The sequence below is a fragment of the Magallana gigas genome, chromosome 1 (genome assembly GCF_963853765.1).
Source record: "Magallana gigas chromosome 1, xbMagGiga1.1, whole genome shotgun sequence".
NCBI classification, from domain to species: Eukaryota; Metazoa; Mollusca; class Bivalvia; order Ostreida; family Ostreidae; genus Magallana; species Magallana gigas.
In genome coordinates this window covers 68,822,404-68,894,492 of record NC_088853.1, presented here as the reverse complement: position 1 = coordinate 68,894,492, position 72,089 = coordinate 68,822,404, and the positions used below count along the sequence as shown (strand labels likewise).

At 33.2% G+C, this 72,089-nt stretch overlaps 1 protein-coding gene and 4 long non-coding RNA genes across 5 annotated transcripts; 1 reads left to right on the top strand and 4 right to left on the bottom strand.

Annotated features, from left to right (window-relative positions):
- Positions 1-14,300: 14,300 nt before the first annotated feature.
- LOC136273086 (uncharacterized) lies at positions 14,301-18,740 on the bottom strand. The gene is made up of 3 exons (XR_010711262.1): positions 15,645-18,740; positions 15,435-15,523; positions 14,301-14,872 (listed from the first exon to the last, which is right to left on the bottom strand). It is a non-coding gene; the product is annotated as an uncharacterized lncRNA (long non-coding RNA).
- A 2,505-nt stretch (positions 18,741-21,245) lies between these two features.
- On the bottom strand, positions 21,246-25,064 carry LOC136276224 (uncharacterized). The gene is made up of 4 exons (XM_066087644.1): positions 25,013-25,064; positions 23,747-23,977; positions 21,853-22,107; positions 21,246-21,406 (listed from the first exon to the last, which is right to left on the bottom strand). Exons 1-4 carry the CDS (start codon positions 25,062-25,064, stop codon positions 21,246-21,248), a joined length of 699 nt encoding a protein of 232 aa, XP_065943716.1.
- A 7,815-nt stretch (positions 25,065-32,879) lies between these two features.
- Positions 32,880-33,440, bottom strand: LOC136273083 (uncharacterized). The gene is made up of 3 exons (XR_010711260.1): positions 33,268-33,440; positions 33,020-33,123; positions 32,880-32,922 (listed from the first exon to the last, which is right to left on the bottom strand). It is a non-coding gene; the product is annotated as an uncharacterized lncRNA (long non-coding RNA).
- A 3,408-nt stretch (positions 33,441-36,848) lies between these two features.
- On the bottom strand, positions 36,849-39,848 carry LOC136273079 (uncharacterized). The gene is made up of 3 exons (XR_010711251.1): positions 37,960-39,848; positions 37,754-37,842; positions 36,849-37,312 (listed from the first exon to the last, which is right to left on the bottom strand). It is a non-coding gene; the product is annotated as an uncharacterized lncRNA (long non-coding RNA).
- Positions 39,849-67,489: 27,641 nt separating this feature from the next.
- LOC136273051 (uncharacterized) lies at positions 67,490-71,000 on the top strand. Its single transcript, XR_010711222.1, has 3 exons — positions 67,490-68,299; positions 68,692-68,799; positions 69,204-71,000. It is a non-coding gene; the product is annotated as an uncharacterized lncRNA (long non-coding RNA).
- The last annotated feature ends 1,089 nt before the right edge of the window (positions 71,001-72,089 follow it).

Here is a 72,089-nt window from a genome sequence, read left to right as displayed (position 1 = left end):
GACCATATGTCATCAGTCTGTTAATTTTTATTGATATAGCACGTCATGTACCTTAACTAATTCTGAGCATAATTTGAAAGCGGTATAACATTACACCCACCGTACACCTCCACCTCACAGAGGTCACTTAAGACAGTAGCAGAGTAGTCATCAGGATAGGTAACTCCTGGTAGTCTCTCGTTGTAGTAGATGACGTACTGTCCATGTACAGGACAGGTGGTGGTGAAGACAGCAGGTATGGTGACCCGTGTGAAGTTGTCGTCCTTGTAACACAGTGTTCCCTGTATTCTGTCTGTTGTATTGGAGACGTACACAGAGAATCCAAGGAATAAGCTAGTGATCCAATTAGAAAGACCTGCATAAAATGTTAATCGATTATTGATGGACGTACATAATAATGTAGCCAGACAAACATAGTTTAGCAAACATATGGTATTAAAGACAACTTATCATGTTTTCTTCTGTAAAAGAGGGTACACAGTATTGTGTTTGTTGTACTTTTTAAACATTGAAAAAAAAAAAAACGAAGAGTTTACAGTAAAATTAAATTACTATAGTACATATTTGTGTTTGATTTGCTTGTTAAGCTGAAAAAAAAACCCCAACATAATAGGAACAGTATTTCATACATTCCGTTTTTCTGTAGTCTGTCTATTGTATTGAGTACGTACAAAGTAATCGCACACAGCACTGTTGACATTAAATGAATTTGCAGTAAACATCAAAAATAATATTTATTTCTTCTTTTAGATTTTTTGATTAATAAAGCTAGATAATTATTGAAGTTCATAAATCGCAGTCGTTGTACTAGAGACGTGCAAAATATGTCTATATAATTTACCTTACATGTAGGAGGCAGAAATAAAATTAAAACAAGAAAATTACCTATCGGAAATTAGTGGCTGCTTACAAAGAGCAGATAAACGTATTATCACGCATTTTAATCTCAGTTCTTAACATACATCAACTCATAATAAGTATTTAATGGTTGGTCAAAAAGAAGTCTTTCGTCCTAAAGAAGCTTTTAATTCAAGAAAAAATGGTTTGTATTCATTATCATACAGTTAGTGATTCCAGGGTTCACAAGAGAAGTACATGACCTTTATCGTGCTAACACCTACTGCGACACTAGACTTATTAATCGTTGCATAGTCATCGTATGGATTTATTTGTTAGGGTTCTAACACACTAATATCTCTAGGTAAAACTGCACTTTCAAAGATATCCATGCAGAAATGTTCTGTTGAAATAGATTAATTCATGAAAAATCGTAGACTTAAATAATACTCATTAACATGTAATAGTAGGAAATTCCTGATACAAGTCACAGACAATAACAACTTACATATAGCAGATGTTTAAACACAGTTTAGATTTCAGTTGTTCAACATCCATCAAATGATACTGAGTATTGACACCTTTCTATAAAAGAAGCTGAGTACCAAAGAAGAACGTTCTGTTTACATTGTAAACCATTTCTTCACACCACGGCTTACAAGAGAAGTGAGGGTCCTTTATCGTGCTAGCACGTACTGTGACACTGGGCATATCCAACGTTAAATGGTTACGGTATTGATCTATTTCTATTTCAGTAGTTATAACAAGTGGATTTCAGGTTTAAGCATGTTGCATTACTGATCATTTTACAACTGATGTGATATAGTGTCGTAAATATCAGACGTATATATAGTAATTAATATAGATATTTAAATTTACATCGTTCAACATTTCATAAAATACCCAATGTGCTTGAATTTTTATTTTATTTTAAAGTTGATATTACATATAATAATCAAAATAATAATCAAAACTAGACTCTTGTTGCAAAAGCAACAAAAAGGTCTTCCGTTTTGATATACATGTATCAATTTAACTGTAAGACATTGCTTCTCTCAGTATTTCATAACCATTAGACAACAGGACTTAATTGACTATCAATTTGTCTTACTTTGTCAAACAGAAGCAGTAAATCTCTGAAACAACATGAATTGTTTGAACTCTTCCGGTGTGGACCGGAAGTGACGGTCGACAAAATAAAAACGGTTAAACACATCTTCTATCAAATGTCTATCATCCGTGTAAGTTTTGTGTCTTGGTCACTTACAGTTTATGAGACTTCGCTGTCATAATATTTGTTTTAAAAAGACTACCTGAGATATTTGAGATATCTCACCGGAAGTGATTTTTTTTGTTTATTAATCATCGGATAGATGACATATGAAAGCGTTTATACCTTTATATCATTTCAGTGTTAAACAAATAAAATGCGTAAAAACATAATTTTTGAAGTGCTTCCGGTGACGACCGGAAGTTACGACGAACAAAACAAAATAGTTTAAACACATCTACAGCTATAGGTCTATCATCCCTCAAAGTTTGGATGTTCAAGTCTTTATCGTTTCTGAGATCTCATTGTCCATAGCTTTTTATCGCAGGACAGGAAACGGACGACAGGAAGGGAATTTTGAAAAAATGAAAAAGATGCCTAGAGATATTTTCGTTCTCTATCAGTCCTATAAATTTCAAGAAAATCTATCCATGCATCTCTGAAAAATCGAGTTAAACTTTTAAAAAACTTGATTTGTTTGAACTCTTCCTGTGTGGACCGGAAGTGACGGTCGACCAAGTAAAAACGGTTAAACACATCTTCTATCAAATGTATATCATCCCTGTAAGTTTCGTGTTTTGATCACTTACAGTTTCTGAGATCTCGGGGTTCAAACATTTACTTTAAAAAAGGCTTCATGAGATATTTGAGATATCTCACCGGAAGTAGAATTTTTATGTTTATTAATCATCGGATAGATGACATATGTAAGCATTTATACTTATATTTCAATTCTCCGAGAAATATATTAAATGCGTAAAAACATAATTTTTGAAGAGCTTCCGGTGACGACCGGAAGTTACGACGAACAAAACAAAATAGTTTAAACACATCTACAACTATAGGTCTATCATCCCTCAAAGTTTGGATGTTCAAGTCTTTATAGTTTCTGAGATCTCATTGTCCATAGCTTTTTGTCTCGGGACAGGAAACGGACGACAGGAAGGGAATTTTGAAAAAATGAAAAAAATGCCTAGAGATATTATCGTTCTCTATCAGTCCTATAAATTTCAAGAAAATCCATCCATGCATCTCTGAAAAATCGAGTTAACTTTTTAAAAAACTTGATTTGTTTGAACTCTTCCTGTGTGGACCGGAAGTGACGGTCGACAAAATAAAAACGGTTAAACACATCTTCTATCAAATGTCTATCATCCCTGTAAGTTTCGTGTTTTGATCACTTACAGTTTCTGAGATCTCGGGGTTCAAACATTTACTTTAAAAAAGGCGTCATGAGATATTTGAGATATCTCACCGGAAGTAGAATTTTTATGTTTATTTATCATCGGATAGATGACATATGTAAGCATTTATACTTATATTTCAATTCTCCGAGAAATATATTAAATGCGTAAAAGCATAATTTTTGAAGAGCTTCCGGTGACGACCGGAAGTTACGACGAACAAAACAAAATAGTTTAAACACATCTACAACTATAGGTCTATCATCCCTCAAAGTTTGGAGGTTCAAGTCTTTATCGTTTCTGAGATCTCATTGTCCATAGCTTTTTGTCGCGGGACAGGAAACGGACGACAGGAAGTGAATTTTGAAAAAATGAAAAAAACTCCTGGAGATATTATAATTTTCTGTCAGTCCTGAAAATTTCAAGAAAATCCATCCAGCCATCTCTGAGAAATCTTGTGGACAAAAAACGGACAAAAAAAAAAAATAATAATAATAATAATAAGAAACATTACAATCACTATAAGGTCTTCCGTTGGAAACGGAAGACCTTAATAACAAATTCATCATCTTGTTGAAATTTTTTGTTAAAATTCTAGAGGTTAAATTTCATGAAAACAATTTAATGAAGAATATCACACACTTTGGGGTTTTATATTATATTGTTTCATACATGTAACGTATTGATGTATTGTCGTATTTTATTTCAGAACACAATTTTCTGATAGACTGTTAAACCATTAGAAAAATTTTGGTGATATGTAGGGATAAACACTAAACGTATCGATACAGCTATTGTTGAAGCATATGCATGCCTTGATGGACTCTTAGTAAATGTGACTATACCCCAAGGTTTATTCTCCGTACTGAAATAGATAGTGATGTGGTGGATGCTGTGGATGGTGGTCAGGTTCACCCTCCAGGTGGCGGTTTTTCCGTACTGTGATACAGCACATTGACCTCCACCTACACTCAGGTCTGATTTACGTCCGTCTACAGCGTTACTGGTGTCATATATGTCACCATACCGTAGGTCAGGGTACTGTTGGTATGCTGGTTTGTTGAGGGCGACATTAACTGTTTCGAAGTGAAAACAAAAAATCTTGTTAAACAATGTTAAGCTACAATTCGTTAAAAAAGACATGTAAATTAATATGAAAATGGAAAAATTATTTTCATAAGTTATTGCATTTCTAAATCAAATTTCTAATTATTACAGTCATATGTATAACAACATCATTTAAAGATACAATAAAAACCGGACAACTTTGATAAAAAGATATATAAATCTATATTTGTTTTTCGTTTTGTCGCTTTTTTGGGGACATTATTTTTTCTTTAATTTACATTGTACACAATGATGCATCGTGTATTGTTTTATATCATCAGTATATAAATTAATATAAGTTTTTGGAGTTGATGGCTGTAAATGAAATATTTAGAAAATATACAATGTCTGAGTTATCGGCACGATAATAGGCGTTATATTATTTTTATCTCCCACTATGACAAGCTGTTGATGCTCCTCAAATTCATACCATGTAGTTTTACCTTGAACTAGAATTTTTTTAAGTGAAATACAACCCATTGTAAAGTCATGCACGTCATTAATTTACACGTAACATTGAAAACAGATAAATGAACAATATCTTTGAAAGAAATCCGACATTCGTTTTAATTTTCAAATCCAGTGCAAGAACCAGTTCACGCCGTAAACTAAATATAAGGACGTGAAGCGTCATAGTTCAAACTAATTGGTTGTAGAACAATGAGATTTCCTTCTTATTGAAATGCCATGCGTTTTGTTAAGACATATTGACATAGTACAGTATTATAATAAAACTACTATATACTATAACCAAACACACATTACATTATTCTAATGTCACGATCATTGTACGTGTTTTTTGACACAGTAATCCGAGCAAATATCCGTTACTTAAAAAAAAAAAGTTGTTGAGTCAAAATAACAATTTTTTTTTAATATCAAAATTTCACCAACATATTATTTAATCTGTTGAGTCAAACGAACAAAAATTTTGCTTTTGAATATCAAAATTTCACCAACTGTATAAGATTAGGGGCGATATCATTTATAAACAAATGTAAATTAAACTTATAAAAGATCTGGCTCACCATAACCATTAACAAAGGCAAAAACTCCAACACTCACAAATACTGCATACATCTTTGTGACGAGCCGGGACGACTCTTAAATTCTGTTAATAGTTTCACGTAGACATTATCAAAGTTTACTTATTTGAAGATATCGTGTAAGTAAAAAAATGTCGACTTTGTAATGTTATAATATTATAACGCATTTCCTCTTTTAAAAACAAATTTTAATGGTTTGTACTTAATTATTGTCGTTTTAATTAAATGAAATAAAACGAGGAAAGGGATTGCTCTTGAAAATTTACAAAAATAGCACGGGGAGATATCGCCTTTAGCATGTTCCTGGTTATCGACACGCCGGTATTATCAAAATAGTCATCACATATATATCACTTGGAATATAATGTTAAATATAACTTTGCCCTATTAGACGTTTTTCTGTTAGTGTGAATAGTATATAACAGAGAAAATAGGGACAATGTAGACAGTGTTAAGGTCTGGTGTTTAGCATTATAGAAGACAATGAATGAGATATAACATTGACCAGCCTGGTAAAAACCTTCGAAAAATTAAATTTTTCATGAAAAGGTAAACATGCCTAACTTTTAAACAATTTGTTTTATTAGATATTAAATACTTTCATGGTCACATATGCTAATTCCATCGATATAAAATAAAAGAGGACACACACCCGACTCTTTATTATGTTTATAGTTTCACGTAGACATTCGTTAAACAGAGTGTCGTAGATGAGGGTCACTGCCCCCCAAATTATCAAAGTTTACTTATTTCAAGTTTGCTTTTAAAATGTAGACTTTGTGATGTTATACTATTATTACTCATTTCCTCGTTTAAATATGAATGTACATTGTAATTAATGAATTCTTGTCGCTGTTTTAATTGAAATGGAAAGAAATTTTCTTGTTTATCGACATTCCGGTAATGAAAGGCTAGTCATTGCAGATAATACACTTAGAATACAATGTTAAATATAAACATGTCCTATCAAACGTTTTTGTTAGTGTAATTAGTATATAACAGAGAAAATAAGGACAATGTAGACAGTTTTAAGGTCTGGTGTTAAGCAATATAAAAAACAATGTATGAGATATAACATTGACCAGTCTGGTAAAAAAAAAACCTTCAAAATTTAAATTTATCATGAAAAAGTAAACACGCCTAACTTATAAACAACTTTTTTTTTATTAGATATCAAATACTTTCGGAAGTCTTGTATGATAATTCATTCGATTTCAATGTTTGAAATAATCTTAAATCATTATTGCGCATGCCCATTGTAGGAAACCAGGAACTTTGTTTAGTTTTAAACATTAAATAAATTTTATTTTATATTAGAAAAACATGTACGTCAGATATTACATATAGAAAAAAATAAATTTCATATTTCAAAAAAAAACACAACAAAACGTTAACGCTATGTGCGAGAAAAAGTTCTAAAACCAAAAACAATTACAAAACACGAGGCCCAGGGGCCACATCGCTCACCTGACCAACACTTGCCTTAATTCTGATCAAATTAGCATTACAGTCTCAAAATATCTTGACAACTAAGTACAGAAGATCTTGCTAAAAAAAAAAAAAAATGGCCAATTTTTATCCACCTCTTTTTTGGGGGGAGGGGGGGGGGGGTAATACCAAGCCCCTTTTGTTTTTGTACCTGTAAAAAGATTTTTCTCTAATCCTATATACCCCCCCCCCCTCCATTTCGTCACCCCACTTTTCTCTAGGGAATCATGGTTTCATCAAACTTAAATCTGCATAACATGTGCTTTGATACTAAGTACTGAGTTTTGGACTAGAAACTTTCCCAAAATACTTTTTAAGATTTTCTCTATTCCTATGTAAAAATTCAAACCGCCATCACGGCCCCGCCCTATCACTAGGGACTGTGATTTTGGAAACTTGAATTTACACTACCCGAGGATGCCTCTTCACAAGTTTAAGCTTTTCTGGCCAAAGAGTCTTTAAAAAGAAGATTTTTAAAGATTTTTCTCCATATATTCATCCCCCATTGTGGCCTCACCATACCCCTGGACTATTATTAAAACAAACTTAAATCTATACGATCTGGGGATGCTTCTACTCAAATTTGGGCTTTCCTGGCCGAATAGTTTTGATAAGAAGATTTTTAAAGATGTTCTTTATATATTAAAATTTATCCCCCATTGTGGCCCCGCCCTACCCCCAGGGACAATGATTTGAAGAAACTTGAATCTACATTATCTGAGGGTGTTTACACGCCAATTTGAGCTTTCTTGGCCAAACAGTTTTTAAAATATATTTTTTAAAAGATTTTCTTTGTATATGCCTGTATTAAAATTTATCCCCTAATTTTAGCCCCACCCTACCCCTGTGGACCATGATTTGAACAAACTTGAATCTACACTCTCTGAGGATGCTTCCACTCAAATTTGAGCTCTTCTGGCCTAATAGTTTTTGAGAAGATGATTTTTAAAGATTTTCTCTAAATATTACTTTGTAAAAACTTGATCCCCCCATTGTGGCCCCACCCTACCCCCGGAAACCATGATTTGAACAAACTTACACTATCTGAGGATGCTACCACTCAAATTTGAGCTTTCCTGGCCTAAAAGATTTTGAGAAGAAGATTTTTAAAGATTTTCTCTATATATTCCTATGTAAAACTTTATCCTCCCATTGTGGGCCCACCCTACCCCCAGGGACAATGATTTGAACAAACTCAAATCTACACTACCTGAGGATGCTTCCATTTTAATTTGAGCTTTTCTAACCTAATAGTTTTCAAGAAGAAGATTTTTAAAGATTTTCTCTATATATTCCCATAAAATTTGACCCCCCAATTGTGGCCCCCACCCTACCCCCAGGGACCATGATTTGAACAAACTTGAATCTACACTACCTGAGGATGCTTCCAGTTTTTGAGAAGAAGATTTTTAAAGATTGTGTCTATATATTTCTAAGTAAAACTTGATCCCCCTCTTGTGGTCCATCCCTACCCACGGTGACCATGATTTAAACAAACTTGAATCTACACTACCTGAGGATGCCTCCACCCAAGTAATAGCTTTTCAGGTCGAATAGTTTTTGAGAAGAAGATTTTTGAAAAATACCAACAAATTTTCAATAATTCTCAATTATCTCTCCTTTAAAGAGGGCGTGGCCCTTCGTTTGAACGAACTTGAATCCCCTTCACCTAGTGCTTTGTGCGAAATTTGTTTGACATCTGCCAAGTGGTTCTTGAGTAGATGAAAATGTGAAAAGTTTACAACGACGACGAGAACGACGACAGCAGCGACAGACAACAGATAAATTTTGATCAGAAAAGCTCACTTGACCCTTTGGCTCAGGTGAGCTAAAAAGGCTAAGGGAAATAAATGTTATGACGATAACAAAAACATTAATTCTTAACTAAGTAAATCGACCATTGGCAAGGTCCAAACTAAATATGCAGTTTTCAACAATATCATTATAATAATTTTAATTGAATTTACAAAAGATTGATAAGGCTATTGTGTAGCCTTTTAATAAGATATTGCTTTGATTTTACGACTTAACAACCTGTCGTTAACAAAAAATAGAGCAGTTTAAAATTTTGCTCGTGGTGTTAAATGCACTGTTTTGATGTACACTGCCAATTTTTACCACTTTAAATTCCCTACACGTATATTTTAAATGATACGTTCATAGATTTAAGCTCAGTAACTCTTGGCTAAAGAGTTCGACTTAGAGAAATTGAGTAATGTTTGGAAATGAATTTTGGAACAATTTTTAAAATTAATTTTGTATCTTTTTTTGTCGAGTTTATTAAAATGATCTTGAACAAATTTTCATGTTTGATAATATTTGTTCCACTATTCAAAAACGTGATTAAAAAAGTGATATTTAATATCATCCCCTGTCGACCAATTTAAAAAATATTCTAATCTGGTTCACCTCAACCAAGACGAGGAAATAATGAAAAATTTATGAACATTTTTTTTGGTATTTTGTACATGACTTCAAGTGGTACCTTTACATATATAATGACAAGACTCTTTACCCATCGAATGTGATAGGTTGATATCTTCTGGTTTGCTAGTATTCATAAACATTTCCTTATTATGTACATAATTTCAAGTGGGCACTCTCCTTAGCAGAAATCGTAAACAAGACTAGTCACCCTTCGAATGTAAAAGGTTGAAATTTTCTTGCATTTTAGTAGTATTCATAAACATTTCCTTATTATGTACATCATTTCAAGTGGGCACTCTCCTTAGCAGAAATCGTAAACAAGACTAGTCACCCTTCGTATGTAAAAGGTTGAAATTTTCTTGTTTAGTAGTATTCATAAACATTTCCTTATTATGTACATAATTTCAATTGGGCACTCATCTTAGCAGAAATCGTGAACAAAACTCGTCACCAACCGACTGTTAATATTTTCTGGTCTGCTAGTATTCATAAGCATTTCCTTAATATGTATATAATTTCAATTGGGTACTCTCCTAAGCAGAAATTATGAACAAGAATCGTCACTCTCCGAATGTGATAGGTTGATATCTTCTGATATGCTAGTATTCATAAATATATTCTGTATTGTCTACAAAACTTCAAGTGAGTCTCCAACTAACAGAAATCGTTGACAAGACACATCACCAAAAATAACCATTGGTTTTTATCTCTCTGTGCGCTAGTATCAAACACAATTCGTGAAAACTGATATTTTACCTATTATTATATTTACCTGTTTAATGATTAAACATTTTAAGATGACATGTGATGATAACAAACAGTGTTTAAAATCAAACATCCAAGTGAAAAAAAAACTCATAAAACAGGAGGAGAGCAAACACGGACCTCTAAAACTAAAACAGATGTAGGATCAGGTGACATAGGGAGGAATGAGCATCCTCTGCTGACCCGTCTCAACCGCTGTGTGCTCTTTGTCGTAATCGGGAAAAAGTGAATAATCCTTACATAATACGGCCTAACAATAAGTATAAAAACGTCAGTCAGCATGCGACCCAGTGTAAGATTTTATTTGCTGACAAGGTCGTTGTATCGACTATAGAACTTACGAAAACATGACTTCAATCGAGACTGTATAGTTCTAGTTTATCAACATGTTTGTCAGTAGCTTGCCTCGCCTTAGAAACTGTTTATACAAAGAGCATGCCTTTGTGTATCGAATTAACACTACATGCAGATAATAAAGGTATATTGCCACAGGGCTTCAATCATAAAAGTTGACATGGATAAAAATAGGATATGATGCAGGATGCACAATACATGATAAAAATATAAAAAAACTAATTTTATCCTGTTCTATCACTATTGCAATGGAAAAAAAACTGAGACTATCAAAAAATCTAATAAAGCACTGAGAGACCCTGACGTCGGCACTAAGTTTTTAAATGTCGTGAATTTTGCAAGTAAAATTTTGTTTTAGGTGTTTTAATCAATTAAACCATTATCAAATTCTAGTTTTTTGCAGTTTCCGCTCATTTTCTTCGCAGAGGATGAACATATTGAAATAAAATTTGGTATGCAGGTTTATCATGATAATATTTAGGTCAAGTTTGATATTTGGGTATGATCGAGCAATTTTCGACAGAGTTATGGCCCTTGGACGTAGAAAGATTCCAGTTATTTGCATTTCAGCTCATTGTCTTAGCAGAGGATAAACACATTAAAATTAAATTTGGTATGCAGAATTATCATGATACTATTTAGGTCAAGTTCGATATTGGGTATGATCGAGCAATTTTCAACAGAGTTATGCCTCTTGGACATAGAAAATTCCAGTTATTTGCAGTTTCTGCTCATTTTCTTCGCAGAGGGTGCACATATGGATATGAAATTTGATATACAGATTTATCTAAATAATATCTGGAATAAGGTCAAGTTTGATTGTGGGTATGGTAGAGCAATTTTCGACAGAGTTATGGCCCTTGAACTCAGAAAAATACCAGTTATTTGCAGTTTACGTTCAATTTCTTTGTGGATGTTTCCAAGGGAGGGGGGCATAAATGTTTCACAAACATCTCTTGTTTTCTTTATGCGTTTGAGGAATCATATGAAATTTGCTAAACAGCTTCAAAATGTCAAACTACAGATCAAGTTTACACTTTTGTAGGGTCTGGTTAACATATTTTCGAGAACATTAATGTTTTATATTCCATTTTTTAATGTTCGGGTTCGTTATCGGGTTCGGTGTGTATTCAGTAATAATATCGTGCATTACCTGTACTATTCCTTTTATTGTTTCTAACAAACAAATAAGTTCTGTAAAATAGTGTCAAGCATTGTGTTAATTTAATCGACATCGTTTTTTTTTATTATTACAAACGGGTTCGTTATCGGGTCGGTCTGAGTAACAGTGCATTGTTTTCAAAAACTTCTACAAATCGGTAGCAGACGTGTACTGCTTACGCAATACTCTCAGAATGCTTTTTTTCGATTAAGTACTAAATAAATCAAGTTGTTGTATCATAATTCAATGAACAAAAAATTGAATATTTAGGAGATAAAACAGCATCAAAATTAATTGCGATTATCCAATTTCAAATTTAATCAAAGTACTGAAGTACTGACGGCAGTTGATTTTATTGATTATTATTTATTCAAAATTAACGATATGTGATTTTGCATGGCAAGTAGTATCAGTATCTGAAAAATTGTATGGATCCAGGCAAGATTGAACTATTGTCTTGTTCAACCAAACGCTCGGGGCTGTCTCCGTTTATCTCCGTTTATCTGTTTTGTCGAATATTAACGGAGACAGCCAAGCGTCTGGTTGAACGAGAGTACATTAAACTCTAGCGTAGGTATACATACGACTTTAAAAAATATCTAAACTGTATGTACAATTTTAAATCTTGCTATTTTCATGATATTAATGAATTAGTTTTCTTGAAAAACAATGCTTCAGAATATATAGCATCTAATTTATCGATTATTTTCAAGAACTAAGATTATACAAGTGGCACTGAAAACACCCTTAAAGACCCTGAGGTCGGCACTTAGATTTCAAAATGTCGTGAGGTCTGCAAGTAGGTGTTTTGTTTAAGATGTTTGAATCAATTAAATCAATATCAGGTGTTTCGTCAATTCAACAAATATTTTGCAAAAATCTCGACAGGCTACGTTTTACACTGCCACACATTTTAAAGTAATGATTTTGATTATTTTACACCCGCTATTAAGGAGAGAGGGGGTATACTGTTTTATCCTTGTGTGTATGTCCGTCCGTCCTTATGTCTGTCTCTCCGTTAAAAAAAACTTTGTCACATTATTTCAGCAATTATTCATTGCAGATGCTCGAAATTTTAACACACTATTTGTTTATGCATGCCATATTGTAGAAAATATTTTTGTATAAATTGGACGTCAACTTATTTTTAGACTAAATTTTCAAACAAATGTTTGCAGATGCTTGAAATTCTAACAAACTATTTGTTTAGGCATACCATTTTGTGGGATATATTTTCGCATTAATTGGTTGTCAACTTCCTGTTTAGTGACGACTTTGCTAACCTTGATTAATCACGCCAGAGCGAGGGTATTACTAGTGAGCATTGGCTCACAGATATATCGTTTACGCATGTTTCTCCATTTGAAGCATTGGCTCACATATATCTTGTTTACACATGTTTCTGCATATGAAGCATTGGCTTTTGATATGTACTGATGCGTGTTACAGTGAATAGTTTCTTTTGATGGCACAGTTAACACAGGGTTACACTGCGTTAGTTATCGTCCTTGGTGTTTCTGTTTTCGTCATTTTGTTTATAATTTTCTCGATCTTGGAAGTAGCAAAATAAAGAGGCACTCAGAGAAGGTTTATATATTAAAAAAAGTCAGTAAAGCCCGAAACTTCATACGAAGAGTATTTACATGTTTGTGTAGATTACAATTGTGTCCAATATTACATCAGCAGAAGGATAGATTATTTTTCATTATATACTACTTGAACTTATACGTAATGTGTATATATATTGTGTGTGGTAATCTACTTTGCAAAATACTCAATATAGATAAAAAAATAATAAAATTATCTTTTAAGTAGGTAGAGCTTAATTAAGATGGAAAAAATAGCTTTACTATTTATATCTTTAGATTTTAGGTAGATCTGATTCATAATCTGTTGACCACCCATACTCCTTAACGGTTTGACTGAATACAACTTCTAATGATGTTAAACCGTTTATATGGTTTACGTTTTTATTTATTACAGAATGGCGTGGCTGTAATTCTAAGAGCATTTACATAGTTTTATCCAATTCCTCTCCATTATAAATGTACGCCATTCACATACTTTTATAGGCAAGATAAGCTTGAATCGATATAATGATTCAATATGTATTAATAATATTCATTTGTCTGAGCAATAAAGGAAAAAAATCTTCAACTAATCAGCCTAATGATCGCAGTTTTAAGATAGTGAGATATTATCCTTATTACAGGAACTGCACAGCACAGATGGTAAATCAATCTCTGAATTTTACATGCAAAACAGAGCGCAATCACTGTAATGTTATACAAAACGTGTGATTGATTTATTTACGCGTTGTAAACGTAAAATTATGTTTAAATATCGTACGAAAAATAATTGTTTTACTTTCATTTCTTAACTTCGCTTAATTTATATTGTACAATAATCGAAATTTAATTCTCTGAATATATGTGTGTATAAACGTGTGGAGAGTTTTTGAGGCATAGTCATGTATATGTCATTCCTCTAGTTCTGGCTAGTGGGTTAAACCTTTAGCGCGGTTGATAGAGTGCTTGCATTCCAAAGAACCCAGATTCCAACCACAGCAGAGGCAAAGTTTGTCCCTGTTACATAATCCTTGATGTTTAGTGCATATATTTAGAAAAGAACGATTCATGCATTTTTATTCAAAGAAAAGAAGTGTTTATAACATTTTTCACAACATGATGACATGGTGAAAACGCAATTTTATATGCAATTAAATACAATGTGAAACGATGCTGTTGACAACGCGTAGACAACTACAAGTTAAGATTTATTGTGACATTGACTTAATCCATTCTTCTCTTCCACTGCCTGCAGCAATCAAAGGGTAGTCACAATTTATTGTATGTTTATAATGATAATTTATCGATGTGCCACTTTAAATAAATAACGAATATAAAAATCAAAACATAACCAATGCTGAATGCTACATATGTCTCATTTCTAAATTTCTCCATATTTGTATTTAAAGGGACACTTCTTGTTTAGTATCAGTACATCTATTACCGTAATGCTTCTAAAAATAATAGCAGAATATGTTTTTGTCCCTTTCCAACTGCTGATTTGTATCACATGGTCATACAATGAATTCAATGGTCTCAAAGTTAATTTAATAGTCACAACAATCACTCCCGTCATTGGTGAGGCTCGCCTATCCATACTGCTGAGGGTATATGTGATGAAGGATGTCTCACAAAAATGTGTTCTTTTGTTGCATTAATGTTGGCTGAAAAGAGAAATATAACACTTTGTTTACATACTGGCTTCATTCAAACAATACTTTACAGAAAAAATACAGTAACAAAACTCATATTTCCGACTCTCTGCAGGCTATCTCATTGCCACTTCAAAAAAAAAAAAACAAGTGAAAAGCTGTCAATGTGACAGCTAACCGGGTTTTCTTTTATGTGAACTGTATCTATAATCTATGTCAACCCGTATCCAATGGAATGGTATACCCTATGTGCAATATTTTGACAATAAATGACTAAGTTCAAAAGCTGGGTCTTTTTTTCTTTTTCTTTTTTATAAATTATCAGAAATCAAAATCCTAGCAATATGCATACCTGTGATATATGTACAATTGATCTGCAAAAGTACATCTTCCTATCTTGAAAACTGTACGAGGAGCTATCCGTACATTGAGGGTACCCTTTTGGCAGCCGCCCGCCATTTTCACCATTTTAATAACCGGATTTTTTCGTTGGAAAACCCGGTTAAAAAGGAAGAAAAAAGGAAACATACATATTTAAATAACATTAGCTTTAAAAGAAGAAACATCTTCATACCGGATTAAAATTAAGCATGGACAGTGGTGAAGCAGATGTCCGTCTCCATACAACAGTACTGATCGTTAACGTCTGGACAGAGAGCAGAACTAGGTAATAATAAAATGTAGGTTAGTTGTTTTTAAGTGGTTACTATTTATTATAAATAAAGAAAAAAAAATAATGCAGATACAGTTAATTTGTACTACAATTAATTTGTATTGTTCTTACATATGGTAAAGCATCTGTCGAGGGGCGTGGAAATGGTACCAGTATATACTACAATGATATTTTGGGTGCTTACTTTTTATATGTTTTTGATTTATAAATTAACAAAATCAAAACTTTTTCAAGTAAAGAGTTTTTGAGGCAATTTGTATAACAAAAACTTAAACAAAGTGATTTTTTTTTCAATTTTAATTACATGTAATCAATATATTTATTTATTATTATTTCTTTCGAAGACGAGGTCGGGATATAATTTTTGCGTTTTTGCGACAATTTTCATGTACTCGAATCGAATCTATCAGACAAAACATGCTATTTAAACTCAATTTTAATGTTTTCTTCGGAAATGCCATCTGAAAACACATGATTTATAAAAAAAAAAATTCCTTAGCTTCATGCTTTATTTACTCAAGATATATAAAAATATATTAACGCTTTAAAATAATAAAAAAGAAAAATGATGTGTGTTTTGCGTTTTATATTGATGTATGCATCGTAATAAATAATAAACGTATGATAAATAACAAAAGTTAATATCACCTACATCTATAAGAAAATTGATGATTGAGAGTAAAAATTACGCTCGTCGACAGCTAATTATATAGCAATTTATACAAGTAATGCAACAGTCGCTGATTTAATAAGTCATAGTTTACTTACATCGTCGGTTGTCGCAAAGCAAGTTGATTAAAGTTACATTTAAACATTATAATTACTTTTTCATTTTGATGATCACAAAATGCTGGAATAACAAAAACACCCTCCACCCTAAAAAAAAATGATAAATGATTAACAGAATAATCAACAGAAAATCACAAAATAAATGTATGGAAAAGGACCCCCGACGATAAAAAACACAGCAATAAACACATCAAAACAACCCCGCAAAACATTGTTATGTTGAATTTTTAAAGTTTTAATAATTGTTTCAAACCGTTTAACATACTTTTTTATTTTTTCAATCTGCAGATAGCTGCATTTTTTTTCTTCTAACTTTAAAGGGACTTGGACACGATTTGACTTAAGATTTTCAAATTTTATTTTTCCATTTTCAATGTTTATACTGATAAGTATAGAAGTTTATAATACTATGTCAAAATTTGAAACTCAAATATCAAGTTATAAGCATGATAAAGAGTTCATAATTCTTTGTTTTGTAAACAAAGCTCGAATATTGTCATCTTTACATATGTGTTGTATTGGTGTAAGTTTCAATCAAATGTAACTTTCTTTTGTTGATAATAGTATTTATGAAGATATTGAATTAGTTTAAATTGTTTTTTACAAGTCATTTTGTCTAAGAAATGGTAAAATTCTACATAACATTTTTTGTAAACAACTATAAGACTCGAGCGTTGTTTACATTACTATCAATTATTACCTCCGTTTCTCGCTTGTAACTTGACTTTAACATTTAATATTTTGGTCAATTATTTAAAATGCACCAGTTAACCATTTTATACATAAAAAATAAAAATAAAATTTTTGATCTTAAATCGTGTCCAAGTCCCTTTAAGGTAATTATAAATCAATCTTCTTACCTAAACTCCAAACAACCTTTTTAAATCAAACATAAAGGAATTAAACCGTCAATATAAATCAAAACAATCTAATGACTTGATTTCAATCCACCACAGCGTCTTCCAGGAAACTTTGAAGCAATAGTCTTTATGGTCCTAAATATATTCAGTTAAATAACATCTACTATTTTTTCATTTTTAGTTTAGAATTATGTTCATATCATTTATTTAGTGACCAATCGGGTCGTCATCCGTGTAGCAAAAGTGTTCACCATCACTAAGTTGCTTACAAAAACAGAAATAAATTATAAATCTAGGACATGAATAACATTAAAATAGTTATTTAAGTAATATAAAGGAATAAGTTTTTATGTTATGCATTCCATGTAAGTCATAATACTATGCATTTTTCAGAAAAAAAAAACAAACAAAAAGAAAACAAACAAAAAAAACAAAAAACAAAACAAAAAAACAAAACAAAACAAAACAAAAAAAATCCAACAAGAAACATAATTCAAAATATTTCATGAACACTTACCCACAATGCACTGGGTGTATTATCCCCGGTTGGTTAATGTTTACTTGGAAACACTATACATAACTCGATAACGTGCAGTTTTGCGTAAATGTTTTAAATTGAAAACAAATCGAGGTCATTCAGATTCTTGTAGACAAAAAAATTGTGAACATTCTGGTATATACTGAATATTAACGCATTATATTTTATAATTATATGCATTAATTACAAAATTATTTACTCATGATACACTGGGCGTAATGTCCCCGGCTGGTTTATGCATACTTGGTAAATCCTACACAAACTCGATATACTCGATAACATCCAGTTTTGCGCAAATGTATTAAATTGAAATAAATTGATGTCATTCAGACCTTTACAAAATTAAAACGTTCGGTATACATACTGAATATTAACGAATAAGGCTGCAGTAGACAACCTAGATCAACCCACACAGAGGAATGATGTATACACGAACTTGTAAACAAACCATTGACACATGATGTAATAAACACAAAACAGCATAAGTACCTTTTAATACCAACGAATCAATGTAAAAGAAAATGTGGGTATTATTTATGTTATTGATAAATGTGTTAAGTATTGAAAACATTTACACTAGATGTATTATCCCCGGCTTTCTTAGCATTCTGGTATACACAGACTATTAACGTATTATATTTTATGATAATATGCATTATTTACAAAATTACTTACCCATAATACACTGAGGGTATTGTCCCCGACTATATTATGCATACTTAGCGACTCCGTACACAAAGTCAATATACTCAATATCGTCCAGTTTTGGGCAAACGTATTAAATTGAATCGAGGTCACTGAGACCTTTAAAAAATTAAAAAGTTCGGTATATTGAATATTAACGTGTAAGGCTGCAGTAGACAACCTAGATCAAATCACACAGATGAACGATGTTAACACGAACTTGTAAACAAACAAGCCTAAGTACCGTTTAATACCAACGAATAAATGTAAAAGAAAATTTGGGTATTCTTTATGTTATTGATAAATGTGCTTATTATAGAAAGCATATATTATTTCATTATTACTTGTTATATATGATTTTTTTACTGTTTTTTTTTTTAATAATAGTTTGCACTGAGTTGAAACTTATATATATTTTCAATAACTTCATTTCTTTTTTTATTAAAAAAATAATTGCTAAATTAAAAAAAACATATATATGAAAAAACTAACTTTTTTGACAGAAGTATCCTATCCAGCCAGGACGGCAGCCATAATCACAGGACGGCAGCCATAATCACATGTACCACTGTCTTCGTTACAACCATCACATGTGTAACGGGTGATACATGTCTCAGATCTATCTATCTATCTATCTATCTATCTATCTATCTATCTATCTATCTATCTATCTATCTATCTATCTATCTATCTATCTATCTATCTTAGAACAACACTACACCGTTTATATTAAACTTTTAAGTCAACATGTATTACAAATGTAATAGTGTGATTAAAGTTTAACTTTAATAGTGCTGCTAAACTCCAGTGTTTTGTGTTGCTTTGATGAAACATACCGTTTTCCGTGCAAACAGTACGAAGGTTTATTGAGAACGAGATGAATATCTGTTTAATTTAGAGGAATATATGATTCTAGAAGCGAATTTGATAAAACTGAGATCTTTTTCCTTCCCTTGATATGTTTATTAGTTTGTGGAAACCACGGGGTAGTGTTATTCTACCTCATTTTATATTAAGGAATATACGTACGCTATTTATTGTTATCACGCGATAACGCACGGATGTGGCAGTGATATAATTCTCGAGTTTGTTGCATTGACATCTATTTCAGAGGATAATACCAAGCGTTTTGACTGGTTCAAAACAGTTCTTCAATCTAAAGATTAAGACCTTAATTGCCTATATGCTTCCTTCACCTACCCGCGTTTTAATCTAACTCTCTATCTATCACTTTATCTTATCTATCAATGTGTATGACTATGTATATGTATAGTAAGATAATCGTCCACTTACGAGTTTTACACAAGTCTCCTTGATAATCGGGATCACATCCGGTCAAACATGTTCCATTGATATTGGAACACTGTTTTTCACGGCAATGTCCACATGTTTCATTGCATTCAGAACCATACAACCCTCTGTCACATGCTACAAATCAAATGTTCACTCTTTAAAAGTGTAGATATTATATCTACTATATATCTAGTTTCAAAAAAAAATATTTTACATGCGTAACTACTCACGAGTTTTACACATGCCCCCTACATAACCAGCATCACATCCAGTCAAACATGTCCCATTTATCTTGGAACAATGGTTAACATCGCGGCAGTGTCTACATGTCTCTTTGCATTCGGTTCCAAAATATCCTTCGTCGCAAGCTATAAAAATAAAAGTATAAATATTTACACGTATTCGGAAATCAACAGTCAAACTATGAGTTAATACTCTGATATTTGGAGCATAATACATGGCAACATATGTATCACATCCTATATCGACCCTGGACTCCAATATCAGCCCGATGGCATCTAATATACATGCAGCAATTATTACAAAACATGTGTACGGAACCCGCTTGTTAGCAGATTACTTTTTTCTGCACGATCGCTTACTTCATATTCCGGAAAAGACCAAATATTTAAGCGGACTATTGGGAAAATATTTTTAGCATTTGTACCTTTAAAGTACTGTAGAACTTAGTCTGATATTTTAAAACAATGCCATTAATACTTGGGATTTTAACTAATGTAAACTAATAAAAGGAAACTTGGATTTCAGAGTGTTTTAAAAAAAATTTTTGAAAAAAAATAAACGTTATATGAGCTTTTTAAACGTTCATTCATTAAAGAGATCTGTGTGAAAAATCACGTAACCGGATATTCATTCTTTCTAAGTAGCCAATTTGTTAACTTTCATATAAATCTATAGCAAGTGCATGTCCCCAGCGCGATGCGCTGGCAAGAAAAGCAAGCTCGTAAAACTAGTGCGAGAATAGAAACAAAACCAAACTATCTACTACCAAAATGCCTAATGGTCAAAACATTAACCATCAGCTTTACCTAACATTTTAAGATATGATTTGTTAAGCTGTAAACTGTTATCATTTTATGGAAAAAATCCATTTATTTTACCCTTTAAATGTTTCTATATTTCTTATATACAGCTTTTCTTCTTAAGGAGATTAAAGTAGTCTAAAAATAACCACGACCACCGCCCCCTCTTAATTTTTTTCATAATTTATCTAGTATTCAAAACGCGTTCTGACGTGAATTTTGCTTATATCACATGGTAAGGTTTATCCTGTGTTTTTGTGCAGTGAATGTCGTATTTTTCCAATGCAAGCACAGCGAAAAATATAAACTGAATGTTAACATTTAATTAATTTCTACACATAACTTTTTGCAGAATTAAACACAAAATATCCTAGATAATTTTACAGTGTAAAATTGGGGATAAATATTACTGAATGATTTTTATTTGCATGCATCGGACTGTTTATTGCAAAGATTTTAAATGTAAAGACTATAGCCGTACAATGTTAATCATATTTTGTTTTCCTTAGAGTTGCACATAGGCAGTTTTACCTAGTTCACAGCGGTAACCTTGATATCCAGGTTTACAGCCCTGACAGGTGCCCGTCTCTATGTGACAGTACTGACAGTTAACGTCTGGACAGGGGAGGGTATTGTTTGACCCGTAACATCCGGTAGCAGGACATCCTGTATCATGAATATCATTAGTGATCAGTAGAACTAAATAGTATAATTCTGATTAAATGTTTCTCTTGTGTTAAATAATTTTTTAAAATAGTCTTTTGATAAATTATATGTTAAACATAAAGGCCACTAAAGGGTTTAAAAATGTGCACCATACGATAAAACTTATTTTCAAATGGTTTATATCAAATGTTATTGTAGGGTCATGTGAACTCAGAATTGACATTATTTTAAAAAGGACTTCTGTTACTTTAATGGACATTTTTTTTTAATTCTATTTTTTTGCAACTTGATCATTGATGCGTTAAAATACAAACACTGAGATTATCACCAACAAATAAAGGAGTACTAATATATGCAATCAATACGTTAATTTTCATTTATATCTCACGTCATGTACCTTAACTAATTCTGATCATTATTTTAAAGCGGTATAACATTACACCCACCGTACACCTCCACTTCACAAAGGTAACTCCAGACATAATTAGAGTAATAGTTAGGATAGGTAACTCCTAGTAGTCTCTCGTTGTAGTAGATGACGTACTGTCCATGTACAGGACAGGTGGTGGTGAAGACAGCAGGTATGGTGTCTAGTGTAAAGTTGACGTCCTTGTAACACAGTGTTCCCTGTAGTTTGTCTGTTGTATTGGAGATGTACACAGAGAATCCAAGGAAGTACTTAGTGAGCAAATTAGAAGGACCTGCATGAAATGTTAATCAATTGATGGACGTACATAACAATGTAGCTAGACAAAGTTTAACAAACATATGGTATTAAAGACAACTTATGATGTCGTATCTGTAAAAGAGGGTACCCAGTATGTGTTTTTTTCAAACATTGTGAAAAAAATGAAGGGTTTACAGTAAAATTAGATTACTATAGTACCTATTTGTGTTTGATTTGCTTTTTTAGTTTAAAAAAAAAAAAAAACATAAGATGAACGGTATTTCATACATTTTGTTTTTCTGTAGTCTGTCTATTGTATTGCGTACGTACAAAGAAATCGCACACAGCACTGTTGACATTAAATGAATTTGCAGTAAACATAAAAAATAATATTTATTTTTTCTTTTAGATTTTTTGATTAATAAAGCTAGATAATTATTGAAGTTCCTAAATCGCTTTCTTTGTATTAGAGACGTGCACAATATGTCTATATAATTTACCTTACATGTAGGAGGCAGAAATAAAATCGAAATACGGAAATTAGCGTTTGCTTACAAAGAGCAGATTTAAACGTATTATCACACATTTTAATCTCAGTTGTTAACATCCTTCAACTCATATTGAGTATTCACGGGTTGGTCATAAAGCAGTCTTTTGTCCTTAAGAAGCTTTTAATTCAAGAACAAACGGTTTGTATTCATTATCATACCTTTACTGATTCACACCAAGGTTCTCAGAAGAGCAGTGCATGTCCTTTATCGTGCCAAAACCTACTGCGACACTGGGCCTATTATTCGTTGCATAGTCACAGTATAGATTTATTTGTTAGGATTCTAACACACTATTATCTCTAGGTAAAACTGCACTTTCAAAGATATCCGTGCAGAAATGTTTTGTAGAAATAGCTTACTTTATAATAAATGGTGGACTTTAATAATACTTATTTACCTGTAATAGTAAAAAATTCCTTATACATTTTATAGACATCAACAACTTACATATAGCAGATGTTTAAACACAGTTTAGATTTCAGTTGTTTAACATCCATCAAATGACACTGAGTATTAACCCCTTTCTAAAAAAGAAGCAGAGTACCCAAGAAGAACGTTCTGTTTACATTGTAAGCCAGTTCTTCACACCGCGGGTTACAAGAGAAGTGAAGGTCCTTTATCGTGCTAACACCTACCGTGACACTAGGCATATCCAACATTACATGGTAATGGTATTGATCTATTTCTATTCAGTAGTTATAACATGTGAATTTCAGGTTTAAGCATGTTGCAATACTGATCATTTTAATAGTGATGTGATATAGTGTCGTAATAATCGGATGTTTATCAGACGTATAAGTTATATATTATTTTATTTTAATGTTGATATTACTTATAATAATTTTGTTGAGGTTGAGGATATGTTATTGTAGAGGTTAAATTCCATGAAAACAATTTAATGAAGATAAGTTTCAAACACTTTCTGGTTTTAAATGATATTGTTTCAAACGTGTAACCTATTGATGTACCGTCCTATTTTATTTCAGAACACAATATTCTGATAGACTCTTATACTCTTATAAGAATTTGGGTGATATGTGAGGCTAAACACTAAATGTATCGATACATCTATAGTCGAAACATATTTATGTCTTACTGGACTCTTAGTAAATGTGACTTTACCCCATGGTTTATTGTTCGTCCTGAAATAGATGGTGATGTGATGAATGCTGTGGATGGTGGTCAGGTTCACCCACCAGGTGGCGGTTTGTCTGCCCCATGATACAGTACATTGACCTCCATACCAAGTCATGTCTGATTTACGTCCGTCTACAGCGTTACTGGCGCCCCATGTGTCGTCACCTGGTCTGAATGGGTACTGTAGGTATGCTGGTTTGTTGAGGGCGACATTAACTGTTTCGAAGTAAAAACAAAACACCTTGTTAAACAATGTTAAGCTACAGTTCGTAAAAAAAAAGAAATGTATATTAATATGGAAATTGAAAATTATTTTATAAGTGATAGTCATTACATTTCTAAATCAATCCTCTACTTAATATAATCATATGTTTAACAACATCATTTAAAGGTACAACAAAAACTGAAAGACTGTGATAAAAAAGATGTATGCATCAAGATTTTTTTTTCGTTTCGTCGCTTTTTTTGCGGACATTAAGTTTTCTTTCATTTACGTTGTACACAATGGCTGCATCGTCGATTGTTTTATATCATCAGTATATAAATTAATTAAAGTTTTCGAGTTGATCATGTGCTGTTAATGAAATATTTTTAAAAATATACAATGTCTGAGTTTTCGTCACGATAATTAGGCGTCATTTGTTTTCTCTATTTTAAAATATCACCCACTGTGACAATCTTTTGATCCTCTGTAGATCCATATCATGTTGTTTTACCTTGAACTATAATGTTTAAGGATAAATTTAACCCATTGTAACGTCATGCACATTCCTAATTTACACGTAACAAATATAAATGAATAATGCGGTTAAAAAAAAACTAATTACCGCCGTTAACAAAATATAAGGACGTGAAGCCGTGCAACTGTAGGGAAATGCAAAATGTTGCATTGAGATTATCCATTAAGTAATTGTGTTGCTTAATTAATTACAATTTATCATTTTTTAAATTAAAAAACTGTCGTATGCTCTCATTTTGATTTGCACTATTTGAAGCATGCGGAGGAATAAACTGAAAGTAATCTTTTGAACGTCATAACAGAAAGTTGTCAAACATCATTTTTTAAGGTAATATAATTCGAGAAAAATAATCATTCATTATATACTCGTGTGGGATAGTGAAATTCCACCTCGGGGCCATGATTCACAGTCTAGGACTCGGCAAAGCCTCGTCCTAGACCGTGAATCTTGTCCCCTCGGTGGAATTTCACCATCCCACACTCGTAATAATGAATGATTCTATTAGTCTTACCGTAACCGTTAGCAAAGACAAAAACTCCGACACACACAAACACTCCATACATCTTTGTGACCAGCTCGGACATCAGAAAATTAAACAGGAAACACACCCGACTCTTGAATTCTGTTTATAGTTTCACGTAGACATTCGTTAAACAGAGTGCCGTAGAAAATGGTCTTTATCTCCGAAATTATCAAAGTTTACTTATTTCAAGTTTGCTTTGGGATGTTATAATATTATAACTCATTTCTTCGTTTAAAAATGAATGTTCATTGTTTGCACTTCATTCTTGTCGCTTTTTGAATTGAAATTGAAACAAAGGAAGCGAGTGCTCTTTAAAATTGTCGATGACATCACGGAGATATCTCCTCTAGCATTTTCCTGTTTATCGACACGCCGGTAATAAAAGGCTAGTCATCACAGATATTACACTTGGAATACAATGTTAAATATAACCATGTCCTATTAAACGTTTTTCTGTTAGTGTAATTAGTAGATAACAGAGGAAATAGGGACAATGTAGACAATTTTAAGGTCTGGTGTTAAGCATTATAAAAAAAAAACAATGGATGAGAAACATATGCTCCGGATACAGCGTAAACAATGTTAACACGCTGTTGACTAGACTGGGTAAATGAATCTAATTACACGAATTAACCGGTCTGATGTACGATTTAAAGGCATACGATTTCCAACGTCCCAGGAGTCTAATTTAACCGTCGCCCATTCCGCAGTCTGCGCAGTGAGAAGCCATGTCAATTCGAAATGAATGACTAGTAATTTTCCCCATCTGGATATTAGCAAAAGATAATCAATTCTTCAGTATCAAAGAAAATTTGATCCTCGTCACAGGTGTGCATAGTACGTAGTAAAATAAAGGACCCTATTGCACCCCACTTTGATTAATATAATTCTTAAGGCACTGCACTCGGCAAAATTCTGAATTCTTAGCACCATTTATTGTAAGAAAGAAAGGCTTGCCCAGGCTTATATGAAACAAACTTAAGATATTTCTGAACATGAACAGCTTGTAGAAACACGGTAGATACATGTATATAAATGTGTCTATAATTCTTATCTTCGTAACTTAAAGGGGTCTATATACTTTTCAACAACAACTTTGAGTCCAAAGAGATTAAAACGAATATAAAGGGGGGGGGGCGGCCACATTAATATAGATGAAACAAATATTAGCAGCCCTGAAATATATCTTAAAGCTGAGTACCTAAATCAATCACTTAATTGCATGGACATACACTTAACTGATCCTGACAAACTTTTAAATGTGAATTTGAAATATGCTATGTAACTTATAAACTTCTACAATCCTTGTAAAATCTTACAAATTAATTATTTTTTAATAAAATTAATCTTGAGACCTTCAAAATTATTTAACATATGCATTATAAATTACGGTTTCTACTAACAAAAATATTATCTTACTAAGTTCGCAGCGTTTTTCAAAATCTACGATATAATATTGTTATTTCATGATTCAGTTGGGAATGTTGACATGATTATGCCCTTACAATATTTAATTTTTTAAATGACCTCAAAACCACATATACATCTGCTTGTACCATGCGACTATACAACTATAAACATAAAATATTGTACTGTTACATACATATTTTAGAAATATATTGCATTTGAGTGCCTTTTATTGAGTTTAAAAAGGACATGCCAGTTGAACTTTAGTATACGTCGTGTTTTCATAACAAAAATGTGCCGATATTTTTATAGGCAGCCTTAACTGTACTGCGCAGTTGTCCGTTTGAGCTTACGAGCTCCAGTTAATACTTTTTGTACAACAAATGATGAGCATGGATCTTGGAGGCCGTTGAGTTTATGGACGTGACTGATGGCCGAAAGATAATATGTTATCGTCGACGGTGCGTAGTCTTGTGAGAATAGGAAAGCAACATAGAGAACCAATATGTGTTGTTGAACGGGGATATCCGTTCGTAAACTATTTTTTCGCAAAGTTCCTAAACGTAGACCATGCGTGAGTGTATACTGTAAACAACTCCAAAAATATAATGTAAAATGTAAACAACTCCAAAAATATAATGTATAATGTAAACAACTCCAACAATATAATGTATAATGTAAAAAAATCCAACAATATGATTTGTTATATAAACAACTCAAACAATATGATGCATAATGTAAACAACTCCAACAATATAATGCATAATGTAAACAACTCCAACAATATCATGCATAATGTAAACAACTCCAACAGTATAATGTATAATGTAAACAACTCCAACAATATAATGTATAATGTAAAAAAATCCAACAATATGATTTGTTATATAAACAACTCAAACAATATGATGCATAATGTAAACAACTCCAACAATATAATGCATAATGTAAACAACTCCAACAATATCATGCATAATGTAAACAACTCCAACAATATCATGCATAATGTAAACAACTCCAACAATATCATGCATAATGTAAACAACTCCAACAATATGATGCTTAATGTAAACAACTCCAACAATATAAGGTATAATGTAAACAACTCCAACAATATAAGGTATAATGTAAACAACTCCAACAATATAATGTATAATGTAAACAACTCCAACAATATAATGCATACTGTAAACAACTCCAACAATATAATGCATACTGTAAACAACTCCAACAATATGATGCTTAATGTAAACAACTCCAACAATATAAGGTATAATGTAAACAACTCCAACAATATAATGCATAATGTTAACAACTCCAACAATATAATGCATAATGTAAACAACTCCAACAATATCATGCATAATGTCAACAACTCCAACAATATGATGCTTAATGTAAACAACTCCAACAATATAAGGTATAATGTAAACAACTCCAACAATATAAGGTATAATGTAAACAACTCCAACAATATAATGTATAATGTAAACAACTCCAACAATATAATGCATACTGTAAACAACTCCAACAATATAATGCATACTGTAAACAACTCCAACAATATGATGCTTAATGTAAACAACTCCAACAATATAAGGTATAATGTAAACAACTCCAAAAATAAAATGCATAATGTAAACAACTCCAACAATATAAGGTATAATGTAAACAACTCCAACAATATAATGTATAATGTCAACAACTCCAACAATATAATGCATAATGTAAACAACTTCAACAATATGTGATAAGCCACCAGAAAACCAGGTTTATTGAGTTTTTCCAACAAATTGAGATTTTTGCATTTTTATGTTGCTTTGGTATAAATAAATAAAAATACCAAATATTAGAATTAACCTCCTTTTATTTCAGGAGCTATGACGCTGCAAAAATGAGAAATGTTTTAAGCAATTTTCACAATGCATTGAAAATTGGAAGAAAAGTCAATTATGAAAAAGTAATCTAGAAGATAAATACAAAGTTATTAAATAGTAAAGAAAAAAAGATATATTCATTTAAAATGTTTTGTGATCAAAATTGAATATATGGCATCATTTTCGATCAAAGTTTAGTGCAAAAAGGTCATGATTTGAGAAGTTGTACATTAGCTTTTTACATGTAATAAAGTTGTCTAAAAACAGAACTTTACAATTTATCATTTTGAAACATCACACAATTATTCCTATTTAATAAAGGTAATACTAGTAATTAACAAATAATTTTACCTAAAAACTACTTGCATGTACAAATAATTTCAAATACTGCAATTTATACAATATATGTATTATATTATACATAAATATGCATATTATGACACTGCACATTACAGTACACAATACACCTAAAATTTCACATCTCAGGAGAGGCAAACTGCTTTGGACATTTTCTTTTCTCTGGGTCTATTTTGACACGAGGTTTTGGACACACATGCTTAGGGCAAGACTGTAGACTATCTGAAGTATCCCTGCAGAATGGTCTGATTTCATCATAAAGATACCACTGTCTGGCAGCATCAAGACCCTTGGGTGTAATCACGGATGGCAGGGTGTCAACATTAGGTAGTTGCTGTCCTCTCTTCAAAATGTTGATGGGTTTCTCTGCAGAGCTACAATAAGCCTTGACAAAGACAACTCCGGGACTTTCTTCAGACATTCTGAAATGGTTGAATTTAGAGATGGATGGTAGTTTCTTGAAGAAAGCTTCAAAGAAAATCGCCCAGTCGTAGAAGGAGACCGGCCTCTCAGTATCATTGATGAGCTGGGGTATGTTGTGGCCATTTTTTGAGGAGCGCCTCACTGATTCTGCTACCTCATCAAGAGTTTCTGCTGTAGAATGTCTCCACTTCATCTTCCAGAGGCCAAAATGCCAGTCTGGACTAAATTTTGTATGTCCAGCTTCCATCAAGGAAAACTCTATGCTGCGATGACGACCTGTCATTATCCTTCACATGCCATATCTGAGAATTTCAAGACATAAACATTAACATGTGATATATCCAAATATTATAAGCAAGTACAATCTATAAGTTTGTTCACAGATATACTTAACATATGACACTCTTTATGTAAGGAACATTTGAACTTTTTACCTAATTATTGTGTTGTTTTTGTTTTGTCCGGCACAATTGTCCATCTGCAGCACAGCATCCTTTTCTCCATATCCCCAATGCTCAAAGAAGTGATGCAATAGGCTCACCACAGTATTGGCTCCCTTGCCTACCTCCTCAGCCTCATCCACCAGATAGAATACTTGCTCACCTATAGTGAAAGTGAAATCATTGATTTACTCGCATCTTCTTTTCAATATGTTTTTACAACCCAAATAAAAGAAATTTACAAATAAGACTTGATTAAGCTTGATTGTTAATGATAAAACATGTACCTGCTCCCTCTGCACACACACCAAAGGCTTGGCACTTTCTGGGGGTTTTGAAGAACAGAGGCCCCACCTCTTGTGCATGATGAGGGTAGTGCAGTCTGACTAAAGCCAGCCCCTACTAATTCACTTCGTTGTGAATTTGCTGAGCAAAGTCAAAGCTGTACATCTGAGTCATGTCCATTGTACATACTTGTCCTAAAATAAATAAAATTTTGAATGACTATGTTACCTCTAAAATAGTTATTACAATGTACATGTACATGTACTATTTAAAACTATATAAATCACTCACCATACTTATGAAATGCATTTACAAATTTCAAGCATGAATTTATGCAACATATTGCTCACAGAGATTGTTGTTGCTGAGTAGTTTTCTTGCAACTATCCATGACCATTTACGATATCTTGAATTTTGTATATTAATTACTTGGTGTAGACTATCATCTTCAATCATAAGTGAGTAATAAATAATATTAATTTGACTGTATGCATGGAACCAATTTATGAAAACATTTATTTACCTATACCAAACACGATTAAATGGTGTATGTGATGAAAGAAATCAAGAAGAAACTTACCTGTTTTAGTTTGATTTAAGTCATGTGTTTGAAACAGTTCTTTGGACAGTAGACACCTTTCTCTGTAGTATTCTCTCTGTTGCTTGGCTTTGTCCAGGTGACACATGTACTTATCCAGCATGGTTTTCTTTTCCTCTTCTGACAGGTTCCCTGCATTACTGATGTTATGAACATATCTCTGGCATTTGGGACACAGATCAGTAGCTGGCTTCATAATCAGGATGTGTGGTGTTTGTTCCAACCAAACTTTCTTGAACTCAGATAAGCTCACTTGTCTGTCATTTAAAAGAAACCTAACTATGCATAGTTTTGAAGACTATCAAGAAATTTTCAATTTCATGTTTTCAAAAAATACAAAACTTTCTGGACATGTACACTTAATCAAATATGTATATCATTAGTACCGGTAATTATTAGGAATGTTAATTCTTTTAAAGTACATCATGTGCATCATATACTATAACACACTTTAAAATGCTCAACAGACCCACAAAATACTAGTATGCACTAGATTATTTGGTTATTACTCAGCACGAGTACATCAAATAACTTTGACTATTTTATTAAAACAGAATCACACATACCTATAATTAAGCATTGTCGCTGCTTGGTTATAAAGTTCCCAAATATCAGACTTTGTCTTGTCAGAGGGAAGCAACAACAGGACTTTGTCACCACGGGTTGAGTAGTTTGGCTGTCTGTCTGGCAGTGGGAGTCCGTTCTTCAATGTATATTCTTTCAAGAACTGAGATATACGCTGAACATCTGTGAGGCTGAGTGCATGTTTAGGGGTTTTCCCAGTGTTTCCATGAATCCTAGGTTTTAGGCCATCTTTATCCAGAGATGCAGCTATGCTGTTAAGCTTGAATTTCCCTATGCCATGGCAAAAAAGAAAAGTATCTCGACATACTTGCTGACCAGCAAAATAGTACTTTTGTGCTACTCTTTCTCTCTCTTTTGTTTTTTGCTTTTTACTTGTAGACTGGGGCCAGTATGTACTAGATTTCCGGTGTGCGGCAAGTTGAACTTCCACTGTTAGATCTAATTCCTCACTTGACATTTCCTGACACTGTTGTCTGTATTCTAGCATGTGGTCGAATTCGATTTTTGTACTACATGGGGAACCATACAATTTACTGCAACCGCATGTTTTTGTTTTGAATACACCGACAAAATTAACTTCGTCTTGGTCGACAGTTCTGTATTCGAATTCGTGTTGATAATCTGATTTACATGTAGAATCTGAATAATTACCGACACTGATGTCTGTAGTCTCACTGTCCTCTTCCTCGTCTTCGGACGATGACAATGGCACAAACTCGGTATGATTTCCGAAGTATAAATCATTCAAAGATGTGAATTTCAGCGATGAAAGGTTCATCTTGGTGACAAATTATTTCGTCGGGCACTTCACTGGCTCTGCTTGACTGGCTCATAATGAATATGTTATCATTCTCCTCTACTTCAGCGTAGCTGTCAATGTTCGTCTGCGGGACTTCCCGCCGATTGTTTATGTTGGTTATACTTTCGTTTTTACTACGTCCGATAACTCCGACAAGAAAATACGGGATGTCATTCGTGTATAAATTTTTTTCTCTTATATTGTATAGACCTAAATGTTTTACACGACGTTTTTCCCCAAAACTTTAATTATGATTGAATTTGAGTATTAAGCATTACTTTTGTCAAGGACCATGGAAAAACCGGGAATGCTTGTAACGTTACAATTTGGCTTTCGCTATCAATCGATACACAGTAAATATATCAATAGTTACATTACTATTGTCGTCAAATTCAATTTCTTTGTGTAACACAGATTTAAAATTGACTTTATTTTATTCATAATTAGTTTCTTGATTAAAACCGACGTAGTTCTGTATGGAAATCATTTCAAAAATGTACAAAACGATTATGGGAAATGTGTCATTCTTTTTTCTTTATAAAAAACGCGACGTTATTGACGTTGTGTTTCAGCGCCGTTTTCTCGATTATGACGTAAACTCAACAAGCCTGGTTTTGTCGTGGCGACTCACATATAAGGTATAATGTAAACAACTCCAACAATGTAATGCATAATGTAAACAACTCCAACAATGTAATGCATAATGTAAACAACTCCAACAATATAATGCATAATGTAAACACAACTCCAACAATATAATGTATTATGTAAAGAACTCCAACAATTAAATGCATAATGCAGAGAATGCAGAACTGTTAAAAATAAACTCCACAGAAGAGCAACCTATGAATCGTCCTAATTGTACCAGCTGGTTATGCTAAAATGATCTGTCATCATCTGTTATTTTCCTTGTGAGTGCTCTAAACATGGTTATTCACTTTTGTGTTATAAATAAAAATTACTTCTTTAGTAAAGAATTGTTTTATTGAAATTAATTATGGGGTGTCACTTTGAGAGACATACCTGTACTCATGCTGTTTAGGAGAATAACGATCAGACACCGTTACAGTTGAATTTTGGGGTGCTGCCATCTGCATTTGACATCTGTTTGACTTGCTCGTTTGTACCTAAAATAAACAAAAATACATGTTAGATTTTATGTTTGTTGATTAATATAGACAATAAAAATTATAATTTCTCAAACAACAAGTTTTCTTTCTTTACCCAAACAACAATGCTGCAGCCACATGGTGGAATCTAAACTGTCCCATAGGGCACTGACATGTAAAATCTTACACAAGTCCGTTGTCTTCAGCATCCAAAAATGTCTACAGTAGTTACATCAAACGATTATACAGGCACTTGATAAAAAAATATTCCATAATCTTACCTCCAATGCAAATAAACAAAATTCATATCAACGATCGTCACTTTACACAGATCCCTGAGAGGCATGTACAACAATAATATACCTGTACTTTGTACAATGTATCTTTCATTGATGCCTGTACACACGCAATTATGACATGTAATTCGTCCATAACAAATCGAAACACTCGTCCGCTTTCTACCGCTGCCTCGCTTTCTCTAGTTCACTTCGTGTGTTCCTCCACAAACTTTGTCCAGTATATAATCGATAAAGCCATTGTGTAGCGATAAACCCGGAAGTCGATTTTCTCGCAATATCTCGGCAGTCACGTGACGAAACTTATAGACCCTAGATAAAAAGTTAAGTTCTATCATCACTACTGTATCAAAATAAAAACCCTAAGACTATCAGAAAATCCTTGGGAAACCACAGGATGAACCTCTGCCATTCAGTCAATTGAATGATAACTGAATGGTCTGAAAAGGTGACTGAATGGCATATCTATGCCATTCAGCCACATTTCAGTTACCTATCAGTCACCTTTCCGTTAACTGAATGGCAGCGATTCATCATGTGAACTCTAAGTGGCACTGATAACACCCTGAAAGACCCTGATGTCGGCACTAAGATATCAAAATGTCGTGAAGTCTGCAAGTAGGTGTTTTGTTTTAGATGTAAATAAATTAAATCATTATCAGGTGTTTAGTAAATTCAAAAAATATATGCAAAAATCTCGACATACTACGTTTTACACTGACACGCATTTTATAATAATGATTTCGATTATTTTACACCCGCTTTAAAGGAGAAGGGTTATACTGTTTTATCCTTATGTGTCTGTCTGCTTGTGTGTCCGTCTGTCTGTCTGTCTGTCCGTCCTTATGTCTGTCTCTCCGTTAAAAAACTTTCTGTCGCATTATTTCAGAAATTATTGCAGATGCTTGAAATTTTAACACACTATTTGTTTTTGCATGCCATATTGTAGGAAATATTTTTGTACAAATCGGACGTCAACTTCTTGTTAAATGACAACTTTGTTTATTTTTAACCTAAATTTTCAAACAAATGTTTGCAGATGCTAACAAACTATTTGTTTAGGCATGCCATTTTATGGGATATATTTTTTACACCAATTGGTTGCCAACTTCCTGTTTAGTAACGACTTTGCTTACCTTGATTAATCACGCCAAAGCGGGGGTATTAATTGTGAACATTGGCTCATAGATATCTTGTTTACATATGTTTCTCAATATGAAGCATTGACTCACAGATATCTTGTTTACGCATTCACACATGTTTCTCCATAGGAAGCATTGGCTTTTGATATGTACTGATGCGTGTAACAATGTATAGTTTCTTTTGAATGTATGGTTAACACAGGGTTACACTGTACTAGTTATCGTCCTTGGTGTTTCTATTTTCGTCATTTTGTTTGTTTATAACTGTCTCGATCATCGAAGTAGCAAAATAAAGAGGGACTCAGAAAAGGCTTTTATATATTTAAAAAAAGGAAGTAAAGCCCGAAACTTCATACGAACAGTATTTACATGTTTGTGTAGATTACAATTGTGTCCCATATTATATCAGCAGAAGGATAGATTATTTTTCATGATATACAACTTGAACTTATACAAAATATGTACATATTGTGTGTGGTAAACCACTTTGCAAAATACTCAATATAGATAAAAAAAACTTAAACTTATCTTTTAAATAGGTAGAGCTTAATTAAGATGGAAACCTGTACGTACATATACTTTTTTTAAATTCTATGAACATTTTGTCAAAAACATTCCATGAATTAGATATAAGATTTTAATAATGAGGCGCTGAAGATAGCCATTACTTGATATTTACAAACCATAATGTATCTTTTGTTCTTTGTTACAGTAGTATGCCTCGTCCAATCAACCAATTTCTGTGTTTGCTACCTGCAAATCAGATGGAGGCAATTGACGGTCGTTTATTATAAGAGCGCTTGACTGAAGAAGGAAGTAGTTCTTCACAAACATCTTAAGGCTGTTTTAACAATGCTGGGTATTCGGTTGTACTTATTATTAAGCCTATAATAATACAAAAATATTTAACCGACCAAGTGGAATAATGAAAACACATAGAGGCGACGTAGACTTAAATCTTTATTTCTAACGAGAAAACAACCTTGCATGCGCAATCTTTTAGAACTAAAGAGACGAATAATTGACATTTTAGAATACGGCATCCGCCTGATGAAAAGTGGAGTAACTCGGTTTTTTGACAACTATACATAATAATAAATATGTAGTAGGTTGCTGTTGAAACATCAATTATATTTAATGTAAATTTTTATTTGTGAAATAATCCGTTGTCAAAGATTACACATGCTAATGAGTATATGATAGGTTGGTGCTGAAACAGCAATAGAATCGAATGTAATGATTCATTTCATGCATTCTTCTATTTTTCTATTCCTCCATTCAGTATCATGTTTCTTTTTTCTTTGGAACATACTGTTCTTTGTTCTTCAATAACTTGATTTAATTCGTTTCAAGCATTGTAGATATATCCTGCTGTTTAACACAGTCTATAAATTGGTAAAAAACCCGTTTTTTTAAATTAAGTGTTTATTCAATTCACTCACACGTAATGAACCATTGTTATGTTTGTGTCATGTATAGAATTTTCAGGCCTGTGACCTCCCCCTTTTTAATATGTATTATATAATAAATAAAGTGACTTGATGGTCGTGACAATTGTTTGAATACACTGAAGTATTTTAAAAGGAGTCCTTTATAATAAAATATATTGAAATACCCAAATTATAATGGTAAAGACCTGCATTATTTTTTGCAGAATTATAGTTTATAGCTTTACTAATTATATCTTTAGATTTCAGGTAGATCTGATGGATAATATGTTGACCACCCATACTCTTTAACGGTTTGACTGAATACAACTTTGAATGATGTTTAACCGTTTATATGGTTTACGTTTTTATTTATTACAAAATGGCGTGGCTATAATTCTCAGAGCATTCGCATATTTTTTCTCCAATTCATCTCTATTATAAATGTACGACATGCATGTACCTATTATGGGCAAGATAAGCTTGAATCGATATGATGATTCAATATGTATTAATAATATTCATTTGTCTAAGTAGTAAAGGATATAAATCTTCAACTAATCAGCCTAAGGATCACATTTTTAAGATAGCGAGATATTTTCCTTATTATAAGAACTGCACAGCACAGATGGTAAATTAATCTCTGAATTGCACATGCAAAACAGAGCGCAATCACAGTAATGTTATACAAAACGTTTGATTGTTATATTTACGCTTTGTAAACGTTAAATTATGTTTAAAATGTACGAAAAATAATTGTTTTTCTTAAAATTTTAATTTCTTTAATTTCTTAACTTTGCTTTATTTCTATTGTACAATAATCGCAATTTAATTCTCTGAATATATGTGTGTATAGACGTGTGGAGAGTGTTTGAGGCATAGTCATGTATATGGCATTTCTCTAGTTCTGGCTAGTTGGTTAAACCTTTAGCGCGGTTGATAAAGTGCTCGCATTCCAAAGAACCCGGATTCCAACCACAGCAGAGGCAAAGTTTGTCCCTGTTACATAATCCTTGATGTTAAGTGCATATATTTGAAAAAGAATGATTCATGTATTTTTATTTAAAGAAAAGAAGTGTTTATAACATTTTTCATATCATGATCACATGGTGAAAACGCAATTTCATATGCAATTAAATAAAATGTGAAACGATGCTGTTGACAACGCGTAGCCAACTACAAATTAAGATTTATTGTGACATTGACTTAATCCATTCTTCCACTACCTGCAGCAATTAAAGGGAAATAACAATTTAGTGCATGTTTATAATGATAATTTATCGATGTGCCACTTTAAATTAATAACGAATATAAAAATCAAAACATAACCAATGCTGAATGCTACATATGTCTCATTTCTAAATTGCTCCGACTGCTGATTTGTATTACAATGTCATACAATGAATTCAGTGGTCTCAAAGGTCATTTGATAGTCACTACAATCACTCCCGTCATTAGTGAGGCTCGCCTAGCTATACTGCTGAGGGTACATGTGATGAAGAATGTCTGACAAAAATGTGTTCTTTTGTTGCTTTAATGGTGGCTGAAAAGAGAAATATAACACTTTGTTTACATACTGGCTTCATTCAAACAATACACTTTACAGAAAAAAATACAGGAACAAAACTCATATTTCTGACTGTCTGCAGGATATCTCATGGCCTCTTCAAAATTAAAAACAAGTGAAAAGCTGTCAATGTGAGAGCTAACCGGGTTTTCAGAAATTATTAGAAATCAAAATCCTAGCAATATGCATACCTCTGATATATGTACAATTGATCTGCAAAAGAACAACTTCCTATCTTGAAAACTGTAGGAGAAGTTTTCCGTACAATAAGTGTACCCTTCTGGCAGCCGCCCGCCCGCCATTTTCACCATTTTAATAACCAGATTTTTTCGTTCGAAAACCCGGTTAAAAATGAAGAAAAAAGGAAACATACATATTTAAATAACATTAGCTTTAAAAGAAGAAACATCTCCATACCTGATTAAAATTAAGCATGGACAGTGGTAAAGCAGGTGCCCGTCTCCATACAACAGTACTGATCGTTAACGTCTGGACAGAGAGCAGAACTAGGTCATTATAAAATGTAGGTTGGTTGTTTTTAAGTGGTTAATATTTATTATAAATACAGAAGTAAAAAAATAATGCAGATAAAGTTAATTTGTACTAAGTTTTATTGTTCTTACATATGGTAAATCATCTGTCGAGGGGCGTGGAAATGGTACCAGAATCTACTACAATGATATTTTGGGTGATTACTTTTTATATGTTTATTGATTTATAAAATAACAAAATCCAAACATTTTCCAGTAAAGAGTTTTTGTGACGATTTGTATAAAAAAAAACTTATACAAATTGAATTTTCTTTTTTCAATTTTAAATACATGTAATTAATATATATATTTATTATTATTTTTTTCGAAGACGAGGTCGGGATAGAATTTTTGCGTTTAACGACAATCTTCATGTACTTTTTATTTGTTCAATCTGCAGATAGCTGCATTTTTTTCTCCAAATTTAAGGTAATCATAAATCAATATAATGACTTAAAGGACTAAATAAACCAAAATGTTATATCATAACTAAATGAACAAAAAATATATATTTAGGAGGAATAACAACTTTGAACTGTGAACATCCAAGTTCAAAGTTAAAAAGTATAGGTTGTATTGATGCATGTATCTATTTTATGAGAGACCATTACTAACTTGCCTACAAAAACAGAAATAAATTATAAATCTAGGATATGAATAACAATAAAACAGTTATTTTAGTAATATATAGGAATAAGGTTTTATGTTATGCATTCCATGTAAGTCATAATTATATGCATTATTCAGAAAATCAAAAAACTAAATTACACACAAACAAAAAAAAAACAAAAAATAAATCCCACAAAAAAATAATCATAATAATTCATGAACACTTACCCACAATGCACTGGGTGTATTATCGCCGGTTGGTTGATGTAAACTTGGAAACACTATACATAACTCAATGATGTGCAGGTTTGAGCAAATGTATTAAATTGAAATCTAATCGAGGTCATTCAGATTTTTGTAGACAAGAAATTGTGAACATTCTGGTATAAACTGAATATTAACGCACTATATTTAATGATAATATGCATTATTTACAAAATTACTTACCCATGATTCACTGGGCGTATTGTCCCAGGCTGGTTTATGCGTACTTGGTAATTCCGTACGCAAACTCAATAAAATCGATAACATCCAGTTTTGCGCAAATGTATAAAATTGAAACACTACTCGAGGTCATTGAGACCTTTGAAAACATAAAACGTTCGGCATATACTGAATATTAACGTGTAAGGCTGCAGAAGACAACCTAGATCAACCTACACAGAGGAACGATGTCAACACGTAATTGTAAACAAACCACGGCATACATGTATGATGTAATAAACACAAACAAGACTTAGTACCTTTCCATACTAACAAATTAAAGTAAAAGAAAGTTTGGATATTCTTTATGTTATTGATAAATGTGTTAATTATTTGAAAACATATATGATTTCATAATTACTTGTTGTTTATTTTGGGTTTTTTTGTTTTGTTACTGTTTCATTTAATAATATTTTGCACTGAATTGGAACTTACCAATATTTTCAACAATTTCATTACTTTTTTTTTATTAAAAAAAATAATTGCATTTATTGCATTGCCATCTATTTAAGAGGATTATACCAAGTGTTTGGACTGGTTCAAAACAGTTCTTCAATCTTAAGATTAGGACTCTAAATTACCAATATGCTTCCTTCACATACCAGCATTTTAATCTAACTATCTATCACTTGATTTATCTAATTTATCAACGTGTATGACTATATAAATGTATAGTAGGATAATTCTTTCACTTACGAGTTTTACACAAGTCTCCTTGATAATCAGGATTACATCCAGTCAAACATGTTCCGTTGATTTTGGAACACTGGTTTACACCACGACAGTGTCCACATGTTTCATTGCATTCGGACCCATACTTTCCTTTATCACAAGCTAAAAATTTAATAATATTCCTATTATTGATACTTTAACAATGTCCAAAAGGTGAATGAAAAGCAAAACTTCTCTCCAAAACATTTAAGTTAACGTTGCGTTGCCTGAATGTCAAAATACATCTATTGCATATTCTAAATTACAGCGTTAACTTATCTTGTTTATTTATATGGATATCAAGAAGAAATAAATACTTATACGATTTAGAAAGATTTTCAATAACAAACTTTTGTTTATTAACAATGAGCAAATGAAACAAAACACTTACGAGTTTTACACAAGTCCCCTTGATAACCAGCATCACATCCAGTCAAACATGTTCCATTGATATTGGAACACTGGTTTAGGTCAAGACAGTGTCCACATGTTTCACTGCATTCAGAACCATACAACCCTCTGTCACATGCTACAAATAATGTTAATTCTCTTAAAGTTTAGATGTTCTTTGTATTATAAATATATTTTCAGTCAAAATATTTTACATGCGTAACTACTCACGGGTTTTACACAAGTCCCCTTGATAACCAGCATCACATCCAGTCAAACATGTTCCATTTATATTGGAACAATGACTAACATCGCGGCAGTGTCCACATGTCTCTTTGCATTCGGTTCCAAAAATTCCTTCGTCGCAAGCTATAAAAATAAAACAATTTAACATAAATATTTACACGTATTGGGAAATCAACAGTTAAACTATGAGTTAATACTCTGATATTTAGAGCATAATACATGGCAACATCTGTATCACATCCCATATCGACCCGAGACTCCAATATCAGCTTGAGGGCATCTAATATACATGCAGCAATTATTACAAACCATGTGTACAAAGCCCGCTTGTTAGCAGGTTACTTGTTTCTGCACAGTTGCCTCCTTCATATTCCGGAAAAGACCAAATATTTAAGCGGACTATTGTGAAAATATGTTTAGCATTTGTACCTTTATACTACTGTAGCACTTAGTTTGATATTTAAAAACAACGCCATTAATACTTGATATTTTAACTAATGTAAACTAATAAAAAAAAACTTGGATTTCAGAGTGTTTTAAAAAATTATTTTCAAAAGAAACGTTATATGAGCTTTTTAAGCGTTCATTCATTAAAGAAATCTGTGTGAAAATCACGTTACCGGATATTCATTATTTTTAAGTAGTCAATTTGTTAACTTTCCTATCAATCTAAAGCGAAGCGCTGGCAAGAAAAGCTAGCTCTAAAAACTAGTCCGAGAATAGAAACAAAACCAAACTGTCCACTACCAAAGTGTCTAATGGTCAAAACAGTAACCACCAGGTCTACCTAAAATGTTCATGTATGATTTGTTCAGCTGTAAACTTTATTTTTCGTAAGGAAAAAAGCCATGTATTTTATCATTTAAATGTGTGATTTTCATTATTTTTGTTATATATAGCTTTTCTTCTGAAGGAGATTAAAGTAGTCTAAAATGGCCATGACCATCGACCCCTCTTAAATTTATTCATAATTTATCTAGTGTTCAAAACGCGTTATGACGTTAATTCTGCTTATACCACATGGTAAGGTTTATCTTGTGTTTTTGAGCATTGAATGACGTATATTTCCAATGCAAACATAGCCAACATATATACTGAATGTTAACATTTCATTAATTGCTACACACAACTGTTTACATAATTAAACACAAATTATCCTAGATAATTTTACAATTTGAAGTTGCGTATAAATATTACTGAAAGATTTTTAATTGCATACGTCGCACTGTTAATTGCAAACATTTTAAATATTAAGACTATAGCCGTACAAGATTAATCATATTTTGTTTTGTTTAGAGTTGCACATTAGCAGTTTTACCTAGTTCACATTGGTAACCTTGATATCCAGGTTTACAGCCCTGACAGGTGCCCGTCTCTATGTGACAGTACTGACAGTTTACCTCTGGACAGGGGAGGGTATTGTTTGACCCGTAACATCCGGTAGCAGGACAACCTTTGATATAAATAAGATACTTAAGGGTTTTAAAAATATGCACCATGCGAGAAATCAATTTATTTTTAAATGGTTTATATCAGATTTCAATTCACAACCGTGTGGGTTTAAAATTGACGAGTTCATAAAACGGTCTTTAGTTACTTTAATCCACAGCTTTTTAATTTTTTTATTGCAATTAGATCCTCATCCTGCAAGGACAATACAAACACTGAGACTTTCACCAACAAATAAAGGACCATATGTCATCAGTCTGTTAGTTTTCATTCATATATCACGTCATGTACATTAACTAATTCTGATCATAATTTGAAAGCGGTATAACATTACACTACACTCACCATACACCTTTACCTCACAGAGGTCACTGGCAACACGATCAGAGTAACCGTCAGGGTAGGTAAATCCTGATAGTCTCTCGTTGTAGTAGATGACGTACTGTCCATGTACAGGACAGGTGGTGGTGAAGACAGCAGGTATAGTGGCCCGTGTAAAGTTGTCGTCCTTGTAACACAGTGTTCCATGTAGTCTGTCTGTTGTATTGGCGACGTACACAGAGAATCCAAGGTAGAACTTGGTGAAGAAATTAGAACGACCTAAAAAAATTGTTAATCATTTATTGATGGACGTACATAACGATGTAGCTAGACAAAGTTTAACAAACATATGATATTAAAGACAACTTATGATGTCGTATTTGTAAAAGAGGGTACCCCGTATTGTGTTTGTTGTACTTTTTAAACATTGTGAAAAAAGTTGAAGGGTTTACAGTAAAATTAGATTACTATAGTACCTATTTGTGTTTGATTTGCTTTTTTAGATTAAAAAATACAACATGAGATGAACGGTATATCATACATTCTGTTTTTCCTGTAGTCTGTCTATTGTATTGAGTACGTACAAAGTAATCGCACACATCACTGTTGTCATTAAATAAATTTGAAGTAAACATCAAAAATAATATTTATTTCTTCATTTTTATTTTCCGATTAATAAAGCTATTTAATTATTGAAGTCCCTAAATCGCATTCGTTGTATTAGAGACGTGCACAATATGTCTACATGTAGGAGATAGAAATAAAATAAGATAAAGAAGATTATGAAGACATTATGAGTGATAAAGAAGCTGGATCTCAAGAGAAAGAGGTAGATGAAAGTTTCCTTAAGGGAAGGATGTTTAGGAAGCCGACAACGCCGTCGCTTCCGATAATTAGTAAGCGGAAATCTTCGGATGTCCACTCATCTCCTGCACAACCTAAAAAGTTTAGAAAGGAGGATCAAGCCGTGCAGACTTCATTAAGTGGTGAACACTTGGAAACTCGTTTGGAAGCAGGAGGGAATGCGGAACTCAAACGGATCCTTTGAAAAGAATCCTGACAACGAAAACTGTCAAGAAGTTCAGAGATGGAAATGTTGACACTAAGATTGTTTCTAAAGAAAAAGTTGTGTTTGATATGTAAATCATTTGAAATGCATTTTTAAGGAAAATGTTTATATTTGTTCTGCAAAGATAAGAAACTTTGTAGTTTGAGTACTTATGCTAAATAAATATTACTTGTTAGTTTTCACAGTTTCTTTACATGCAGGTCGCATGTCCTCGAAGGCGTGGGTAGTGTAACGATTTTATGTTATGTAATGTTAAATCATGCGTACGGCACATGACGGCTGTGTTTGTATTGTCGCCTAGCAACCAGCTGAGATTGCCACGTGACCCACAGAGGGTATATAAACGAGCGCGTCGCAGCTGCAGCGTTCTTTTCCCTTAGCAGTATTGAAAGAGAAAGACCGAGATAGAAATTGCGAGACTAAGGTACGGTTTTGGTAGGTGGGTTACCTTGAGAGAGAGGCTTACCACATTTTCATAGTTAATAGGACCAATCGTGTTTGACCACTAGTTGGTTATTATAGAGGCTGTCCTCTCGGAGGTTAGCTTAGTTTAGTTATAGTTACCGTATACTTTTCTATTGGTTTGCTTTATATACCCGATGACAATTTTGAAACGCCCACGAGGGGTAACGCCCCGAGTGGGCGTTTCAAAATGTCATCGGGTATCTGAAGCAAACCAATGGAAAAATATATCAGTAACTTGCTTGTACCATAGCTACGCCAAAATGTTGTTACTAAAAATAGCGGGTCAGAGAGAAAGAGAGCAATTTTATTATTTAACGTAACAATTATAAATACAATCAATTTCTTTTTTAATTTTCTCAAGACATTCACATTAGTTACTTGTATTTTTCTGACCTAAATAACAAATAAGACAAAGAAGCCGATGTTTACAATTGCCAATCGATTTGTCACGCATGATTAAACTGGCATGAGGTATCGCACAAAAAGACACGTGTTCGGGTGGTTATTATTTGGAATCAGGCGGGGGTAGAGGATCAGGAGATTATGGCCCGTACGGGTCACCGTTCCATCGAATCTGTTCGCCAATACAAAAGAGCGTCAGACGACATGATGAAGGAAGTGTCCACCGTGTTAGAACCTAAGCGCTTCAGGAAAAGTGATGAGCCTACCTCTACGATTACTAAAGCTTCCCTTGATTCACCACGCTCCATGGGTGTTGACAACTCAGCCTCTGGACCAATATTCACCAACTGCACATTTAACTTCGAAGGATTTTAAGATGAGGGTTATTCAAGTAATATGTGTTCGTAATAATTACATCGTGAACGATTTGTTATACTTAGAGAAAGGGAGAGAGAAAGAGAGGGAGATAGAGGGGGAAATATCATTAATTTTGAGTTTTGTTCTTGTGCCATAAAAACGGTTGAGAGAGAGTGAGAGAAAGAGAGAGAGAGGGTATATATTGAATTATTTATTCAACTTTAATAATTCTCAGTTATTCTTATTTCTGTACAGTAATAAAGAGTAATTATTCATGATTGTGGTTTATTCCCTAGACTATAAGAGGACGGAGCTTCAAGCTCTCTTATAGGTGTATATACCCGCTACAGAGAACTGTTGGTTTGCCATATATACACCACGTTTTTAAACAAAGAAAACGTGGTGTATACAGCGACAGCTATGGTACAAGTCGTCGCTGATACTCTAGTAGTATTTGGGAAGGTGTACGCCTTTAGTTAGAAGTTGTATACTGTCCGTCCTGCATAAGGAATTAACACAGTGACTGCCTCTACTAAGGGTTTACCTCTTCAGTAGGTTATCCAGCTAGGGCGTGCCGCGGGTATTCACTACCGCCTGAATAAGGCATATAATAGTGTTTACCTCGTGGTATTAATAAAGTTACAATCCCGGCCGACCAAATTCATTTGTGATTTTACCCTAAGTAAGGGAAGGCCATTTTGTAAATATTTGTGGGCCAATTGTAATCACTAATCATTTTAGAGAGGAAGATTATTATTGTTTGATATTTTTTATATTCAACCCCAGATCCTAGAATTGACTAGGTACGGACCCCTCGACACATTACAAAAATAAATGGTGGCAGCGGTAGGATCTCGGAAACTGTTGAATTATTAGCTGATCACTTTATGTGAATTTTGATCGGAATAAATTCTTTTGATTGTATTGTGTTTAATTTTAAATTATGAATAGCGCATTAGACAAAAAATTGCGGCAGTTGCATGACGGGTTGCCTAAGACAGCTGAGAAATCGCACGTCAGAGATTCAGGCATACCTGACAGCAGGCACACCACATTGCTGGGTGACAAGCCATATAAGAGTTCTGGTGCGAAACCTAAACAATTAAAGAAGACCACAAGTTTTCTTGCAGATGACGAGCCTAGTTTTGTGGAAAACTTCAATGAGCTGACAAGCCGCAAGACGAAGAATATAACCTTTGGATGGAACGATGACTGTCAAAATGCCTTCGATAGGCTAAGGAAAGAACTAGCGACAGTTCCAGTTTTATCTCACCCCGATTTCGATCAAGAATTCATACTTGATACTGACGCTAGCAAAGAAGCCGTAGGTGGGGTGCTCTTGCAAATACAGAATGGAGTAGAGAGACCTGTAGCATTTGCGAGTAAAAGTCTATCAAAGTCTGAAAGGAAGTACTGCGTTACTCGCAAAGAACTCTTGGCTGTTGTGCCATTTGTCAAACATTTTCGACAATACTTGTATGGCCGAAAATTTAAAATAAGGACCGAGCATAGTTCATTAAAATGGTTGATGAACTTTAAAGATCCCCAGGGGCAGCTGGCTCGTTGGATAGAGATGCTGTCAAGCTATGATTTCTACATTGAACATAGGCCAGGAAAGTTTCTCAATAACGCGGACAGTTTGAGCAGAATTCCATGCAAGCAGTGTAAGAGTGACCATAACCTGGATTGCCTCGCTTTAAAACAGGATTCAGACAATGCCTTTGGTTTCACTGGAGATGTTACTTTGAGTGAAATGCAGGATTCCGATAGAAATCTAGGTATGGTAAAGAAGTGGTTGGCAATTAAAAAGCGTCCTGAATACAATGCCATATCAGGGGAGTCAATGACTGTAAAATCGTTATGGTCTCAATGGGATAGATTGATTTTACATGAAGGTGTTCTATACAGAAAGTGGGATGATTTGATTTCAAAGAGTCAACAATTACAAGCTGTAATCCCAAATTAAGAAAGGAGAACAACTCTAAAATTCTGCCATGATGATCGAGCAGCTGGTCATCTCGGTGTGCATAAAACCTTGGCAAAAATACGACAGTCTTACTACTGGCCGGGCTTGCAAAGAGATGTCAGACAGTACATTAAAGGTTGTGAGGTTTGCACCAAGACAAGGCGCCAAGTATGACAAATAAAGCCCCGATGCAAATAGTTGGTTCAGGATCTCCTATGGAAAGGATAGCCACTGACATTCTTGGAGAACTGCCCGAGACTGATAATGGCAACAGATATATACTAGTTGTAGCTGATTATTTTACTTAGTGGATGGAGTGCTTTGCAATGCCTAACATGGAGTCGAAAGCAGTAGCTACGAAAATTGTAGAAGAGGTGATTACTCGACTTGGTGTCCCAGACACAATACACTCGGATCAAGGTCGACAATACGAAAATGAACTCTTCCAGGAGACATGTAAGCTACTTGACAATCAAAAGTCACATACGACTCCCTACCACCCACAGTCAGATGGTATGGTTGAGCGTTTTAATCGGACTTTGATAACGATGCTAAGTGCCTTTGTAAATGAGCACCACTCCGATTGGGATGTCATTTTGCCATATGTTATGATGGCCTATCGATCATCCAAACAGGAAACTACTGGAATGACTCCAAATATGTTGATGTTAGGCCGAGAGACAAAAACGCCACTAGATGTTATGTATGAACCACCTCGTAACATTCAACAGACTCCGTCAAACAAATGGGCATTGGAACTCCAAGAACGCCTGAAAGATGAAAGTTTGCTTAAGGGAAGGATGTTTAGGAAGCCGACAACGCCTTCGCCTCCGATAATTAGTAAGCGGAAATCTTCGGATGTCCACTTATCCCCTCCACAACCTAAAAAGTTGAGAAAGGAGGATCAAGCCGTGCAGACTTCATTAAGTGGTGAAAACTTTTGAAACTCGTTTGGAAGCAGGAGGGAATGCGGAACTCAAACGTATCCTTTGAAAAGAATCCTGACAACGAAAACTGTCAAGAAGTTCAGAGATGGAAATGTTGACACCAAGATTGTACCTAAAGAAAAAGTTGTGTTTGATATGTAAATCATTTGAAATGCATTTTTAAGGAAAATGTTTCTATTTGTTCTGCAAAGATAAGAAACTTTGTAGTTTGAGTACTTATGCTAAATAAATATTACTTGGTAGTTTTCACAGTTTCTTTACATGCAGGTCGCATGTCCTCGAAGGCGTGGGTAGTGTAACGATTTTATGTTATGTAATGTGAAATCATGCGTACGGCACATGACGGCTGTGTTTGTATTGTCGCCTAGCAACCAGCTGAGATTGTCACGTGACCCACAGAGGGTATATAAACGAGCGCGTCGCAGCTGCAGCGTTCTTTTCCCTAGCAGTATTGAAAGAGAAATACCGAGAGAGAAATTGCGAGACTAAGGTACGGTTTTGGTAGGTGGGTTGCCTTGAGAGAGAGGCTTACCACATTTTCATAGTTAATAGGACCAATCGTGTTTGACCACTAGTTGGTTATTATAATGGCTGTCCTCTCGGGGGTAAGCTTAGCTTTGTCGTCGCTGATACTCTAGTAGTATTTGGGAAGGGGTACGCCTTTAGTTAGAGGTTGTTTTCTGTCCGTCCTTCATAAGGCATTAACACAGTGACTGCCTCTACTAAAGGTTTACATCTTCAGTAGGTTATCCAGCTAGGGCGTGACGCGGGTATTCACTACCGCCTGAATAAGGCATATAATAGTGTTTACCTCGTGGTATTAATAAAGTTACAATCCTGGCCGACCAAATTCATTTGTGATTTTACCCTAGGTAAGGGAAGGCCATTTTGTAAATATTTGTAGGCCAATTGTAATCACTAATCATTTTAGAGAGGAAAATTATTATTGTTTGATATTTTTTATATTCAACCCCAGACCCTAGAATTGACTAGGTACGGACCCCTCGGCACGTTATAATACGTTCGTGAAAGTTGGGTAGTATTTTTAGTAGAAAGCCGATTGGCATGCTACCGGGCTAACCGGAACTTCACGGAAAATTCGCGATAGCAACTTTACACTGAAAATTCATTGGTGAAATAATTCTAGAGGTTAAATTTCATGAAAACAATTTACATGATTTTGTTCTATACGTGTAACGTATCAAATTGATGTATCGTCGTATTTTATTTCAGAACACACTATTCTTATAGACTATTTTAAGAATTTGGGTGATATGCGGGGCTTAACACTAAAAGTATTGATACAGGTCAACTACTGTTGAAGCATATGTCGTACTAGACTTAAGAATGACTAAATTTTAGCAAATGTGACTATACCCCATGGTTCATTGTCCGTCTTGAAGTAGATGGTGATGTGGTGGATGCTGTGGATAGTTGTCAGGTTCACCCACCAGGTGGCGGTTTTTTCCAGATATGATCCAGCACATTGACCTCCTTTATAATTCAGGTCTGACTTACGTCCGTCTACAGCGTTACTGGCGTCCCTTGTGTCGTCACCTATATAGTACTGTTGGTATGCTGGTTTGTTGAGGGCGACATTAACTGTTTCGATTGAAAAAAAAAAACATTGTTAAACAGTGTTAAGCTACAGTTCGTTGAAATAAGAAATGCATATTAATATGGAAATGGACAGTTTATTTTTTATAAGTCATTACATTTCTTAATCAATCCTCTACTTACTACAATCATATGTATAACAACATCATTTAAAGGTACAATAAAAACCGGACGTTTTTTATTAAAAAAAATATATGCATCGTGATTTTGTTTTCGTTTGGTCGCTTTTTTGCGAACATTTATTTTTCTATAAGTTATATTGTACACAATGACTGCATCGTGTATTGTTTTATATCATCAGTATTTAAAAATAATTAAAGTTTTCGAGTTGATCACGTGTTGAGAATGAAATATTTAAAAAAAATATACAATGTCTGAGTTATCGGCACGATAACCAGGCGTCATTTTATTTTTATATGTTATAATATCACCCACTATGACAAGCTATTGATCATCTGTAGATTCATATCATGTAGTTTGACCTTAAACTAGAATGTTTTAGGTGAAATACAACCCATTGTAAAGTCATTTACATTCTTAATTTACACGTAACATTGAGAACAAATATAAATGAATAATGCGGTTAAACAAATAACGAGTCACATTACGTTTGATTTTTAAATCCAGAACAAGACCCCATTAACGCCGTTAACAAAATATAAGGACGCAAAGCGTCATAGTTCAAACTAATTTGCCGTGCAACAATGAGGTTTTCTTATTTTATTGACAATCTAAGCGTTTTGTTTTCGATTAGGAGATATTGACATAGTACAGTATTATAATAAAACACTCGTTTCATTTTTCCAATATCATGATCCTTGAACGTGTATTTAGATACAGTAATCAGAGCAAATAATCGTTACTTTAAAAAAAAACCAAAAAAACCAACAACTTCAATCTGTTGAGTCGAACGAACGAAAAATGTTTTTTCTGAATATCAAAAGTTCACCAACTATAAAAGATAGGGCCGATTTTATTTATTAACAAATTAAATGTAAACTTAAAAAACTGTCTCACCGTAACCGTTAGCAAAGACAAAAACTCCGACACACACAAACACTGCATACATCTTTGTGACGGGCCCGGACATCAGAAAATGAAACAGGAAACACACCCGACTCTTGAATTCTGTTTATAGTTTCACGTAGACATTCGTTGAACAGAGTGCCGTAGAAGAGGATCTTTACCCTCCAAATTATCAAAGTTTACTTATTTCAAATTTGCGTTCAGAAAAAGTAGACTTCGGGATGTTATAATATTATAACTCATTTCCTCGTTTAAATATAAATGTTAATGGTAAGTACGTAATTATTGTCGCTTTATTAAATGAAATAAAACAAGGAAAGGGAGTGCTCTTGAAAATTTACAAAAATAGAACGAAGATATCGCCATTAGCATTTTCCTGGTTATCGACACTCCGGTATTATTAAGATAACCATCACAGATATTACACTTGGAATACATTGTTAATTATAGCTATGTTGTATTAGACGTTTTTCAGTTAGTGTGATTAGTATATAACAGAGAAAATAAGGATAATGTAGACAGTTTAAGGTCTGGTGTTAAACAATATAGAAGACAATGAATAAGATATATCATTGACCAGCCTGGTAAAAAAAAAAGAAAATTTAAATATATCATAGAAAGGCAAACACGGCTAACTTGTAAACAACTTTTTTATTAGATATCAAATTCTTTGGAAAGTCATGTATGCTATTTCCATCGATTTCAATGTTTGAAATAATCTTAAATCATTACTGCGCATGCCCATTGTTAGAAACCAGGCATTTTGTTTAGTTTTAAACATTAAACACATTTTATTTTCTATTAGAATTTATGACAAACATGTACGTCATATATTACATGTAGAAAAATAATATTTTTCATATTTTAAAAAAAAACAAAACAAAAAACACTAACGCATGTTCGCAAAAAAAAAATTCCAAAACCAAAACAAATACAAAAAAGGCTGAGGGAAATAAATGTTATGACGATAACAAAAAACATTAATTCATAATTAAGCGAATCGACCATTGGCAAGGTCCAAACTAAATGACCATGTATTAAACAATATCATTTCAATAATTTTGAATGAATTTACAAAGGAATGATAAAGCTAAGGTATGGCCTATTTATAAGATATTTCTTTGATTATACCACTTTATAACCTGTCGTTTAAAGGGGCAAGGTCACGATTTTGATCAAATTCTGTTTTTATGTTTTTATTATTCACAATGCTTTAGAAATGTATTTCGAATGATCAAATAAAATTTGAGAGTCATTCGTAGAGTTATACGCAAGATACAAGGCTCACAATTCTTGGTCATGTAAACAAGGCCCGTGCCCTGTTTTTGTTTACATAGGTTTAATATACCAGTAAAAAATCTTTTTCCAGCTTATTTGTCTATCTTTTTATTTATTTTAAGCATAGATAAACAGTTTCTAACGTTTAACACACCCGTTTTAGGTTTAAAACTGAAATGTTTACTTCAACATTCAAAATGTAAACAAACACTTTGTTTACATTACGAAGAATTTCATGCTCTGTAACTCGCGTATAACTCAACAAATGACACTCAAATTTCGGTTGCCTATTAAAAATCCTTTTTGAAGCATCGTAGATATTAAAATCGGAAAAATAATTTTTGACCAAAATCGTGACCATGCCCCATTTAAAGCAGTTTAAAATTTTGCATGTGGTGTAAAATGCACGGTTTTGATACACACTGCCAATTTATACCTGGTCCCACAGTAACCAACACTTTGAATTTCCTACACGTATATTTTAAATGATACGTGCATAGATTTAAGCTCAGACACTCTTGGCTAAAGGGTTTGACTTGAAGAAATAACTAAAGGTAAAGTTTGGGAATAAATTTTTTTAGCAATTTCTTAAAATTAATTTTGTAACTTTTTTTTGTCGAGTTTATTAAAATAATATTGAACAAATTTTCATGTTTGATAATATTTTTTTTCATTATTCATCTGATAAAAAAGTGATATTAATCAAGCATTCTGAGAGTATTGCATAAGCAATGCACGTCCCCTACCGGTTTGTGGAAACTGTGAAAACAGTGCACTGTTATGCAGAATATCGAACTCGAACATTAAAAAATTGGAATACAAAAAAAAAAAAAAATTCTCGATAATATGTTAACCAGACGCTACAAAAGTGTAAACTTGATCGGTAGTTTGACATTTTGAAGCTGTTTAGCAAATTTCATATTATTCCTCAAACGATTAAAGAAAAAAAAATGTGGAAAACTGAAGTGGGACAGACAGAAGGACGGACTGACGGACGCAGAGGAAAGCTATAGTCCCCTCCGGTGAAAACCGGTAGGCGACTTATAATAGTTGATCATTTTCAAGGTTATACGACACTAGTGAACGGATGCAAATTACAAAATGTAGACAAGTTCAATATGGTATATCCTAAATGTTTATATTTATTTCACTGTATGTTTTTAATTGGTAGTATTAATTTTCCAAGTCAAATGCGGACTACTTAAATTATTTTTCGGTGTGTATTTTGCTGTTTATTACCAAGAACCATACGATTCATAGGTTTAACATATATACATAAGTAAAGTGAACAAACATATATAAACATTTTTAAAAAAACAAAAAAAGAAAGACCATAATAATATTGTATTAGACTGCCTGTGGACAAAGCAAAATGTACATGACAGAAGTAAAAAGATATGGAAGAGTATATTCTCAAAACAAAACCAATAATATAATTGTTTCGTAACCTTGAGCATTTATATACTTAGGTATTTTCCAAAATTGCCAAACTCTTTGATATTCTTTGTTGAAGGTTAATGAATAAGTTTATAGACAGAAGGCTTTTCATAATAATATTATTTTCACATACAACTTTCTAGATAGATTTCTTATTTTCTTTATAAAATGGACATATCAAAATAAAATGAAACTCATTTTTCATCTGTGATAGTGAACATGGTTTACATACTCTTTCATTTCTATGGATATTATAAAATCTGCCACGCTCAATCTCGAGTTAATGAGAGGATAAACGGTATTTACTTTTAAATTTTGCATATATAGTTGACATTGGTTTTGTTAAATATCCTTGGACTTCAAAATTATTACATTAGTGCTTATACAGTATACATTTGGGGGAAATTTCAAATTAGCCATGACCTTGTATAAACATCGGTCAACCTCTGCTTCACTTCAAGTAGAAATACATGTTCATTAAATTGTTCTTTACAGGTCCATATATATTCAAAACCTAAATTTTTAATCAATTGTTTTATGTATGATAGCCAACAGTTAGAGGCTAACCGTGTTTCACATTCATTTACCATTTCTTGGTATATATTGCTTAAACTACAATTATCACTATTCTTTAATTCTATCCACTATTTCAGCATTCTATAATTTCTATCCAGCTGCAGTGGTTAGCGCCCCAATTCAAAATATACCATCATTGATGTAACAATTTTCTTAACACATAATAATTTCTTACAAAAATCTAAATGTATACTTTCTAATTTACTTGCTGGGTGCTGTCCCAAAAATTCACAACCATAATGTATTATGCTACCAATATATGTATCAAACAGTGACAATTCTGTATTTACGTTCAATTGTAATGGCTTCATTTTGGACAATACACATTGCATCGCTTTTCTACTTTGTGATGCTAAAACAGTTTTGAAAACTGCCATTAAAATTCAAAGTTATACCAAGATAGTTGAAGTTTTCGACAATATCAATAAGTTCATTATTATAATTCCAGCTATATTCATTTTTAACCTTCCACCTTTTCTAAATACAACAATTTTTGTTTTATCTCTGTCTCTGAAAAAAGTACAGTGTCGTCTGCATAAATAATCAAGAATAAATCAATATCTCTAATTACAACAGGTAGATACATCTCCTTTGTGAATTCAATTTCAAAATCATTTACGGGTTAGAATGCACTTTACCGGTACGGCCGCCATTTTGATTTTAGATCTGCGCGTGAGATGGGGCGGCCTTCTAACTTAGCAACGAATCAACAATTATGGGCGCCGCCATTTTGATTGTTGGTGAGGCGAGAATGTGTAAGCCGGCGAATGTTTAAGCCATAATAGACATTTTATGAGAATTTAAGCGGGGGATTGGGGGCAGCAGCCCCCATAATAACGGAATTAACAAATAATTTAGAAAGCCAAGCAGCGTTTGAGCTTTATTAAAGCGGGGGTTTGGGGGCGGCAGCTCCCGATAAAATAAAATTGACCGTAACTACATCTATTTTATAAAGATGTTTAACTTACCTTCAATCAAATAAGTCAAGGCTTCCATTTAAAGTTTCTTGAGACAATGAGGTGGGTTGATTTAGTTGTACTTCCGTTAGAGGGGTTCTTTTTTTACAGGGGAAAACGCGTTTAACAAGGTCCAAAAAGGTTGTAAATTTATCGTCGGTATTTTGTAGGTATTTCTTTCTTATACAGTATTCTATTAAGTATAAGTCATATAGAGATTTCACAGTTCCAGTTACGGGCAGGGATTTCTTGACTGCATTCCAAGTTTATTCTTTAGTATTTGTGCATGCACCAGTTTCTTTGTTTTTGAATTCGACGGAATAGTTTACTGTAAGGTGTTGGTATCCCTCACTTTCAATAGACGAATAGGCCTTCCAACAGTCCGATAGAATGGTTGTACCTGGTACTATGTATTTCTTTATAATAGGAATTAACGTGTTGGCGCTCCTGTTTTCCACAACTTCAAAGAAACACTTTTTAGTTTCCCTCTCTATTTCTCCAGAAACCCACACACCGTCAACTCTCTTACCTCGGTGATATTTACGTTTCCCAAACTTACTCTCATCGATCTCTACTGTTCGACCGGGTCCCCCGATTTTTTCGTTATCTAATTTCAAAATTGATAAACACACTTCCCTTGAAAAATTCTTCCAGTCAACAACAGTTTGATCACTTCCTATGCGCAATTCCCTGGAGATAAAGTCGTTGGGAAGATCGTAGACCAAATAGTAAGTGAGTTTTACAATTTGTTCCAAAAGTAAGTGGCTCCCTGAAAACCAGGATCCTTCTCTAACGGACACTTTTTTGTTGCATTTTCTATTCGTGCAACGCCACACTACACCGTCTTTACTGTACGATTTATCTTCTACTAAATGTAGCGATCACTCCGAACAATGGTCACATAAACCGTTAACATTCCCCAACAAACCTTTTGTTTGAAGCCAATCAATCAGAAATCGCCTATTTTTACAAATTTCATAGCTATCGTTGTAAACGAATGGCATGCTACTGTCAAAATCAGCTGTGTTTACAACTTATGCAGACGTCACTCACCTGTTATCCAATCAGATATAAAGACAGTGTCACGTGACTAGCAACATCATGTCTTTGGAATGCAGTCTAGAAATTGACAGTATCAGTATTTATTTACGTTATTCTGCTAATACTCGTTAATATACTTCGTTAATAAAACGATGTTTATTAATTGAAAAAACAACGAGGAGTTCAAAAAAACAGGTTAGTTTTGCATTTTAAAGCCGTTTTAACGAAATCCTAACGCGTGACTCTTCCATATAGGAAGAGCACGTGCTATTTCCATATATTTTGTACCGGTAAAGTGCAGTTGTCCCCATTTACGTACAAGGAAAATAAGAAGGGATACAGAGACTCACTCTGCATCAAACCCTCGAGACAATAAAAAAAACCTCGAGACAATAAAAAAACCCTCAGATTTATGATTTTGATATCTTACACATGACTTTATGTTACTATACATAGACTTTATAATATTTTACATACAACAATCAACACCACTTCTTGCTTATTTAAAAAACGTTAGTGTTCTATCAATTTTGTCAAAAGCCTTTTGATAGAAAACTAACGTTAAAATAATTTGTTCCTCTGTGCAATACTTCGACTAATTAACCAATGTAAAATAAAAATTGCATCTGTTGTACTATATCCAGCTTTAGAGCCAAATTGAGCGTCAGTGATTACATTATATGCCTTGGACCAATTACCTAATCTGTAATTAAATAGAGATGTACATAATTTAGATAGACAGCTTACAAGTGTGATGCCTCTGTAATTATTACAGTCCATAGAATCTCCTTTTTTAAAAAACAGGAGTTAAAATACCTTCTGACCATTTTGGGGAAAGAATCCCGAGAAAAAAACAATATTGAATAAGTCAACTAAGTATGTAGTAAGAAAGTCACCAAACGCAATAAAATATTCGTTCAAAAGATTGTTCATTCCTAGAGACTTTTCCTAGTTAATGATGCGAGTTTTTTCTTCTGTTGTTATTGGACCGTTAAGTGGGGGGTATGAAGAGTTGTCCGTTTTAGCGAGAGTAAATTCCTGATCGGAATAGGTGTTGTTATTCGAGGAGGACAGCTCTAAAAACAATTCTTCTTTGTCGGTTTCCACTTCCATTCTTTGTTTTTCACCATTTTAATGAATCGCGGTAACCATAACACACCATATATACATGTATAAAGTTACAGGTATACAATATTTACCGACTCAACAGTACTCAAAACCTCTAAATTGCTAGATTGTCATGGCCATTTTTTGACTCTATTGATCTTCTGAAAAGAAGAGCTCTATATCATATTATAAGAAAATACCAAAATTTACAGATAAAAACTATATTTTTTCTTTATCAATTTATTATTAATTTAACAATTCATGTCTTAGAATAAAAAAAAGACCTTATTGTTAATTTGTTAACTATCCCGTCCTCTCTTATCAGAACGTTTCCCTTCCGTTTAAATTATTTTAAATAATTTGAAATGACAATCACTAACTCTCTCAAAATTTCGACATCTCGAAAATACATTTTCAAAGCAGAGCAACGCCAGCCTCTTTAAGTATAGAGAAGAGATCAGGTTCCTAGGAGGAGTATTCATCCACTGCTGACCAATATAAAACAAATTCTAATCTGGTTCACTTCAACCAAGACGAGGAAATAAAGAAAAATTAATAAACATTTTTTTTGGTATTTTGTACATAACTTCAAGTGGGACCTTTACATCATTACAAGACTCTTTACCCACCGAATGTGATAGGTTGATATTTTCTAGGCTGCTAGTATTCATAAACATTTCCTTATTATGTACATACTTTCAAGTGGGCACTCTCCTTAGCAGAAATCGCGAACAAAACTCGTCACCAACTGACTGTTAATATCTTCTGGTCTGGTAGTATTCATAAACATTTCCTTATTATGTACATAATTTCAATTTGGCACTCTCCTAAGCAAAAATTATGAACACGAATCGTCACTCTCCGAATGTGATAGGTTGATATCTTCTGGTTGCTAGTTTTCATAAATATATTCTGTATTGTCTACAAAACTTCAAGTGAGTATCCAACTAACAGAAATCGTTGACAAGACACATCAAAAACAAGAACCATTGGTTTTTATCTATCGGTGTGCTAGTATCAAAATCAATTTGTGAAGACTGCGTGATATTTTACTTATTACTATACATACCTGTTAAATGATTAAACATTCTAAGATGCTATGTGATGATACCAAACAGTGTTCAAAATCAAACATCCAAATGAAAATAAAACCCCACAAAACAGGAGGAGAACAAACACTGACCTCTTTAAAATAAAATAGAGGTAGGATCAGGTACCATAGGGAGGATTGAGCATCCTCTGCTGATCTGTCACACCCGCCGTGTGCTATTTGTCGTAATCGGGAAAAACTGAATAATCCGTATAAAATAAGATGATTGATAACGGCCTAACAATAAGTATAAAAACGTCAGTCAGCATGCGACCCAGTGTAAGATTTTATTTGCTGACAAGGTTGTTGTATCGACCATAGAACTTACAAAAACATGACTTTAATCGAGACTGTGTAGTCCTAGATTATCAACATGTTTGTCAGTGGCTTGCCTCGCTTTAGAAACTGTTCATACGGAGAACATGCCCTTGCGTATTGAATTAACTGTATATGCAGGTGATGAAGGTATATTGCTACAGTGCTGCTATCATGAAAGTTGACAAGAATACAAATAGGACAGGATGCATGATACACGATACATAATAGATCTATATAAGTTAAGTTCCATCCTATACTATCACTATTGTAATAAAAATAAAACCTGATACTATCCAAAAATCCTTAGGAAACTCCAAGGGGCACTAACAAAACACAAAGAAACCCTGGGGTAAGATTTTAAAATGTCGTGAAGTTTGCAAGTAGTTTTTTGTTTTAGATGTTTGAATCAATTAAACCATTATCAGACTATAATTGATCCTTTATGTTTTGATCCAGCTTCATGTCTGGTCCGATTACCCAACATCAACCAATTCACGTGTCGTGTAGATTGCTACTTCCAAATAATAAAGAGGCAATTGACAGTTGTTCAGAAGAGAAGTGTTCGACTACAGAAGGAAATAAAAATCAACATCTCAAACATATTTTAATAACCCGGGGTATACGCTTGTAATTCTGTATGAGTCTATAAACGAAGCAAACAATTACTGACTAAGTGGGATGATGGAATTGGATAGGCAAGTCACAAACGGAAAAGTTTCTTCTAACGAGACCACAGTGTTTCATGTTGAATCCTTTGCAACTAGAGAGGCGAATGTACGGCTTTCACGATTACCGCATCCTTCTAATGAAAAGTGGAGCAACTAATTTTTTAAAAGATCATTCGTTAAAATAGATATGTGGGGGGTTGCTCATTAAACACCACTTACATTTAATGACAGTGTGTGGAATTACCCGTTTGTAAAGGCTACAAGTTATAATACGTCTATGGTTTGTTGGTGCTGATTGGAATCGAATGTAAAGTTGCAGTTGTTGCATGTTCTTTTCTCTCATTCAATATAATGTTTCGTTTTTTCTTTGAAACATACTGTTCCTTGTTTTTTGTATTTTGATTCAACTCGTTTAAAGCAAAGTAGATATATCGTGCTATTAAACACACTGGTTTTAAATAAGAATCAGGATTTTTTTAAAAATAAAGTGTTTATTCAATTTAAGCATATATAATAAATCATTTCCGTTTCTATTTGTATAACATTCGTTTTTGGCACGTAACACATCCCTCTTTAATGTGCGTTATATCATATCTGAAATGGCTTGATTGTTATAAATATATGGAAATATAAGAAAGTACCTAGCTTAATTGTAAAGTAAAGAAATATATTTTTTCTTTCACAAATTTTATTTGATAGTTATACTAATTATATCTTTAAATTTCAGCTAGGTCTAATAATAATATAAACTATTTTTTCACAACCAAGTCTCCTAAGTCGTTTTAGCTAAATGAAACTTCGACAGAATGTTTAGCTGTTAACATTATTTTCATTTTTTCAGTACAAAATATAGTGTTGGTAATTCTAACAGCATTTAAATGCCTTTTTCCCATGTTTTTTTCCATATTCTATGTACTGCATACTTTGGATCGATATAACAAATAAACATGTATGAATAACAGCTAGTTTTCCCAGCAAACAAGGAATTAATCGTCATAAAATACGCGGAGGTATAACAGTTTTGAAATAGCGAGTCATCGTCCTTCTCTGAAGGAATGCGCATCGCATATGCTTAATAAAGCTGTATATTAATCTTGAAAAATATGACGCAATCACAGTTATGTTAAACAAAATCTACGAAGTTTGCTTTGTTTACGTTTTATTAAGGTAAACTTATATTAATAATATTGTACCAAAAATATTTCTTTTGCTACTTGCTAAATACTGCTTTGTTTTTTGTTTACAAGGTTTGCAATATAATACTCTTTATTCATGTGCATGCACGTGATGAAAATGTATATGTGGTCGAGTCAGGTATATGATATCTTAACTAGCACTGGCTGTATGCCAGGAAACCTGGGTTCAAACCTTAGTAGAGACAACATATGTCCTTGTTACATCTAAGTCTTTGGCTAATATGCTCTCAGCAGTACTACTTCAACATTTGTTGAAAGACATCAAGGTGTAATTAAAGGTGTGAGTCCAGCATTTTAACGTCATCCTGGCAACCAAAACTTGTCACACAACCACCAGAATTTTCAAATCCTTATTTGAAATCCTTAAGGTTTTGTGCATATATTTAAGTAAAAAGGTTTAATGCATTTTTTTAAAGAAAAGAATTTATGACATTCTTCATATTATGAACACATGACGAAAAATAATTCGAAATGCAATAATAAGAGAAATTAACGTTGCTGTTAACAAAGCATATGCAACTACAAATTAAGATGTATAGTGACATTAATTAATCCATTCTTCCACTTTATACAACGATCACTTGTAATCACTTAAGATAAATCACGAATATAAAAATCGAAACATAACCAATGCTGAATAATACATGTGTCTTATTTTTGCTCCATCATTGTATTTAAAGGGACAATTCTTGTCTAGTATAACTTCAATAAGCACATATATTACAGTAATGTTCCTAAAAATAATATCAGAATATGTTTCTCCCCTTTCCGACTGCTGATTTGTATTACATTGTCTGTCATACAAATACTTCAGTGGTCTCAAATTTCATGTGATGGTCACTACTAGCACTCTCGTCATTGGTGAGGCTTGCCTATCCTGCTGAGGGTACTTGTGGTAGATGATTTTTCACATAAAGGTATACTTTTGTGCTATAATTTTGGCTGAAAAGAAGAATTTTACACTTTTTTTTTTAAATACCGGCCGAAAATATTGACATCGCCATTACCTAGCAAATACTTTGAACGCTTTCAAATAATAGAAAAAAATAGTTGGGTTTTTTTTGTTTGATATTGATGCATGCATAACGAATATTAAAGAAATATTATTTAACAACAATTAATATAGCCTATACCGTAGCTGTGTTCTTTTTTTTGGCGGAGATATAATTTTTGCCTATTCTGGCGATTTCTGATAATTCACCAACATTAAAATCGGCAAATTTAAGTACTTTCTATACAACTTTTATTGACAAACATGTAGCTTTTTTATAGATTTTGTTCATATATTTTTTATAGTCTGTGATCTTGATAAAAAGGGAAAGACTCATTGTTACATGCACACAGTGTTACAGACACAAATGTACATTTACTCAACATCAATACAAAACTAGTGTAAATAATTAACAAGAGGCCCATGGGGCCACATCGCTCACCTGAGCAACAATGGGCGTTCAAAAGATATTGTGCCATATGGTCCCTCGGTAGAATAACAAAAATAAATATTGTCAAGTATTCGAATTTTACACTTATTTTTGCATACACGTAATCTTTGACATTGTACCTTCATGAAATACTATTTTTACCAGAATAAGAAAATCCTTCGCAAGATATAAAACTAAACATTTGGTAGGGGTATACTGGTAAGTTGTTAACTTCCTATTCCCTATATTTTTGTTCTACCCCCCCCCCCCCCACACACACACACACACTTTGTAAAGCGATCAAAATATATGAGAGCATATAGGTACATTTTTTTTCATCAACTACATACTAGTTATTGTATTTTTTAAAAAATATAATAGTTATTGTATTTTATTTTTAAAATCCTACATGTATAGATGTGAAGAAGAAAATTGTACCTCAATGTGCTCAATTCCTCAAATTAAAAACATTCATAAATTTAATGTGTCTTCTCCATTGTAATTAAATGACTGTTATTTACCTTGCGTACAAACCAGGATAATTTTCCGCTGTGATATTTTCTTAGGAATAGCGATAATTACTTTATCCCCGCAACAGAAATGTGTCAGAACTATGGAAACTGTTTTAAATATGTCGTTTTTATTTACTCGTGTCTGAAAAATTATCAAAATTGATGTAGATTTCACATTATTTATTGTATAAAGAGGGGGCCCCAGAGAGTAGGTATACACAGAATATCATTCTTTTATTTTGTTTGTACAAGTATTTAACATACTCTAATTCATATAGAATTTCTAATGTTCAACCAAAATTTCAGCGTCAATCGTAGAATTATAAGCAAGATACAGAGCTCACAGTTCGCCTAGGTTTGAGTCATATTTTGTTCACATGAGTTTATTACATTCAGCTTAAGATTTTTAACTTGGTATTTCCTATTCAGCATTTAAAATGGAAAAAAAAAAAGAATGGCCTAAGATTTTAAATTCTTTTATTCACTCAAGACAAGTTCACTGGTATTTGAGGCTCAAAATGAGTTTATACAAATGTACACAAACACAGTCAAAGATCACATGTACAGTAGGAGTAAAAATGACGAAAGAAGGTTAAGTTTACAATACAATAAGTTGTTAAAGTTGGTTTCTGGAAGAACAGACTTTGAAAATTTTCTTAATAAATATTGACAATTGTTTTACCTTTTTAATCTTTTGTTTTTAAGATCTGTGTACAAACATAGAATTGTGAGCAAATCTCTGTATCTTGCTTATAATTCGAAGCTTAACACTCAAATATGGTTAGTAAATAGAATTCGTAAACAATTAAACACAAGAAACATGCACTATAACAAATAAAGAACACAATTTATTTTTTCGAAATGAATCATATATATACATATATATACCTACATATTTCCATTAGCGATATCAAACTCTATTTAAACTGAATAAACTAGAGAAAATGCCGAACATCTCAACAAAACCTATTGCATTAATCTACCATTACGCAAAAGATAATGCCGAATTACCGATAGAATGAATTGTATTTCAGTACTCTTTTGATACATCAGATTTTGCTTAATTTGCGCAGGTAAACAGTTAACTGTTTGATTTACCGAAGTCTCTGTTTGATTTGATACGTAAAAATCACGAAATACAGACGATAGTTCCCAGGTTACAAAGCATAAATAATGAAAACGAAACGAAAATCAGAACAAGCTAACACCAACGTCATGTGTAAACTGTCAACGCATTGAAATATTTAGCCTCAATTTACTTCACAAAATCGGCACCAATATATTTTGCATGTTTCAAAAATTTCCCTTCATACGCGAACTGTTGCATAACAAGCAAATTCATCATAGTCAGATCGACCCTTTTTCGTATAATGTCATGGCTGCTTTAAACAAAGAACCTCGTTTTAGAAGTATGAGTACGAGTCTTGGTAAAATGGGTATGCAAACCCGGGCCGTGGCAAAATAAAAGCCGGGCAGATTGGCAATCGTCAATTCCAAATACGCACTATTTTGCAGCAATATTTACAGCGAATACAAATATACTGGTTTATCAAATATCCTGAAATTTTAATGAGATTGGCAGATTAATAACTGCCAATCTTTTGTTTTGCCCAGGCCAAGTCTTGCCTACCCATTTTACCGGATGCCGAACTCGAAGCTGAAACACGCCTTTCCTTTATTATTTTCGTAACAAGCTTATCTTTTAAAAAGATTGGTGAGCTAGCGCTGTAGCCATCGTAAAACACAGAATCAGATTTCTAAAATATTGGTTTATATTTCTGAATCGATTAATTAACAATAGGAAGGCACAGTGCTGTAGCCTACTGGAATTGTGCTGGAGTGGGGTCTCAATTTAGAATTGTGAATCTAGAGTGGACGTCACATCGGCAATGGCATAGCTTATTGCCTTAATCATTATGTAGTTACTGTAATTTCAATTTCGAGGTGAACATTTTCAGAACCATTGGTACTGTTTTGTAACAATCGTATCTTCTCGGGCCTTTCCGGCAAGCTCGGAAAAAATATCCGAAGTTGTTTTCCGAGCTTGAAGGAATATAAGATAAAATAAGCTATCTATTATAATATTGAATATAACGTATAAGACCTTTAGCTATTGTTACTTTTGACTTTTACAATAAAACACAAAACTTCATGTGAATATGATAAAACGAAATTCAAATGGTACAGTTTATCTACAGTAGTAAAGTATTCCCAGAATCCCCCACTATGGAGTCGAGCATGCGTATTCCAGTGAAAAGGACTAACGTAGTTGCTAGCGCCAAGTCTTGTCTACCCATTTTACCGGATGCCGAATCCGAAGCTATTAAACTGATTGAAACACGCCTTTCCTTTATTATTATTTTCGTAATAACTCAGATTTGAAACAGAATTAGCACTTAATTTTTGCAATTTATATTTTCCTTCCCATAAGGATAATTTATGCTCAACTACGTTGAATTGGAGTCCGTAGTTCGTGAGAAGAAGATTTTTAAAAATGCACCCCCCTTTTTCTACAGTTTCAAGGTTTTCTCCGCTTTGAATACAGATCGGACTTTTATTTCTGCAATTTATATTCGTCCTTCCATAAGGATGCTTTGTGCCAAATTTGGTTGAAATTGGATACGCGGTTTTAGAGAAGATGTTCAAAATGTAAAAAGTTTACAGACGGACAGACGGACGGACGGACGGACAGACAGACGGACAGACGGACGACGGACAAAAGGTGATCAGAAAAGCTCACTTGAGCTTTCAGCTCAGGTGAGCTAAAAACTAAACATTACTATAAATTAGAGGTTATTTGCTTAAACACCATATCACTTTGAAGTCAATTACAGTGGAGACTGAAAGTCTAAATAAAGCAACAATTTAGACCAAAAATAATTTAATGATAATTAAATGATGAATACTGTACATCCCACATTACTGTATGGAGGAATTTGGTTGGCCTTTTAATAAAATGCCTAAGGTAATAATTACAGAATAGGGTCATCTTGTATGTATGTCCACGGACACATTCAAGTTCTGGTGTCCTCGTTTCAAACCTGTATTCCAGTATTAAGAATCTTTTGACCAATAATTAATTTAAATTAATTATGTAACGGCATCGGCTATTGCGTTACACCCTGCCCTAGAGTCAGAACACATACCTCAGGGGACATGGAAACTAAAATTTCAGTAGATGACTTCCTGGTAAACATAATTATAAGTCAGTTTTTTTTATACAAATGTGTGAGAATAGAGAAGATTTTTAAACATTATATGCATTTCACAATATTGCCATATAACCACCCCCCCCTCCCCATGTCCTGAGCCCCTGATTCAGGGGCCATGAATTTTTTTACAATTTAGGTAGAGGAGTTAGTGGATATCTTAACCATGTATTCATTTTTTTCCCAACATGTGTGGGAGTAGAAAAGATTTTTTAAAGATTTAGAACATTTGTATTATATGGCCATTTTGGCCACACCCTAGAGCTTGAACCCCTAACAAAGGGATCAAGAATATTTATAATTTTGGTAGAGGGCTTCATAGACATAATTACCAGGCATTTAGTTTTTAACAAATATATATTGTTGTAGAGAAGAAGATTTTCTAAGATTTAATACATTTTTACTATATGGCCATATTGGCCCCACCCTTGAGAATGAACCCCTGACCCAGGGGTCATGCATTTAACAATTTTGGTAGAGGCCTCATGGACATTATAACCAAGCATTTAGTTTTTAACAAATATATATGGAAGTATTTCACAATTGTGGTAGAGGGCTTTACGGACATCATAACTTTGCAACCAGTATTTTCCTCACATGTCGGAGGAGAGAAGTTAGTTTTCCTGGCCAAATGGTTATTGAGAAGAAGATTTTTTTTAAAGATTAACTCTATATATTTCTACGTAAAAATCCGACCTCCCCCCATTGTGGCCCTACTTTCACTGGATGAAAAATCAAGTTTCAGCAAAACTGAAACTATATGGAAACCTTGCTGAAACTTGAAGTTGAAGTTTCATGTATAGTTTCCGCAATGCGGAAACCATTATATCGATTCAGCAAGTATCCGTTAGGTTTCAGTCAGCAGAAACTTTAGTCTAAGATTCCTGATGGTTTCCGCAATGCGGAAGCTAAATTTGAATCGTGTGAATAGTTGTGTAAATTATTATGAAAATATCAATCAGTTTCAGAACATTTCCGCTAGGTTTCAGTATGCTGAAACTTTAAGTTAAGATTCCTGATGGTTTCCGCAATGCGGAAACTAAATTTGAATCATGTGAAAAGTTGTGTAAATTATTACTGAAATATCAATCAGTTTCAGAACATTTCCGCTAGGTTTCAGTATGCTGAAACTTTAAGTTAAGATTCCAAATGGTTTACGCATTGCTGAAACTATTACTAAAATTGATTTGAGTTTAAAAGTGTTATCATTTATTTTCAACAGGTTTAAGTTTAATTCTAGCCTAATGATAATGAATCCGTACATACTAAAATGTATAGTAAGGTTTCAGCGTGACTGAAACTATATGTATACATGTAACTATCTTCAAATATGGCAAATAAGGCGATTAAGAACCTTACTAAGTAATTAATTGAATTTGAAAAGAAAAACTGATGTCTCATCTTGTTTAATGCATATGATGAAATCATTAATCTTAGGTACTCGGGCACGTGTATACATGTGTATACATTCTTTGTCCAGGTGACCTCCTCTGTGATTTTCCTGTATATTCTGTGTGGATTGCAGGGTTTTTTCTGTCAGAAGTGAACAAAAGACTGTTACATAACATATACACAGTACGAAGCGTGAGTTTATAACTGGAGCCCGGCGGGAATTTTTTTTCAATTTGTGTGTACCTGAGTTAGTAAAACTGATAAGTTAATTATAATTATTTAGTAAAATAAATTAATATACCTATTTTGTAAGACTCCTTCTTAAATCATTTAGTTATCATTTGAATGAACCTTGAGGTACAGTAACTAATTAAGCAAACAAATTAAGGTAAAGTCGTTGTAAATTTTTACAAATCGTACCAAATATTCGTACAACCTGAAGTTTAGAGCTAATTCATTTCTTTTTTAATGCCACGCCAACACATGTACACAGGAATTTGTTTTAAAAAAATTCTACAGTTGATAATAACAGTAAAACCCACTTGGAGTTTGAGTCTAATATGATAATTGTTTAATTATTTACATGCATTTCAGACTTTACTGCCTGTATGACTGTATCATGATTCACTGGCGTCGGAAGCAAATTGAAAGTGGGAGGGGGGAGGGGGGGGCTAGACTAATCCTCAGAAATATTGAGGAAAAACCCTAATTCCCAAAATCCTAATCCGTGGGGGGGGGGGGGGGGGGGGTATACCTATACTATATACTTCCGAAAATAAATTTCCCTACCCAATTTTTTCCCCCCAAAATCATGAAATTCCTAATCCGTGGAATGGGGGGGAGGGGGGGGGGGGCTAGTATGCCTATTACTCCAACTTCTCAATCTTTCAAGGTAAATTACAATTTACAAAAGGAACAATTACATTTCCGGCGAGAAAAAGTGGGGGGGGGGGGCTCTATATGCCTATTGGTTAAGTCTAACTTTGCACTAAGCCCCCCCCCCCCCCCCCTAGCCCCCCCCCCCCCCGGTTCGACGCCTATGTTATTCGTGCATTTCTATACTTTGTATTTACTTTCTGTACTGTGAACTCAGATATTGATACATGTTTATGAAAAATGCACATGTTTGTGTTATAAGATATAATAAGCATTATTTATAATTTTACTGAAGTTATACGTTATATTACAAAATCAGTTTCAAATCCAGCACTAGCCATGTGGTGCACGTGATTTTAATCCCATTTTTAAAATTTGATTATACATTCGTATACATTTGATGTAGAAAGTATACCAAATAATTAAAATTATATTTTGTTTATATGTCAGTCCGACGTGTACATCTTACTTCTCGGCTTGTTTAACGCGTTTGTATTTTAATTTCATAAGTATTCTTAATGTACTGTTCATCGCATGACCAATCAGTGCACATGTGTAACTGTAAAATAATTGCCATCAATTCATCGTAGTTGTAAATTCACCGTACGGGTGAACGCTGTTAACCGGACCCCGTTAATTGATCGGCATCTAATTATATTTGTGATTTCTGTGTGTTCATGCAGAACCTGCTCTGTGATGAACATAATATTTTCACACCTCTATATTTTGAATAAGAATATAACCGTGCTTAGAATCGCGGTGAAAATTGGACAAGTCAAGACTAACTTGTCAGTAAACTATATATGGCTCTATCATATTTAGTTTGGCAAAATCATCAGTACATGTAAATAAAATATAGTTAAAGACAAAATCTGATACATATGTCTCATTAAAACTTGTTTAATTTCATTAGACATTTGTAAACAAACGGTCGGCCATTTTTTTTTTGGTTAATCACGTGTTACAAATACAATTGTAACAAACACACGCCAATACTTTGTCGTATTTAACCAGGAAATACTGACTCAGACAGTTCTTATTTAAAATAAATATACATGTAAAAAGCATACTATTCGGTAAAAAATGATAATTTTGATTAAACATCATTCATTTTAAACTATCCCAAGATGCACTTTTCCAAGATTTAGCGGGTTCTGATTGGTCAGTATTGGCGCACTTTATGATTCCGAGCGAAGGTTAAAATGGACAAGAAGGTGCTGTTGTAAAATGGAGAATTGAGAAGCATTAATAGCCTCTATAACAAGGAGATAATGCAGGAACGAAGAACTCATGTCAAGGTAACTTAATTCACAATATAGATACTCCCAATAACATTTTCAAGGCTCTAATTTATCTCTCATTTGTAAACGAGATCTCGCGCCATCAAATCAAGATGGCGTCATTTTTTCAAACTTGGTTCGGAGTTTTAATTTTTATTACCGTATCTCTTTTAAATATACGTTTTGACAAAGTTAACCATTAACCAACTTTATATGCATGATAATCAAGATTATCCAGGGTATACACATATATAATTATATAAACGTCCCTAATATATGAATGCTTGGTTGGTAAACAAGACGAACAATGAATCTTTCGCACATTATACAATTTACAATCTCTAAATGTAACGAAACAAATTTATTAATAAAATCCGGAAAATGAAATTTTTCACGTTTTTCTTTTTCAGCATTGACAGCATACAAAGTCAATGTTTCCGGTGATTAGTTGCATCCTCTGTAAGTCTGTTCGGTGATTCGGGTGAATGTTTTGACCAGCTGGACGATGTGAACGCAAGGTATTGCTTTGAAATTGATTAATTTCACCATTAACTTATACATGTGTTGGATGTTTATAATTTACTGTAGAAATTTTTGGGAAATCCAGGTCTAAGTTCTTGAAAAGGAGGTTGATGATGGGGGGGGGGGGGTAAAACACACTTATTGTTGATAAGTTTTTCCATTGTTCAACAAACAATAATTGAATCAAAATGAAAATAACATAGCTTCAAACATAAAATGAAACATTTTAGACCAGATACTACTGTAGTCATTATATGACATAGTTTAAACAGCAACTGGCAACTGCATAGTAGCCTTTGTATTCAGAATTTTATTCAGAATGCTTTTATTACATGTTAGGCTGAATGACTTATGTTTATTGTTTAAAAATCTAAATGAAACTTTATTATTCATGTTTAAGATAAATAGAACACATAAAGTACAGCCCAGTGAAACGAACAAGTTCATCGCAAGAAGAAGAATTTTAATGCTACCACTGTCCAGAACTACTAAGTCTGCTGTAGCCATGATGTGATCATATGAGTGCTTCGCCGGTCTGGACAATGCTCGAAAGTCCCCCAAAAAGGCCTATTTCCATAAACTACGACTCGGGTTACATCAACAACAGCCAAGGACACTCCTTATTGATTCGAATGGACACATCTCTACGACCCGACTAAACCTCTGCAGAACAAGACTTTTTAACTGTAAAGTATTCTCATTTCAAAAAACCTATAAACTATAAAAGTACTTTTTTTATATGATCAAATACCAGTATATTACAATGTCTGTCTGTAAGCTAGAATCTTAGAAAATCACATGGTTTTGACTTATTAAATGATTGATTAGACCTTGCAGATATTAATTTTCATTTTCTTAAATAATTTGTTATATTCGCAAATATTGCATAAAATATTAGACTCCATGTAACATATATCCTCACACCCCCAAGTTGATAAGTGTTAACTACTTTTTTTTTCATTTTCTTTGTTTAAACATTTATTGATAACTTAGTTTTTATTTGCAGCAATATATAAGAAACCAATCTTAAATGTAAAAACACTGCATTAGGAGATGAATGCATGGGTCATAGAAATGATAAAATACACCAAACAATATTCAATTATGTCGTATATGAAAATATATAAAGACAACATATACCCGATGTATTACAATTTTTATATAACAAAATTACTTGGATGGAAAGTTGTTTCCATGTGGGTTTTATTTTAATCTGTATTGTGTAACTAATATATAATTGGAATTAGCTTTTATATCATAAGTAAAATGCTGGTATTGATGAGAATTGTAAGGTGAATGATCTGTGTGATACTTTGTATTTTATACATTTATGCTACATGTAGTAATACTTGTCATATATAAACATTGTATATTTTACTTCATGTCTTGGATTTAAAAATATTAATGTAGGTAAAGTAGTGAAATGTAGGAAGGTAAACCGTGTGTAAAGAAGAATATTCATCAGGAATGAAGTGTGTTGCAATCAGCATAATTAATTAAATGTGTACATCATATTTTTGCACATGATTTGACAGACTGCTCCATTGTTAGCTTTTTATTGGCCAACAAGCTTTTCATATCTCCCTCTGGGTCATCTATTAAATACTGACAGGCTTATGATATTAAAATCTGATCAGTTGGTACATCATGGGTGGAAATGAAAAGTTCACTTTGGACTTAATGGATTATCAAAAAAATGATATCAAATCCTGTTCTATTGTAAAACATTAGATTATATTACTAACAAAGAAAAGGTTTATCCCAACTTGTAAGTGGGTCACTTTGACCTCATTTTGGAATTTATTGACATATTCAAATCAAATCTGGGTCATACCTCTATAGTCAACTACTATCTTGTAGTGTATTTTTTTTTTTTTTAAGATGGATACTTTAGACTTTTCAAAAATATTTTATGGTGTACATATTCATTGTAGTTCAAAACAAATTGAGACAAGTGTATCATGTTCATGTAACAGTGAAGTTTTCTTTGTTTATTCATGTACGTGCAGTTATTTTGTAAATTGCATTCATATTTTTAAAAAAGTAAGATCTTTGTTGCATTTTTAAAGGGAGATTTGATAGGCATTTAATCGAGATGAAAAAACATACAAAAGTAAAGATTTCTATGGGAGGTTTTTTTCTTGTGCAATTTTATCATTTTTTAAATAAAAGTCCCTAATAAGGGAATTGCCATATGGATGTTTCTCCATTATTGTATCTTGGCTGTTTTTTATTTATTATTGGACACAATTTCAGATTTTTGAACAAAATAAATTTGGAACTGTTTGAAATTGTTTTGTTTTTACATAAAGTAGAAACCTTGCTCAGCTTTTGTGAAAGCAAAAATATAAAAAGTTTCAGTAAGTTTCAGTTGCGGAAACCCTTTGTAAACAATATGTTTCCCAATTGTATATGGAGGTTGAAACTATGCAGAAACTTCAAGTTTCAGTAAGTTTCCGTCGCGGAAACCATTTGTAAACAATATGTATCCCAAACGTATATGGAGATTGAAACTATGCAGAAACTTCAAGTTTCAGTAAGTTTCCGTTGCGGAAACCATTTGGATTCATGGACAGCCTAAGTTTCAGCACTGCGGAAACTTAATGAAACTTGAAGTTTCCGTGCTGAAACCTGTCGGAAACTTAAAGTAACCTTAAGTTTCCGCAGAGTTTCCAAAGGGTTTCCGCAGCGCTGAAACCAGATATTTCATCCAGTGTTTACCTGCGGGGTCATAAGTTTTACAACGTAAAATCTACTCTATTTAGGGTGCTACTGCACAACTGTGAGCTTCCCTTGCCTTGTAGTTTCTGAGTAGAAGATTTTTAAAAATAAACATCTACATAATCCTATGTAATAATTAATCGATCCCTATTGTAGTCCCACCCTACCACCAGGGGTCTTGATTTTCATAACATTAAAAATTTACACTACCTGAGAATGACACTACACATGTTTCATCTTTCTTGGACTTACGATTATTGAGAAGATTTTTGAAAATTCTCAAAAAATTTCAATAATCTTAGTTATCTCCCCTGGTGAAAGGACATTCCTTAATTTTCACAATTGTGAATTCCCTTAGCCTAAGATTGCTTTGTACCAAGTTTGGTTGAAATTGGCAAGGTGGTTTTTGGGAAGATATTGAAAATGTGAAAAGTAAACAGACTGACAGACTGACAGACAGACGGCAGACAAAACGTGATCAGAATAGCTCATTTAGGCTTTCAGCTCAGGTGAGCTAAGAAACAAAACAAGGGGAAAAAAGCCATCAAAAAACATATGATCAAAA

Coding starts and splice junctions, on each gene's coding strand:
- LOC136276224 (XM_066087644.1), bottom strand. CDS start 25,064: ATGTATGGAGTGTTTGTGTGTGTCGGAGTTTTTGTCTTTGCTAACGGT. Junction 22,108..23,746: donor GACGAACAATAAACCATGGG/GTAAAGTCACAT, acceptor CATTTCATGCAG/GTCCTTCTAATTTGCTCACT. Junction 21,407..21,852: donor TTGTGAAGTGGAGGTGTACG/GTGGGTGTAATG, acceptor TTCATGATACAG/GATGTCCTGCTACCGGATGT.